At 42.1% G+C, this 72089-nt stretch overlaps 1 protein-coding gene and 1 non-coding gene across 3 annotated transcripts; both read left to right on the forward strand.

Moving 5' to 3' along the window:
• The first annotated feature begins 38242 nt into the window (after nucleotides 1-38242).
• On the forward strand, nucleotides 38243-38349 carry LOC147884288 (U6 spliceosomal RNA). The gene has a single exon (XR_015543728.1). It is a non-coding gene; the product is annotated as a U6 spliceosomal RNA (small nuclear RNA).
• Nucleotides 38350-47757: 9408 nt separating this feature from the next.
• Nucleotides 47758-53040, forward strand: LOC147884289 (golgi apparatus membrane protein-like protein ECHIDNA protein). 2 transcript variants are annotated; one of them, XM_087398533.1, is made up of 6 exons: nucleotides 47758-47864; nucleotides 47979-48035; nucleotides 48122-48325; nucleotides 48450-48509; nucleotides 49008-49147; nucleotides 52626-53040. In XM_087398533.1, exons 1-6 carry the CDS (start codon nucleotides 47862-47864, stop codon nucleotides 52690-52692), a joined length of 531 nt encoding a protein of 176 aa, XP_087254659.1. In that variant the 5' UTR covers nucleotides 47758-47861; the 3' UTR covers nucleotides 52693-53040. The 2 variants fall into 2 exon arrangements, with proteins under 2 accessions (XP_087254659.1, XP_087254658.1); XM_087398532.1 differs by having other exon boundaries at nucleotides 49008-49134; nucleotides 52614-53040.
• Nucleotides 53041-72089: the final 19049 nt, after the last annotated feature.

Consider the following 72089-nt stretch of genomic DNA (forward strand, 5'->3'; position numbering starts at 1 on the left):
ATATTATGTACCATGTGCCATGAACACATTATATGGGATATGTTTGGCACATGGTATGTGCCCACTAAACCTGCTATATAGCATATTATTTTAGTCATGGCTAGACTGGATGGTGCAATGAATTGATTGGCTTGCTTAGGTTATGTTACATAGATCCCAACTAGACAAGCACAGTGATTGCTATTTCAACTGTCGAGCTTGTAAAAGAAGATTCTCTCTCTCTCTCTCTCTCTCTCTCTCTCTCTCTCTCTCTCTCTTCCCCCCCCTTTTCCCTTCAAAATTTCATAAAATGCAATGAAAATTAATCATCCTAATGATTTATGAGGAAAACAAATAGTAGTTGACAGTATTGGAAGTTTGAACATTGACTTGGGTTGTGTCAAGTATGTGTATGATGTTCTTGTATTGCATGCATCCCCTCCATAGCCTACAAATGTCCTTCGATCTCTCCTCTATATAAAAAATTTGGCCAGCAACAATAATGGCAATAAAATAGCATATTGTCTCTTTAGGATTGTGAGCTCCTATGCTAATTATGTATTGAGTCTAGAGAGTATATAGCATAGAGGGTGTGCACTATGTAGAGTTGCAAAGCATGCCCTCTTTCTTAGGGTTGTGATCTCCTATGCCATTGCACTGGTCTTGGCCAACTCTAAGAAAGAGAACATAGTATTGAGGCTATGTACAACCTATCTTTTTTCTCGAGATTGTGAGATCTTTAACTTCATTAGTATTGGGACCTATGCAAATTTTTGAATAAGAACAAAGTTTAGGCGTGTTCTATACATCTAGATTTCTTAGTATTGTGAGGTCTTTTACATATTTAGTATCACACTTGGGTCACATCCTAGTCAGTGGAGCGACATGTCAAGGATGGACAAAGGTTGGTCATACCATGGTTAGACCTTGGTCACACCTGGTCACTCCTTGGTCACACTTTCAGTCACATGACTGACATGACTAGAGTGGTACATGAGTAGTATGAGACTAGAGGGATACATGACTTGGTCAAGGTTGAGTGGAACTTGGTCAGACTAAAGTACTGGTGCACTAGATTGCACTTGTCCAGCTCACCCCACCAACTAGTGCCAGGTGCACATGGCTCTCTGGCCTCCTACAAATTCGCCTAGCTTTGTAGAATGAAGGTATTAGGAGGGAAGTTGTGGTTGTCACACAAAGGTGCTGAGACAACAAAATGATGCTGACCAGCCTTATAAAAGGTAGATGTACTCTTGGACAACGCCCTCTGGCTACCATGATTGTTCATCCTTTGGAAGTACTTTCCATCTCATGAGGTACTCAATGTACACCCTATTGTTGTGGAGTACTCTATCTCTGAAACCCACAATGTGCTCAAGAAACATAAAGGATATGACCCTCCTCATCTATAGGTGGCAGCTCCGAAGTATCTGCACATGCTTACCTACAGGTGGTTTTAGCAAAGACACGTGAAATACATTATGGATCTTTGGAGGTGCTTGGTAGCTACAATTGATATACTACCTCCCCAATCTTGTAGATGATCCTGTAAGGTCCATAATAATGATGAGCAAGCTTTGTGTTGGTATTACCCACCATCATCATAACGATTTTGGTGGAGACATATATGCACATATTCCCCTTCCTTGAAAACCAAGTATCTCCTACATTCATCTACAATAGTGGCCTCAGCTCTTGGTCCCTTGCATTTTGCAATTCCTCTACTTTTATTCACAAAATATGATAATTAGTTGACCAAAGCTAGACCAATTAATACTTTCATGCTATACTATATATAAATAATGTTTTATCACCTATTAGTAAAGAAACCATGTTTTGATAAGCACAAACCAATCCACTGATCACCAAGGAAAAACAATCATTAATTGAGTGATATTTTTAAATGATGTTTATTCTGCACAATCAATTAAATCAATTTAAGTCAAAATTTTAAATCAAACAATCAAAATCCCTTGAAAATCCTTGCTACCCAAGCAATAGACAAGACATGGGTATGTTGGATATGGCAACACCAATTGTAAGTGCCTTGTGCAAATGATAAGAAATGAATGAACACTTCTATTGTCTAGCCTTATGGGGCCTTTGAGACATTGATGCAATTTCTATTGTTATAAATTCACATTTGTATATTGCTTTGTCTAGCATGCAAATGGTGTATGATGTATGCCAAAGCAATGCTATGAAGAATGAGAGATTTTTGCTAGGCAAATTTAAAATAGGCATACTAACTTTGCAAAGCCTAGAGCATAGCCAATTCAGATGTGTGTAATGTTATAAGCTAAAATTCCCTTATGCTATAGTGTGTTGTGGTATTTTATAAACAAAGTATTGGGATATGTCATCAAATAGAAGGGATAATTATATTTATTACATATATCTTATTGCAATTTGGCTCCATGTAATGGAATTTTTAATGGGTCAAGGATTAGGTGAACTCAACAATGCAAGGTTGAGTCATACAAAGAGTGTGCCAAGATTGTGTTGGGCATATGGAAGTGGAGCAAACGTGGATAATTGCTAGCATATGCTTGATGTTGAATGGGTTTGAGAAACAATATGAAATCATATGGGATGAGTTGGTGGCCTTCAAAAATGTGTCATCCTCCATGTTAGAATGCTAACATGCCATGATAGGACCTCATCTGCCACCATAGGGAACTACACTCACCCATCGAGTTGCCAAAGCTTATTGGCTGGAGATAAAGGGGAGAGGTCCCATTCAACTATATAAGGCTCCACTAATTCCATGAAGCAAGTCCCTCATATGCCTCCACCATGCCCCCATCTCTGCTCTCCTCTTCCTAGCCTTTCTCTCCTCTCCTTCCCTTATCATTTTCAACTCTATAGGCCTCTCCCTTCCCCTATTCCACTATGTAGTCACTTTGCCTTTTCCATGTTATGGCATTTGCTACTTCCCAAGGGTGATAAGGCCCTAGCACTCTTGTGCATGGTTTTGATATTGGTTCCTGTGTATATAGATGTTGACTTGATAATGAATGGTATATAGGTGTTGTCTTGATAATGCATGTGTCCACCACAATTTCCCCCATTTAGGTTGATGAGTCTATGCCCTTTTGATATTACTTTTATTCCCCTTCAACCCCCCCCCCCCAATGCTCTTCTTGGTTGTGTATTTTTATTGTATATCTACTTTTGGTTCCATGAGTAGGGAAGGGATTGTTGCCCATGATAAAATGTATTGTCTATGTCATGATCTCTATCATTTGTGAGAGTGGGAAGCTTCAAGCTCTTACAATTTTGGTATGGTGAAGCTTGAAGATCTTATAATTTTGGTGTGGAACTTTTTTCTAATACTTTGGATTGGTCTTTCTCACTTTACACTCCACCTATTATTTTTGTCCTCACTCAACCTCCCTCGCAGTACTGGGGCAATATCGCACCTCTCACTTTGTCATACACTCTGCTTCCCTCTTCTAGTTTTACTATAGTGAATACTTTCTGCTCAGCCTTTGTCCCACTCCCCCTCTCATTGTGCCCATTACTCCCTCTAACTTCTTGCTCTACTCTCTCCATACAATCCACTCTCTTCTCCTTCCCTCCCTAAGCTTCTTGCCTCTCTCTCACCCTCCACTCCTCACCTCACCATTGGTCACCTCTCTCTCTCTCTCTACACGCACACACAGACACGTGCACACATGCATGCATACATACATACATCCATCCATCCATCCATCCATCCATACATCCATACATACATACATACATACATACATACATACATACATATACATATATATACATATGTGTGTGTGTGTGTGTGTGTGTGTGTGTGTGTGTGTGTGTGTGTGTGTGTGTGTGTGTGTGTATTTTTAATTTATATTTATATCCACTCCATCCTGGTTACACACAACCAGCCACTCCCCCTCCCTTTTTGCTCCACTCCAATGCTCTTTCACTCCACTCACCACCCCCTCCACTCCTCAACATTGCCTCCTTTGCACATTCCCCCTCTCATCCCACTCAACACTGCCTCCATTCCCTCTTGGCCCTTGCACAGTCAGCCCCTCATTCCCCTCCCATATGGACCTGAGTCACCCCCTCTTCCTCACAACGCACCCCCTCACCCTCCTCTTGGATCCTCGCATAGTTTCCCCCTTGGTTGCTTCATGCTCTCGACTTGCCCCCCGCCAACCTCAGCTAGTGTGCAAGCAATGGAAACTTTAAAGAAAATCTGTGTCCACTTCATCAACAATCTATTCAGCTTAAAGTCTTTTGGCATTCAACATATATCAAACTCCTCCAATTTCCTAGCTTACTATTTGACCAAGGAAGCTTGCAACACTTCAAGCTTGGGCTAGGATGTCAAAACGAATGGCTCTTGAGGAGATTTCTTTGTGTTTGCATGAACTTAACGAAGGTAAAGGGGATGCCCAAGTTTTACATTTAGTGGGATCTAATCTTAGCTCTCATGTTTGCTCTCCCCAATAGTTTGATGGCACATCAACAAGCATAGCAACAACATTGACAAGTCCGAGGAAGGATTCCAACTCTTTCTTGATCAAATTTCTCTTCAATTCCACATTGTGGAATATACTCGGATTATTCTACAACCTTTCCACTTTTTATTAGAAAGAAAATTTCGTATTGTTGGGACAATTGTGCATGAGTAATCCCACCTCAATCAGCCTCAAAGTATTGAGAAAGAGGGCTTTCTAGTCCTTGACAAAGATCCTTGACAAAGAACTAGGCTATGTTAAGGAGAACCATTGAAATAGGATTCCTATCTATGTAGTATTAAAGAACTAAACTAGCTATAGGTTCAATTGATGCTCTAGGGATCTGAATGCTAGCTGAATAAGATAGGTAGGAACCCAAAAGGTCCATGGGTATGGCCACATTGCAAGCATTCAAAGCTCATGACAAACAAGATCCCAAAGAGTACATTAGAGGATTTAGACAATTATATTGCATGGCACATGGAGATTGCACAAAGAATATATGCTACCCTGGTGGGCTTTAAAGGGATTCCATTGAGATGGTACAAAATTCTACTTGTTAATGTCAAAGATGATTGGGCTACCCTAATGCTGACTATGTATACTAAATTCAAAATGAGGAAAAGTTACCAAACTATGTTGAATATGGTCTATCAGTCCAAGCAATCTAGTCTAAAAGGTACATAGACTAAGCTATGGAAATTATTAAGCCAGATCCAAAAAGCAATAATAGATGGGCCAAAAGGTCACTAAGCCTTTGGTGGAGGAGATATTGATAAACTATCCTTGCTTGCATCCTCTTAAAAATTGTCTTTGCTTGCTTCTCTAAAGAAAAATTGAAATGGAAGAAATCGATGATGTGGAGGCTGCTATCCAATTAGCAATTAAGCACAATAAAATTTTGGAAGAAGAAGAAGTCATCAATTTTGAAAATCCTATGCCTATTCCCCATAAATGTCATCCATGGGCCACATTTGATGCTCCCAATGTTCCATCCCCATCAAACATCTTTAATACCTTAAGTTGATCTTCTTTTCCCTACCCCACTATCGGCAAATGATGCCCTCTTTCTTACTCCTCTAATGACTAATTACTCTTCTACGATCGACAACAAATATTCCTCATCTCTTTCAAATTTAATTAGCTAATTTTTTATCTTTTGACACACAAAATCAAGGGGTTGACTGTTGTCTTGCAAGAGATAAGAGGAGTGTTACTTGTCATGGGTATGGAGATCAGGATCATTATTAGTTTGAGTGTCCAAAATAAATATCCTAGATGGAAGATTTTGGAGCCAAGAGAAGGAGGGAAGGGAGTGATTCTACGTGCAAGGGAAGAGGTTCACCTTGGAGCTCAAGAACAAAGGTCAAAGAGCTTGCTACCAAAGTCCAAGCAATTCCCCTTGAAGCCAAGATGTCTGAAGCTACCCCCACAAAGTAATATAGATAGCCTAGGAGACATTTGCTTCGGAAGGGAGAAGAGCCTTATTATATCCTCATTGATTTACCCGATGCCCTACTTCAATCACCATGCCCCAACTTCTTGCACTAATCCCATCATTTCATTGAGAGTTGTGTCACGCTATTAGTAAATGGACATTCAACAAGAAAGAAGTGCCTACAGGTTTAGCTCAAGAATTTCACATGTTGTTATTCAATGTCCATAAGTTTTCTCATACCATTGATGTTGTGATAGATGGTGTGAACATTCACGAGGCTTGCATTCATGGAGGTTCTTGTTGTAATTTGATGCCAATGAGCATGTATGATAAATTGGGCCTACAATGCACACATAATACCCTTATCAAAGTCAAGGTGCTGAGGGAAGAAGGGTTTTACCATGGGGTGTAATGTAATGTGTATGATTGATAGTGTGTGGAGCCCCCACCCAGACTTCCATGTGATGTAGTTTGATGAAAGTGGTAGAGACTATCCCATGGTTTTGAGTATGCATCGGCTCCATCAAGTGAATATAGTGACTAATGGGGGACTGGCCACATGAATATGGGAAGTTTTGAAGAAATAATTCCGATCCAACTGAGTGCATTGCATGTAAAACAAGTAGCTCTAGATTATGCCTCTGAAATAGAAGATGAGTACACTATTGATGAGTCTATAGATGTGACTAAAGAAAGTGAATATGAAGTGGATGTGTATACTCTACTTCTAGAAGAATCACACCCTATACAAGGAAAGGGCTTTGTGCATATAGAGGAATTGTAGAAAAGGCTATATCCACAATTGATAGAGATGGAGTAGAAGGAGTATATGAAGATACTAGAAGGTTTCCTCAACTCTTTGCCACCTCTTACGAGGAGGTAAGGCATGTAAAGGAACTGGTTCCAAATAGTAAGCTGATAGCACAAAACATAGAAGGTTGGGACCAATTCAATAAGATGCCGTAGAGGTTGAGGTTTTAAAGTTGTTGAAAGCTGGACTTATGGCACCTATTGACAATTCTAAATGGGCATTTGTTGTGGTAGCCACCCCTAATGGAAATGATGGTTATGCATTGAGTAAGAAATATTGAGCCATAACCAAAAGAGACCGTTACCCAATTTCTTTCTAGGATCTCATCCTTGACAAGGTAGTAAGCCATGATCTCATCCTTGACAAGGTAGTAGGCCATGAGATGTACACTTTTTGTGATGGGTATTTAGGCTACTGCTAGGTAAAACTTGTAGCTAAGGACATTAAGTATACTACCTTCCCCACTCCATTGGGCACATTTGTGTTCATAGTCATGTCTAATCAATGCCCCTAGAACTTTCTTAAGGTTGACTAATAAGATTTTTGCACCTTTTTTGGATGTGTTTATGGAAGTTTACCTTGATGATTTGGCTTTTATAGTACTTGGCTGAGCCATATTGGGAAAGTCAAGGAAGTTGTCACAAGGTTAAATAAACCTAGGGGTGCCTGAATTCTTCCAAGTGTTAGATTGGGGCTCCAAAATGAAGGTTGACTAGCCATATTATTTCATCAAAAGGTATCAAGACAGATCCAAAAAAGATAACAAAATCTAAGGTATGAAGACCCCACAAATATTTCTTAGCTCCAAGGATTATTTGGTCTAGCAGGTTATTATCAAAGATTCATCTTTGATTTTGCTTGTATAGCCAAACCCCTCACTAAGCTACTTCTCATAAAGGTGTTCCCTATATTTAGGCCAAAAAAAGCCAAGACAATTTTGATTCTTTGAAGCAAGCCTTTACAAAGACCCCCATTCTTAGATACCTTGTGTGCGAGGAAATATTCTATCTCAATGTTGGGAATTCTAGCTATATATTGGCCGAAATTTTGCACCCGAAGGGAGAAGACAACAAAATGTTCCCACTCTCATTTACTTCTAGGCAAGGTTGCTAGCCAGATGATGCTATCCCAAGGAAGAAAAAATGGGGCTAGCTTTATGAAAGCTTCCTTAAGCATTATAAACATTATCTTTTGGGCCATTCATTTGTGGTTTTCATTGAGGATGGTTTCCTCAAAAGTAGAGTCATAGGTGCTCAATTAACTAGATGATTTGTCAAATGTAACTAGTTGTTTAAAAAATATAATTTTATTTTCAAAGTGGTGAAATGGGGGGAGGTAGCTTTGAAGAATTTCTTTCTCCAAGATGAAGAGCTAGGCTAAGATTTACTTGTTCTCACCCTTGATCTTGTGGATTCTTTATATGAATGGGAAACGTCCTATTTGATCACTTCTCTTACCTTATTAATGCTACATCCAATAAAAGGAAGAAGATTTTTTGTGAGAGCAAAAAGTTCTTCTTGCTAAGAGGGTTTTGTACCGTAGGGGATGTGATAGAGTCCTTCGGAGAGCCATTTTGTTGAAGGAAGTTCAAGAAGTCCTAGAACACACTCATGATGGTATTTGTGGAGGAAAATTTGTCATATATTACACCACTAAGAAGATCCTAAAAAATGGCCAGCCTTGGCCCACTTTTTTCTCACATGTGTCAAGACTTAGAATTCTATAAGGCATGTAAAGTTTGCCAATTCTTTGGAAGGAAGGAGCTATATCCCAACTTTCTTCATCATTTATTCCCTCTTGTTGCTTTTCAAAAGTGGGGGATAGACATGTAAATTTTGCCAATTCTTTGGAAGGAAGGAACTACACCCCAACCTTCTTCATCCTTTATCCCTCTGGTTGCTTTTCTGCACCACCAACTTGTCCCTGCAGCTGCACCCTGTGCATGACCTCTTCCACCTCCTTGCTGAGGAGGGGTAGCAAGTGCAATATCTGCTGGTCGGATCTCATCCCCATTGACATAATCCCATAGATTTCGAGATCAGAATATTACGTACCATGAAACTCCAGAGGGAGTAGTTGGTACCATCCAACTTGTCTTCTTGTGAAAGACCACCAAACGGAAACTCATTCTGATTTTGATGGGCCATTTTTGAGAAAAAGATTGAAGCAGATACAAAGCTGAATTCCCTTACTGAGAATGGAATGCACAACTTCCAAAAAACACAGCCAAGCACGGGCTGTAAATGCAACTTAGATTTCTGTATTTGCACTGTCAGAAATCTGTCCAAGCATCAAAAACTTTCCAAAATCTGCCAAAAGCGCTTCAAACACTCCAAGAAAGGCAATATGTATTGAATACTCCAAAAAATGCTCTCTCAACACAAAAGCCCCAATCTGTGGCTTGAAATTGCAGCTAGAAAGGGGCAAAATTACTAAAAGCCCCAAATCTGCAATTTTTGAACAAAAGCCCAAAATTTCAGACTAGATCTGCAATTTTGCTCTAGATGTAGCTCCAAAACTGCACAATGATTGCAATGTCTGCAATATACAAAATGCCCCAACTGTACTCCCAAACAACTGAACCAAACTATGGTTTTCTGCAAGATGTGCCTGCCAAGGAACACTTGTGGCTGAAGGCAACCTGTGTAAATCTGCAAGTACAGATCTGAAAGTACAAAAATGCATGCAAATCTAGGAAGGGTACATGTAGTACGGTACAGTACAGACTGTACGGTACAGTGTGTACGGGCTGTACGGCAAGTACGAAATTGTCAACGTAGGTACAAAATCCAATTGTACGGCCAAATTGTACAGATGCTCCTGCGCGGGTACGGCAACCTGTATGGCGCTGTACGATTGCTGTACGGAATGTGGATGGACGATGTGCGGCACTGCAACGGAATGTGTACGGATGATGTACGACGCTGCAATGGAATGTGTACGGACGATGTACGGCGCTACAACGGAATGTGTATGGACGTCTTTACGGCAGCAGTACGTCGAATTCCGTACAGTCGGGGGATAGACATGTAAAGTTTGCCAATTCTTTGGAAGGAAGGAAGTACACCCCAACCTTCTTCATCCCTTATTCCCTCTTGTTGCTGTCTAGAAGTAGGGGATAGATTCTATTGGGCCCTTGTCCACTATGATAAGGAGAAAAAATTACTTGGCAATTACCACTGATTATTTCACTAAGTAGGTTGATGGATCAACGACCAACGTTTGATGTGATCCCTCCACTATAGCTGATTTTTTCATCTGGCACATTTGTGACCTATTCAAATTTCCTCTAGAGCTCATGTCCATCCAAGGTATGCACTTCATCAATGATGTGATAAATGATCTCTTTGAGAAGTTTTCAGTTCATCACATAAAGAAAAGTTCTTACTACCCTTAGGCTAATGGGAAGACAGAGATGACTAATGGTATCTTGTGTGGATTTTCAAGGAAGCTAGGTGCTAATTACAAAAAAGATTGGGATAAAATCTTGGTACATGCATTGTGGGCTTACAATGCTAGTCATAAGGCAACTGCCCAATATTCATCATCCCTGATTTGACCCTGTTATTCGTATCAAGTTTTTAGGTTTTTCTCTACCATATTTCAATCTACCTCATTTTCGACCCAGTATTCCCTATGATTCTAGTTGGGTAGTCACAATGTGACTATCCAAGTTTCATCATTCTAGTTGGTATATGGTATAGAAGCAATCATGCCCTTAGAGTATGGTATTCCCAACCTAAATATTTGTGATGAGAGAGAGATAGAGAGTGTTTGTGCATACATGTGCATATATGCACGTTCCTCTGTGTGTGTGTGTGTGTTGTTATGAGGAAAAGAAACCACCACACGCCATCAGGCGCAAACCATGGCAATGCTCTAGAGCCATGGGGAAGAGGGAGAGAGAGAGGGAGAAATCGATAGCATGGGTGGGGGAAAGGAGAGAAAAGGGGTGGAGATGAAGATGGAGGCTATGGCACAAGAGGAAAGGGGGAGGGGAAAGAGAAGCATGTACATGATAAGGGGGAATGAGGAGATAGAGACATCAAGGGAAGATGGTCATGCTTTATTGAAAGGGAGGATGGGAAATCAAAATGCTAGAATGGTGGCTATACAAGAATGAGCATATCACATCAAGCAATAGTCCCTCCCACATTCTTGGTGTGGGTGGAGGCCTCTCCCATGTGGGTTTGGCGGTGCGCATTCTCAATAGCATCATGTGACAATTTTTGGAGAACTTGTAGGCACCTCATAGATGTTTGTCTGCTTGGGCGAGGTTTCTTCCAGATTTTTTTGACTCCTCGGAGATTGCACGTACAGTGCTTCAGGCTAGCCCATTAGCACTAAGCTCCAAGAGGATTTTTTTGACCCCTTTTTCATTGGGGTTTGATCTTGTCGAGGAGGACAGCCGGATGACATCACTCTTCATCAAATTTCCAGGCCTTCCTCAGGTGTACCATCGACTTCTACATTCCATTAGAGCCACCTTTAGAGTGGTTACTGATATCCCCCCTCTCCCTGAGATGCCTTCTTCAGCAGTAGAGGCAGTCGAGTCCGATGGAGTACCATGTGTTAGGGTCATTGTCTCTGACCCTAACATCTCAAATGACCACATTATGCTTCAACATCTAGATGGATCCTACTTCGGACAGAGAGTCGAGATTGCAGGGAGACAGGATCAGTGTAGGATTTGCACGACCTTTGGGCACTTTCCCAGAGATTGCCCAAGGAAAAAGAAAAGACCTAAAAGATCCACATGTGCACCTCATAGCTTCACCCGACCTGGACCTTCCTCACGACCAGCTCCTACCTTCATGCACTGCTAGACCTTCATTTTGACAGCCAGGACCGGTCTCTCATCTTGGTACTTCTATAGCGTGGACAAGACAGTCAGCACGTCCTGTTTCGTTTGTCCCCCGTTGGGTGCTTGTCAGAGTTGGGGAGCTAGTTCCACCTTAGGCTACCACTGATGGGGCCGTGGACCCATCTCTTTAGGCAAGAGGCATTCCTGTCCTGGTTCCATGTCCTTTCCATGTGTAGATGAGATTGCTTCTGCCCCTTCACGTGTTCATGTGCAGGAGCGTTCACCTAGGGAGATCCTTTCGGTAGAGACCCGTGCCTTACTTGAGAATAATGCCAAAGTCGTGGCTGAGGTCATGCAGACTCAGGTCGAGGTTGAGTTCTTACAGCACTCCCTTCCCTCTGACAGAAGTAGGGGGGTTATTGGTTCCACTCCTCCTTCCGCAGGGCTCCTTCGCACTCTTGCGCAAAAGGTACTTCACAGGAATTCATTTTCAGTTCTGGCAGACTTGGTTGAGTTTGAGGTAGAGGAGGAGTTTGTACCTTCTATGCTCAGGGGGCACATTTTTCAGACATCCGTGGACAGAGTTTCCTCCTGAACAAGTGTGGGTGTGCTATCCCCAGTTGACTTTCCTCCTCTTGATAGGAGGAACTTTTTACAGGAGAGGGCTTTCTCCGCTACCAGGTCAGGTAGGATCTTCCATCCGGCCTCCTCTTGTCACAGATGAGGATTATCAGTTAAAATGTTTAGGGCCATGAGGTGTACCCCACCATCGCCACAGGCAGCTGATTCATAACCAACTTCATCTAGGTGTTGCTGGGGGTCCCATGGACATTCTGATGATTTAGGACATCCTTCAAACTTAGCCGCATCCCTCTCTGATATTAGCGACTTTTATCTTTTAGTTGCTCATATCAGGAGGGGTGAGATCCTCAGGCGTGAGATAGGTATCCGCCATAGTAGTCGGCTTCCCTCCAGACGGAGGACTAGAAGAGGCCTACAGATGCTTGGATTCAAATTTCGAGAGCGCCTTGCTGCAGCAAGGGCTCAACAAGTAGTTACTTTTAGATCAAAGACTCTCTTTGTCTCCCTTTGTATCCCTCCCCCTCCCTCTGTCTCTTTCCCTCCCTTTGTGTCCCTGACTGCTCTCTCTCTCTCTCTCTCTCTCTCTTCATGCATCTAACTGTCTCATGGCCAGGTGCATTATTTGTGTCACTTATTGTACTCTCAACTTCTCTCTCTCTCTCTCTCTCTCTCTCTCTCTCTCTCACAGTCTCTCTCTTGCATGCTCTAATTGCTATCTATCTTGAGATCACACACTCTCTGTCTTGCACAATACAGATATACAAATACCCACACAAATTTAAAATTACATATATTTATCGCTTTATCATTCATAGACCATAGAGAGCCATCAATCTAGAGGTGCATACTAATAAAAAAAATCTTAACAATAAATGAAACAACACTTTGTATTATATATGATTTCTGTTCATACATGTAACAATGCCTCATTGCCAGGTGCATTGTTGAAGCACTAAGGATCCAAGAAACTGGATATCGTATGAAATACCTGCCATCATGTCTCTACTATCTCTAGAGTATGGGGGGGGCAACAATTCTTACAATGAATACTTGTCTCATCATATCTAACTTTGCGATTATCAAGTCTAAAATAATAGTCTTGGGGAGGGCTTGCTATTGCCAACTGCAATTCTTCCCTGATAAATCGCATGGCCCACTCCTCTTCCAATTCCAACATTAGATTAGGATGTCCTTGTCGATAAATTGATACCTTGACAATAGGACTGTGAGTCCCATCGTGCAGATCATCATCCATTGCTTCCCATTGAAGGTTCTTGCATCTAAACCTTCTATATGTGAAAGTCATGCAGAGATTTTGCCTTCCAATGAAATACTTGCAAAATTTGGGATCTATTAATACATAGTATCCTGATCATTTTTTATACAAACAAGAATGTAAGATTTGCTCACCGAAATGTCACATCTGAAGTGTTCAATCGACATTGTACTAAATCTTCGACGTGACATGTTCTTGTCATCCATCCATTGTCAAATAGCTCAGATAGCCAATCCATTTCTAAGCTCTTGCAAGTGTAAGTAATCTTTGTTTTCCTTAATTGCCTACAACTTACAAAGAAATCAACAAAGCATGGAAATGGAAGAAACCAGCTCAACCTAGCATTTCTTCCACCAGTAGTTGGCTTCATAGCATTTCTCACATCATTAAACATTCTATTTCTATATGATTCACTTATCTCCATGCTTGGAAGCGGCCATTCTGGACTATCAAAAGAGGGCAAGGGAAGAGATTCTAATCTATCATACTGTCCTTCTTCATCTGGCACAATGAAAACTGAATCATAGAAGAAGGTCCCGTCCTTTTTTAATTCTGATGGTGTGCGACCTTCATATTGAAGACTCTCGATCTCAACATGGAGGAGATGCAACACCCTAGTTACGCATGCTACAGGCTCCCACTCTTTGTAATAAGTAGATGGATATAAGTCTGTAAAACAAATACAAGGCATAAGACAGTAGTGTCAACGTCCCCAAATAAATGCAAATACTCTAAAAAGCAAATGAAGTACTAAGAGAAATTTCAAAATCTAAGATCCTTTCCTTCTAATGTTTGCAGATGTCCACTGCATCCTTCCGACCCACTTTGTAGCACCGACGATTAGTGGGTTGCATTGTGATCCAAGAATATTTCCTGTAGAGTTGAGGAATCCATTCCCCATACTCATCCTTAACATTCTTCAATACAACAGGCTGTAAACTACTTCTGTATCTATCATTTTCTACTTCCATAGTTTCTGCCCTTGTACCATATGATTAAAATTAGCTCTTTCTACTTCCAAAGACCCTCCAAATTTATGTCTTCTATTCTCTCTTTTTCTATCCCTCTCTTTCTCTTTCTTTTGCAAGTCTCTCTCTCTCTCTCTCTCTCTCTCTCTCTCTCCCCCCCCCCCCTTCCCTCTCTCCTTTAACTTAACCTCTCACAAAAACAAGCAAAATATTATTACCTCTAGGGCATTACGGGCAAACCCTAACCCTAAGGGATTCACATGTATATCTTCATGTTCATGTTCAATACAACGCAGTGGACAAGTAGCTATATCATGTGAACCCCCCTCTCTCTCCCTCTCTCACTTCCGCTAACATGTACCGCTTTCCTATTCCAAAACTTAGAACTTGTTGGACCACTGGTACTGATTGGGTTCCCTGTGTTGGCCTAAGTTTGCCTCCCTATTGCTTGGAGTCGCACTATGGGAGTTGGCGCAACTCCATCCAAATGGTCTCGATTTGAGCTAATTGTTGTTACCCTGCAGGTATGGTCTCAACCGAGGATAGTTGAGATAACCTGACATCTTGGTCTAAGCTAACTCCATTCAAATGGTCTCGATTTGAGCTAACCCTAGTTAACCTGCTTGTATGGTCTCAACCTAGGACAGTTGAGATAACTTGAGGTCAGCATCTGACTTCGGCTTCACATTGGTTGTGTCCGCACAACTACCTGGGCTCCTAGGTTAGCTAGTGTTCAAACATTGGAGCTTTGTTTGAAGGCTTCTGCTAACGAGGCATGGAGTTGATTTTCCTTTGCTTTGCCCACTCATATCTGGAAACCCGTGTTGTGGGATAACCATTTCATCCAAAAGTGCTTCCTAAAACCAAATAAATCCTTCTAGTGTGGAAGACCAAGTAACTCGTCGAGGGGGTGATAAGAGTGGGAAAAAATGATTTGACGAGGAGGAACTTTCAAAATGCCAAGTGGGCCATGAAGAGGCGAGTCTGGCAAATCATTTTGTTTTGGTCATTTGAGAGATGATCAACCAAGAATGAATGCGCGAGGGATGTCTGGATTGCAGTGTCTGAATAAATGCAGTAGCGGACCAAGATGATCCTTGCCCCTGCCTCCCCCCCTCGCCTGCACCCTCTTCCCGCACACCTGCTCCGCTCTCGCTCGACTCCTCGCTAGCGCTAGGGACTCGCACGGTGTCTGGCTTCTCCTCGATCTAATGAAACCCACACGAGTTCAACCCACGCCCCCATTCTTGGCTTCACTAATCGGGAGCTGCCTTAGGGCTCGCATGGTCGAAGAAGCGGAGAAAGTATTCCTATCTATGCAAGATTTCCACTGTCAGCCCAATGTCTATGTTTGCAATGCGCTCTTGAACGCGCTACTCCATACAAAGGTGAAGAGAATAAGCGAAGCTATGTCATTCCTGGAGCAAATGGCCTCTATGGGGTGCCAGCCAGACACAGTTACTTATAATACAGTCATATGTGGCCTACTCAAGGCAGGCCGATGCAACATGGCTCTGTCGATGTTCACTCGAATGATGGAGAAGGGATGCAGACCGGACACTGCGACTTGCACTACTCTTATCCATGGACTTGGCAAGGAGGGAAAGACAGATGAGGTTCTTGAACTACTGGAGAAAATGCCCGCGAGGAGATGCTCGCCAAACACAGCGACTTATAACACAGTCATATCTGGCTTGCTAAAGGCAGGACGATGCAGCATGGCTCTCTCTACTTTCACTCGAATGATGGAGAAGGGGTGCACTCCTGACATTGTGACTTGCACTACTCTCATCAATTGGTTTGGCAAGGAGGGAAAGATGGATGTTGTTCATGACCCGCTGGAGAAAATGACTGCCATGGGATGCTCGCTAGACACCGTGACTTATAACAACGTCATAGATTGCCTGTTCAAGGCAGGCCGAGGCGACATGGCCCTCTCTACTTTTACTCAAATGATGGAGAAGGGGTGCACTCCTAACACTGTGACTTGGACTAGTGTCGTACTTGGACTAGTGTCGTCGATTGGTTTGGCAAGAAGGGAAAGATGGATGTTGTTCTTGACCTGTTCGTCATGGGGTGCCCACTGAGATGACATGGCCCTCTCTACTTTCCATCGAATGATAGAGAAGGGATGCATTCCTATCATTGTGACTTTCAAAACTCTCATCCGGCTCGGCAAGGAAGGAAAGACAGATGAAGCTCTGAAAATGCTGGAGAAAATGACTGCTATGGGTTGCCCGCCAACCACAGTGACTTAAAACAGTGTCATATCTGGCCAGGCCGAGGCATCATGTCGCTCTCTACTTTCGCTTGGATGATGGAGAAGGGTTGCAATCGTGACACTGTGACTTGCAATGCTCTCATCAAATGTGTTTGGCAAGGAGGGAAAGGCCTTGAACCAGAGAAAATGACCGCCATGGGAATCGGAATGCTTGCCTGCTGCAGGAGAGTGAGCACTGGACAATCATCTTGCGAGAGATGATATGTCTAGAGGGTCGAAGAACAACTACCAAATCTCAAGGGCCCGCTAAGCAGTAAAGAATGTGCTATAGGAAGAAAACTATTAAGAGTCTCCTTTTCCCTCTCTGTTCGCTCGGAGTTCCTAATTTGCAATTGAAGACCGAGCTCTGTTGGTGCTACCGCTTTGTGAGTTTGGGGCAAGGTCATAGGCTCTCATCAGCAAAAAGAATTTGACCCCCCCTGTGTTTTGTGCTTGTTCCTTCTCATCAGGATACAAGGAAGATTGGAGGTTCGCTTCATCAATCGGTAGCTTTGCTTTGGACTAATTGGGTAGCTTTGCTTCAGCCTGAATGAGTTAAACGAGCCACTGTTGCTTGCCTCTGCTGCCCTATGATGTTTGCATATGTAGAGAAAGGAAGCCCACAAATAGAGATTACTGCAGCTCTGATGTAGCAGGAAAGTAGGGAGGGGGAGAAGAAAGGTGTCAACGCATCCAGACTGCACAGCCTTGGATCCAGGTTGATGAAGAGATTTTGTGAGTTGCGTGGGGCCAATCAAGTGGGTCCTGCCAGACCTTAATGAATTCTGATGAGCGAAGGAGGAGAAATACTGTGGTCACACTGAGATTGATTCTCAAATCAGCTTGCTCTTCAGAGCCAAATCCTCAGGAATTGGGCAGAGGAAGGAGGGGAAATACTGTGGTCACACAGAGATTCTCAAATCAGCTTGCTCTTATTGGGCAAGCAAATGGTGCACAGAGAGTTTGGAGGTTTTGTAGAGACACAGAGAGAGAGAGAGAGAGAGAGAGAGGGAGAGAGAGAGCTGTTAAGCTGAGCAAATCATTCGGTTTCCTGTTGGGCCAACCCTCTTGCAATCCGAGATCCGTCCTATAAGCTTTTGTGATAAAAAATTGCAGTTAAGGATCCAGGACATGCTCACACACATGTTTTATTAGTATTGACAATGTTTTTTTTTTTTGCCGAAAAAACAGTTCTAATTATATTACTTCGAGAACAAGATACAAGAGGTCAGCTTATAGCTGACGGGCTGCGTTCACAAACCGGACGCAGCCCAAAAGGTAGCATAATAAATCATGCTCTCACGGAGGAATATGCTGAGTGTGAATGAACAGCCATCGGGGTGGTGAGTAGTGCCACCGAAGGCCCTGCGTAGTCTGCTCGAAGAAGAGGCTCTGTGAATCCCAAGCCTGGAGGAAGCGTCTCCGCTTCTCCTGACCAGCCCGGGAGTCTCCCTGAATCTGGTCCCACTGGCCTCTGAGGGTATGAATAATCTCACTCCAAATCTCCGCCATGATCTGGGCAGTCGATAAGGAGGTGCCACCGAGGATCTGCGCGCAGCGCGAGGTCCAGATGTGCCATCCTGTAATGCTGCTGATAATCTCCCAGACTGGCTGCCTCTCCCGAACTCCTGTATCAGCCTCTGCTAGGTGCTGTGGGATACCCTCGAGCGGCCCCCACGTCCCCTGTGTGATAAGGAAAGTGGGGTCCTGCTGGCATGCCTCGAACGAGTGATGAAGACCAGGTGCGGTGCTGCACCAACAGAACGCGCCCCAAGTGATCACTCCTAGCTCTGGTGCTGCACGAGTAAGAAGCCCGAAAGTCCACCTCCACACTTCCTGGGCGCGCATGCAGCTCCACAGGCAGTGTTTTGGTGACTCCTCATCCGCATGGCAAATCTGACAGCAACCGTCCTGGCCTATCTGCCTCAACCAGCTCCCCACTGGAAGACCTTTGTGGGTAAGAAGCCACAGGAAGTATGAGATCTTCCGCGGCCGCCAGCTCTCCCACAAGGCCTTCCAGAAAGCCTGCAAAAAGAACCTGGAAATACCCTGTGCGTACCAGCTAGGACGCTGGGTGGGGGGGCGGCTCTGCATCCTCCCGAGAACTCGCCTGCCCAGAGTCGTGCTGTAAGCGAAGAAGGAAGTCTGCCCCTGTCTTGTCACAATCTCTGGCCACCACCACTCTCCTGGGTCCCACTCAAGCTCTGACAAGGCCCGCCCCTCCCAGAGCCAAAGACGCCAAAGCTGCAACTGGTCCTGCTCGATACTAGGGTCGGTATGCCAGACCTTCCCTAGAAGGCCTACGACCCTAACCCTCTGCCATGGGAGTAGGGGGTCAATGAGCGCATCCTCTCTCCTGAGTCGTCCGTCCCCTGAAACCGCGAAGAAGGCGATAGAGGAGTCATCCAAACGTCCTGCGACCACCAGTGGGATGCCACGGGGGGTGAACTGTCCCAGCCAGTGGGTGTCTCCAGGCATGAGGACCTGAGGCTCAGGTGGAGCCAACCAAGCGGCTGGGATCGCACCGTCGATCTCCGTGCGTCTCGCCTGGACTCCGCGTGCACCTCCCGCTGCGTCTGCCAGATCGGCCATCTCCAGATGTTTGTACGTGTCCCTCCAAACTCGAAGGGACCTGGCTGGCCCCCTCATCCAGCCGTCCCACCTGATATGTGATCTCTCCCCCAGCTGAAGGCCCTCGGCGTCTCTGACCTGCCCATTCCAGACGAGCGGCTGGCGATCGATCTCCTCCTGACAGCTGGGCTGGGACTGAATGAGACTGAGACGGAGCCGCCTCCAAACCATGAGGAGGCTACGAACGAGTGGGGAGCGGGGCTGAGTGAGCGGGGCGGAAGTGAAGATCCACCTGAAGGACGGTAGCCACTCTCCACCTCGGCGCGGGACACAAGAGCCGACTCCCTGCTGAAGTAACATCTTCCACGTCTGCCCCCCTGGGGTCAAACCGCGGATGATAAGCTTGCCTAACAAGGCCTGACTCTGAAGCTCTGGATCAATGACCCCCAGACCCCCCTCCGCCTGCGGAAGAATGACTGTCTGCCAAGCAACCCTGGCTCTGGTATCTCTCTGCCCATCCTCCCCAGACCAAAGAAAGTTCCGAACCAACCTCCTGAGCTGTGCCACGCTGGATCTCGAGAAGCACCAACAGGAAGCCACATACCAAGCCGTGGCTAGAAGGACCTGGTTAACTACTAAAGCACGACCTGCAAGGGACAGCTTAGCAGTGCTCCAGAAAGCCAGCTTCCGTCGGATGGAATCTAGCACCGGGAGAAACTGCTGAGCTGGCGTAATGTCTAGGCCAACCTGGAAGCCAAGGTATCTAGCTGTCTGTCCACGTGGAATCCATCTGAAGCCCAGGAATCGCCCCCACTGAGAACACGCCCCCGGGTCTGTGAGAAAACCAACTGATTTGTTCCAGTTGATTTTCGCACCAGCGGCCGAGCAGAAAACCTCCAGGGCCATCCGCACCCTCTCTAGCATCCTCTCATCGTCCTGGACATAAAGGGCTGTATCATCTGCGTACTCTGAGTCCAGAAGCTCCGTGTCCTCCCGGAGTGGAAGGCGAACACCCCTGAGCCCTGTGGACCTCGCCCGAAGGTAGTAAGTCATGGCCTCGGCGAAGAAGAGAAACAGATAAGGAGCCAGGGGGCAGCCCTGACGTACTGATCTCTCCAAGCTGAAACGCTCACCCATCCTGCCTCCAATGATGACTCTGCTAGACGCTGTCCTGTACAAAGCTGAGATACCCTGAATCCAGCCTGCCGGGAAACCTAGTCGCTCCAGAGTCCCCTCCAAAAAGGACCAATCCACGCGATCGTAGGCCTTCTCGAAGTCGAGAAGTAAAATGGCAAGGTGTGAACCGCTGTACTGAGCCCACTCCGCCGCCTCTGAAAAGGTGAAGACATTATCCAGGATACTGCGATCCTGGACAAAGCCTGTCTGAGTGTCATGGACGAGGTCTGGGAGTAGAGGTCGAACTCTGGCACTGATCATCTTGGCGAGGATTTTGTAGGCAGTGGTAAGGAGAGTGATCGGACGCCACTGGCGGATCTCCTGTCTATCTCCTCCCTTCGGGATGAGGCAAATCAGTCCCAAGGAAAGGCTCTCTGGCATCTGACCGCTGCTGAAAATCCCCTGCAGAGCTGCAAGGAGGGGCTGATGGATCTGGTCCCAGAAGGAGGTGAAGAAAGCTCGGGATAGCCCATCCTCACCTGGGCATTTCTGCCCATCAATAGCCATCAAGGCCTCCAACATCTCGTCCGCGGTGAACGGCGCCAACAACGTCGCCTGCATGCTGGGCTGGACCAGGGATGGAATGTGCCTCCACACCTCCTCACGGTCACGACTAGCACGAGGGGCAAGTGGCTCCTGCTGGAAAAGGGTCCTGTAGAAGTCAGTGGCCAACCCCAGGACCTCCCCCGGGTCCGTAACAATGTGACCATCCGCTTTCCTGAGACTCCGTAGCTGATCACCTGCAGCTCTCTGGCCGTGTGTCCTGAAGAACTCCCTGCACATCTGGTCACCCTTCCGGGCCCAGAAGGAGAGAGAGGCGTGAAAGGAGAACTCGGAGCGACGCTGGAGGGTCTCCTCCAAGAGGGCTCTGGCTCGAAGGGCCTGGATCCGAAGCTCCTCCGAGCCCGGGGAAGACTGCTGAAGTCGCTGAATGGAGGCGAGGTCCCTCCGAAGAGCTCTCTCTCTGCCCCACCAATCCTGTCGAACCTGTAGGGCTGCGAGCTGGCAGATCTGGCTGGACTCCTGCAGAGCCTGCGCGACCGAGTCTACCAGATCCATGCCCTCCCCCCAGTCTCTGTCCCAAAGACTGCAAATGCTGCTACGGACGTCCGCCCTCGAGAAGATGGAATCGGGAATCCTGCATGATCGGGGGGGGAGAGTCTGGGCTGCCGAATCTAATGAGAGGAGCACAGGCGCATGGTCGGATAGTGTCGTCCCTGGAACAATGCCCGCCTGGCCACCTCTGCTGATGGCCCAATCGCTGACATAAAACCTATCAAGCCGCTCCAGGAGTCTGCCTCCTTCCCTGCGGAAGCCCCAAGAGAAGTCCAGGCTCCCGTGCCAACGCCGGAAGGACGGGTCTCTCCAACTGTCCCTCCCTCCTGTCGCGAAGATGAAAGAATCCCAAGCTGACTGCTCTGCCTGAGCCATACCTGTGAACTCCGGATCTCTACCCTGCTGGTCCTCCAAGGTCTCCAGGTTGTTGAAGTCTCCTCCAACAATCCAGGAATCCATGTCTGGAAGAATCCCTGTAAGTGTCCTCCAGAAGGTGGCTCTGCATCTGAGGTCTGTGGGAGCATAAATGTTGAGGATTCCTATCTTGGATCCCTCCAAATTCAGGCCTACCCAAAGGGCTCGGCCTGGGATCAACGTGCCGTGACCGAAAACTGACTGAGCTAACTGCTCGCACACGGAGGTACAGACCCCCCCGCTCCTCCCCTGTGCGCCGATCGAAGGCTCCCAATAAGTGTAGGAGCGTCCAGGGAGAACCTTCCCGCAGCTACGGGCATGAGCCGCAGAAAGCTTGTGCTCCTGGAGCAGCAGTACATCCAATCGACCAATCACTGCAGGCTGAAGTTCCTGACGCAAAATGAGCTTCCTGGGACCACGGGTACTCGAAGAGTGAAACCCGTTCACATTCCAGGATACGAGGTGTAGGCTCATGGAGAGGGATGGGGGGCTGCGAACAGCTGTCTGCTCGCAGAAGAAGTCGAAGAAGAATCAGACAGATCGGAGTGGAGGCGCTGCCGCTTGTGAGAAGGTTTGGAGGGGGAGACGGGGTCGTCCTGCCCGTTCTTCAACACCTTCAGCAAAGGCGAGAGGCCTCTAGTGCCATGAACAAATGCTTTCTCGAGCCAGCTCGAGATCTCTGAAGCAGTCATCCCGTAGAAGGTTCGGAGTTTCTGTTGGGACCAAGCTCTGACATCCTGGGGAAGAGGCCATGCCAGGGGGGGTCTGAGGATCACAATCAATCGGAAACGTTTGGCAGCGCAACGCCACCGCAAGCGCACATCGCCCTCGGACCACTGAGTCTCGAGGAGCTGCCCACCGGACGGGCCTATCCAGGAGCAAATCTGGGCGTGTGTCTGCTCTCTGAGAGCCTCCCACACCGAGTCGTCTGTCCAGGTCTCGGTGCCATCGCTGAGGAACGTGAAGGCGAAGCTAGGGCCATCCCTGGGAGCCAAGGCACCAATCCTCCCATCCGCCCCTTTGCGGAGCATGAAGATACTAATGTCGAGACAAGCCGGGAAGGTCCCAAGGTCGGCCACATCCAGGTAGTCCCAGGGGCCAGATCTGTAAAAGTCTCGAGGGAGCTCTCTCTCCTGGAGCTGAGACCCAGCTGAGTCTGCCACTGGGGGGCTAGCGGGAAGGGAAACCTGCTCCACTGGTGGTACAGACACCGGGTGTCCTGCAAGCGGGGGAGGAGGGGGAGGAGGCTGCGGGATAGGCGACTCGGGCTCCACGGAGGCGACTGGCGGAGAAGGTGGAGGAGGTGGAGCGGAGGCTGCACTCGGCTGGGAAGGCGACGGTGCAGCTAACTCTGTAGGAGGGGTGAGGGGAGCAGGGGGGGGAGGGGGATGGGGATGCATCTGGAACTGGGGCTGAGAGGGAGGGGGAGGGGGAGGGGGAGGGGACTGAGGAAAAGGAGGCGGGGGCTGAAACTGCGGGGCGGGCGAAGGGGGGGGAAACTGGGGAAACCGGGGAGAAGGCGGGGGGGTGGGAGAGAGGAGGATCTGAGGCTGTGGAGGGCGGGCTGCCGTCGAAGAAGAGGCTCTCCCAGGTCCCTGGGGCATCTGCCTGTCAGGCCTGTGGAGTGCTGCTGCAGGAATGGTGACCTCTGCCTCCTTGCCTTTATCCGAAATCTTCTTATTCTTTCCTCTTTTCCTTCGAACCTCGGTCCAACCGCCCACTACCTCTGGCCCAGGCTCCGACTGCCTCGGCTCCTCCTGACGTGGCTGTCCGGGGGGGGGAGGTGGGGGCGGAGGGGGCGGGGGCGGGGGCGGGGAGGGTCGAGACGAGCTGGCAAAGCGTGGACAAGTAGCCGCCAAGTGCCCAAAGCCATGGCACCGCAGGCACTGACCTGGCTGTCCGGTGACTATCATGCTCTGGGTGATACTGCCGGCACCTGTAACGATCTCGATCACTGCAGGGAGAGTCGCAGGATCCGCCACAGCCACACGGACTCGGGGAGCTCCTGCCGTGGTCACCGCGTCGGTAAAGGTGTCGTGCATAACCCAGCCAAAATGGGAGCCCAAGTCCCTGACAATCGGCCGCAGCTCAGTAGCAAGCCCTGGAAAAACGAGTGTCACTGGGTGGCGAGGTATACGGAACCGAGTGTCGAAATCCGCTGCGCTGAAACCACGGTACCACGGGACTATCATGATGATCTTCCCATCCACCGATGTGGGGGAACCGGCAATCAGATTGCTCGCAGCTTTCTCACTGGAGAGTTTGAGCCAGAAGATGCCCCTTCCCATAAGGGCCACCTCCTCGATATGGCCATCCTCTAGCAAGAGAGTGGACTGGAGCCAGTCCCTGATGGTAGACCTGGAGGGGGAGTGTCCAATGACTCTACCGTAAACAGAGGTACGAGCAAAGTCACTGGCTACCTCCTGAACACGAGATGATTGTTGCTCTGTCAGGATAACGCGGTAGGCATCTGGAGAGGGAGGGTCCGACTGGGCCTCCGGATCCGGGCTGGGGGCCGCCATACCGCCAAGACTAACTGCAAGCTTCCGATGAAGAAAAACAGGCTGCCACCCAAGAAGAGATGAAGCGGTGGAGCCTGGGGGTGAGGCGGCGAGGCGGGATGGAGCGGAGGGGGCGGCTGGAGCGGAGGGGGCGGCTGGAGCGGCGGCGAGGCGAGGATGGAGCGGAGGCGGGCGAGGCGAGGCGGGATGGAGCGGAGGCGGGCGAGGCGAGGCGAGGCGGGATGGAGCGGAGGGGGCGAGGCGAGGCGGGATGGATCGGAGGCGGGCGAGGATGGAGCGGAGGCGGGCGAGGTGAGGCGGGATGGAGCGGAGGCGGGCGAGGCGAGGCGAGGCGGGCTGGAGCGGAGGCGGGCGAGGCGAGGCGGGATGGAGCGGAGGGGGGGGCTGGAGCGGCGGCGAGGGGGGGGGGGTTGGAGCGGGGGCGAGGGGCGGGTTGGAGCGAGGGGGCGGGATGGAGCGGAGGTAAGGGGCGGGGATGGAGCGAGGGGGCGGGATGGAGCGAGGGGCGGCTGGAGCGAGGGGCGGAGGTGAGGCGAGGGGCGGAGGTGAGGCGAGGGGCGGGATGGAGCGAGGGGCGGAGGTGAGGCGAGGGGTAGCGGGGTGCCGGCGGGGGGGGAGGAGAGGGGACGGGGGTCGAGGGCGGACGGGAGGGGTGGAGGTGGACGCGGCGAGGGGGGGGGGGGGGGGAGCGAAGGGGAGGTAGGGGCTAACGGCGAGGGGGGAGGGGAAGCTCGCAGGAGCTCTTCACGCCAAAATTAGGGGCTTTTTGCTTCAAATCCACGTATTGACAATGTTATGTCCGGTAGGATGTGTATAAATAATCAAGGGGAAAGAGAGGAGAGACAATGATGTTTGTAGAGGGTAGGTTGGTTACTGTTTGTTTGTTGGTTTGAGGTCACCACCGTCAACAGAAAAACAGCCGCTACCATCTCGTACTGTTTTGTTTATCCCCCCCCCCCCCCCGGTGTCCTTCCTCTCTCTCTCTCTCTCTCTCTCTCTCTAGTCTCTGCAGCAACTGGAAGGTTTTGTTCTAATTCTGAACTAAAGTCAAACCTTTGTGATCTCTTTTCTTTTGTCTTAGATTATAAGATGTTTGCATTTTTGCCTTGGGATGAAACGGGTCTGAATCATTAATAAGGCCTGCCTTGAGATAATTGGGCAGTTGCTTCTTAAACCAGTTTTGTCTAGAGCGGAAAAAATGATAATTTTTTCCTCATAAACAATCTCAGCTAGTCTTCAAGTAGCTTTCTCATCAAAATGGTAGTGTTCATCTTGATAGACTATGGAGCGTGACAAACATTGCTCAAGTCGTCCATGGTCGAGGCACTCTCAAGCTATTTACATCCATGTTTCTGTTATTTAATGAGAAATTAAAAGAGACCCTGGGTTCCCTTAGAGCTATATGGAGAGCGTGTGAAAGTCTGAGAGAGTAACCTATGTGCTAAGTAAGGCCATCTTGTGGAAGCGAGAGGAAATCAAGGAAAACTTTTTTTTGTGTAGAAGGGATGTAGGTCATGTTCGTGTCGAGCTAGAGTGACTCTTTAGGAAGGCTACTATCTTAGAAGTGACCTCCGATTGAAAGGGGTTATTGGAGAATGTCGCCAGCATAATAAGTTGTGGCATTGCTTTTACCTCTTATGAACCTTGAAAACATGAGAATCTGTACGTCGCTCAAAAGTGGACTAGGACATGCCACCATAGCAGAGACCCCACATATGCCCAGGAGATTAATCGGAGGGTCAAAGAAGAGAGATTTAGCCTTTTGATCGTCCTAAATACGTGCACAGAAGCAATGTCATTTCAGTATAGGCACAGCCATATACCAGTGCACTCGATGGTTTCTTGTGGCTGTGCTCGCACTGAGCCTGTCTTGTACTATGGGGCCCACCGAACCCACCAGAGTTGGTCGTCCTACACTCCTGGATTGGGGCTGAGAGCAAGCGCAACTTTAGGGCTGAGCGTAAGCCCAACTTTAGGGCTGAGAGTAAGCCTAACTTTAGGGCTGGCTTGGGGGCTGAAAAAAGCCATTGGCCCATCCAGAGGGCAGAGGAGCTGTTTGCAGAGCCAGCAGGGGGCACATACATGGCAGGGCCCGGTCCTGGGACCAGACAAGTTGGCAGCAGCCTTGAAAAGATCTGCTGCACGTCAGCATGGGGCAGAGCATGTCAGCAGTGGCAGATCCTGTCGTCAAGGTTGTAGCAGGTCCAAAACAGTGGACGACTGCCATGTGGCAGGGCAGCCAGCAGCAGCAGGTATCATACACAGACTGGGTTGGCCCAGTCTGTGGCTGGTTAGGAGAATCTTCATCTGATCCGCCAGATTGTCGGTCTGGTCGGCTAGAGTGGAAGGCTACAAAGCCTATTGCCCCATTGGTGGGGCAGCAAAAGAGCTAGATGCATCAACTGTGGGGGTACTATTCTGTGTGCAGATCACCGTCAGGGTGAAGAGCAGCAGCGTCCCATGTGCATGCACAGTGAGCTCTCTCATGAGCAACTCCTAAAGCCTGTCAGGAGGCATATGGCAGTTGGAAGAGATCTGCTGCAGAGGGTGCAGCATACGGGGATCATAGGGGTAAGGCCTTTGTACTTGTTTCTACATCTTTACATAGAAATTTTCTGGCTTTACATCTGAGTATTCTCTCTCAAATCTGCAAGTGTTCCCTATCTTCTTGTATATGCACAAGTCTTGAAGCGAGATAACTAGGTGTTGTATCATGGCATGTCTTTGTACTAGATGTCTTGTGTTCTCAGTACACGTTGTATTAGCTATGCTATGCTAGCATACAACCCTTTTGTTCTCATACCTCTGGATGCCTATGCTATATGCTACAAGAAGTGAAGGTTTGTTTTCCAAATTGTCGATTGCATTGATTCCCTCCTTGTAGAACTCCATTTTAAGACCTGTGTTTGGCCATATTTTCTATAGCATTTTTTGCATAACGAGATTTTTGATATCTTCCACACCCTCGGGGAGATCTGCAACTTCTATTTCTCACTGTTCCATCCATTTGACCCCTTTCTCTATGCCATCCGCCCAAACACCATGAATTTCAATACTCATGGAGCATTGGAACTGTTGAAGAAAATGCTATGGTGACTACGAAACACTCTTGACTTTCAACGGCCAACACCAAGCTGGACATCTCCTTTGTCGTTGGGCTATTGTGTCAATTTTTTGCCAAACCTAGGGAGAATCACTGGAAGGAAGATCTACACGTGCTGAGGTATCTGGAGGATACTTGCACACACGGGAGTACTTACACCACATGGATTGAGTTAGGCGGATTCCTATGATTGGGATTGGGCAGCGACAGTGACATTAGGCGTTCGACTTTAGGGTATCAGTGGCCATTTCTTGGCTCTGGCTGACTGTGAAACAACCCTCAGTTGCCCTTTCTTTTAAAGGCGAAGTACCAAGCTGCTTACAGTGCAGCATGTGAGATGTTGTGGCTCTATTGGATGCTTGAGGATATGGACATGATTCAGGAGGAGGCACGATGGTCATGTGCAACAAACAAAGTTGCATAGCCATCGCAAAGGACCCATTGTTTCATGCAGGGATGAAGCACATTGAAGTCCATTACCACTTCCTAATGGAGCTCATCATCGATGACATCATGCTGTTGATGTACTATCCTACTGCCAACAATCTTTTTGACGTATTCACAAAGGCTCTCCCATGGGAGCAAATGGAACTCCATTACAATATACACAGTCAAGTAGATCCATTAGATCTAGTAAAATCTGATGGTTCAAATGCGGCCGCCAAGCAAGTGGGGGCTCATTCAATGTCACCTTCTCCACATTCTCTACACCATTGGTGGATCGTGGGAGATCAATGGTTGTGGTGGGGAGAAATGAAGGCCGTTGATGGTCTTAAAAAATCTGATGGCCACAAGCATTTCTCAATTTTTGAAATTCCTTTTTATAGTGGTGAAAGGGGGGGAAATGTTTGACAATCCTTTTGTCCACCAATGAGGAGGAAAATTTCCTCCATTCTTAAATGCTTGAGCCTCCTCATTGGTGGATTGCTTTTTTTTTTTTTAGAGCATGAATTAGATCCTTAAGCAAAGAGCCGTTTTTGACACCAAATCTCCCCTAATGAAGTGTAATGCGGAGCAAAGAAGGATTTTGGGTGAGATGGAGCCATCAGATATACCAGAGTGTATATGGGAATACACATCTATGGAATTCATTACAAGTCTGCCTATTGCAAGAGGAGGATATGATACAATTTAGGTTGTGACAGATAGACTTACCAAGATGGATCATTTTGTATCTATGAAGAAATTGGATGGGGTGGTTGATGTAGCAAAAGAAAATTGTTAGGCTTCATGGGTTGCCTAGAGCATAATTTCCGGTAGAGATTCACACCTATATTTTGGCAATTGATCTTTGAGGCGATAGGAACTCAACTAAGAATGAGTACCACATTTCATCCTAAGAGCAATGGTGAGACTGAGAGAGTAAGAGTATTAGAGGGTATGCTGAGGATGTACATGTGGCTGAGAGACCAAAGAATTTGGGCACACTTAGTACACTCAATATCCACCTCTCAACATGTATCTCACATTGATGTATGGTGTAAGGCCCTCATTATGAGGAGAAGCCATTGGTGCATGTATGATGTTAGAATCCTAGTTTAGATGATAGAAGGGGTCATTGTTGTAACCATTAATGGTTAAGGAGCTGGTCTTCATAATATTTCTAATCCTACCATGTGTACATACTCCACTTGTAAGAGTCTCCATTAGTAGGCAGTGGACGCATTATGTTGGATATGCGGGTAGTAGTCACGTCAATGAAATGTAATTGACCACGCCTTGGACATGCCCACCACATGAACACTATATGGAGATAATTGTCTTGGGCCACGGTACCCAATTCTTGTGAGCATCCATACGTTCTTCCCTAGGTTCATTCTCCATCTTGAGTCTATCTACATCGCCATCTAAGCTCCACACTAGAGCACACAAGTGGACAACACCATCACGTTTGTACCTATCCTATTGGTATTCAAGTTTTTTAATTCATCTCCATTGCCTTTCTCTTAGGAGAATAGTTCAAGGAGACCAGTCTTCCTTTTCATGAGCATTAGCTTGGAATGATGGCCCCTTCCATTGCTGCTGTAGATGCTAATGGTGCTGTTGTGAATGTTGGTAATGTACTTGTACTCCGCATTTGTGCACCTGGCTCCTCTGAAGGAAAACTTGATGGGATAAACTACACACTCTAGAAATTTAAGATCAAGGCCATTCTAGACTCTTATGAGTTACTACAAACTATTCTAGGAATGGGAGTCCTTGACCCCAATGATGCTACAAATAGGCATCCCATGGACACTACACTTCTTCGAGCATGGAAGAGATGCAATGTTAATTCACTTTGCACCATCATCGCCATCGTAACTGAGTTGCTTCAACATAACATGAAAGCATTGGACGAGAATTAGCTTGCAGCTAAGAAGTTTGTTGAAGGAGAAGCTACATGAGCATTTATCACACGATTAAAGACCTACGAGACCAAATAGCTACTATAGGAATAATAAAGACAAGCGAAGAGCTAGCTTGGAGTTGCATCCAAGTTCTTTCTAAAAAATATGATGGGTTGGTTACTATACTAAACACATAGGTTAGAGTTCCGCCTCTTTCTTTGAAGAATTTAGTGCACTGCTATTAGAGGAGATGCGACTAAAGTCCCAAGATTGGGGTGATGTTGCATTCATGATCAATGCTAAAGGAAAATGCATGGCCTCGTTTGATGAAAAGAAAAAGAAACCAAAGAAGAAGTTTCAAGGTAGTTGCAATTATTGTGACAAGAAGGGTCACCAAGAAAAGGATTGAAGAAAGAAGCAGGCCGATGAGAAGAATGGCACCTTGTAGGTTTCATGGAAGGGAAAAGAATCAGCCAACAATGCTAATGCAAGACTTGAGTTATGGGTTGTTGCTGAAGAGGTATGTTCATCAGCTTGAACCCCTAGTGTTGATTTTCTTGGATATTGGATAGTGGAGCTTCTTGCCACATGGCTAGTAAGAACGACTAGTATAGTTCCTGGAAGCGTCTTTAGGAACCCATTATTGTGGTAGGTGGGAAATAATGTTGAGTGTCCAGCGAAATGGGTCTGGAACCATCTCATCTATCATAGCTATAGGTAAAGAGAAGAAGTTATCAGATGTCCTCTATGTACCACAAATGAAGAGGAATCTACTGTCTATTGCTACGATGACAATCATGAACTTGAAGTTTGCTTCGAGAAAGCAAAAGCAAAAATCGTAAACATTGGTGGTAAGATTTGGGGAGAGGTTTAAGGAGAAACAACTTATATGAGTTCAGTGCTACCATTGCTACTACACGTGGAGGTACAAACAAACTTTGGCCTAAGATATTTGGTCATATTGGCTTTCCCGTGCTAAAAGAGATGTGAAAATCAGGGATGGTGACACACTTACTTGTTATTTAAGATTTGTAGGAGCCACGTAAGTATTGCATGATGGGCAAGCAACAAACGAAGGCATTTCCACATGAGAGCAATAATCAAGCAAAGTCTCCTCTACAACTAGTACATGCCGATCTATATGGTAAGATGTCTACTACTGCTTGGGGTGGATCTGATTTCAATAGGCAAATGTGGGTATATTTCATTTGTGATAAGGTTAATGCTTTTGGCAAATTCAAAGAGTGGCATAAGCTTGTGGAAATTGAGACACGAAGAAGGTGAAGAAGCTTCGTATGGCTCAAGGAGGAGAGTTCACTTTCAGGGAATTCAATGATTATTGCAAGGTGCATGGCATTAAGTGTGCCAATTCACTGCCTTGCATACACGTCAGCAAAATGATGTTGTTGAATTTTGTAACCACATAATGGTGGAAATGGCAAGATGCATGATGAAAGAAAAGGGGCCATCAGACTCTTTTTGGGTAGAGGCAATTAACATAATAGACTACATCCTCAATAAATCCTACACCAAGGCACTTAAGGGTATGACACCTTATGAGACTTACTTTAGTAAGAAGCCCTATGTCTCCCATTTCAAAACATTTGGATATGATTGTTATATGCATATTCTAAATGCTAACAGGACAAAGCTTGAGCCCAAGTGCGAGAAATGTATATAGCCAAGAATCTAAGGCATATTGGCTATTTGATCCAAAGGGTAAGAAAATTGTATCTTTCTTGGATATAGCCAAGAAATGTGCCTTTCTTGGATATAGCCAAGAATCTAAGGTATAATCACTATTTGATCCAGAGGGTTAGAAAATTGTGACCAATCAAGATGTGGTTTTTGCAGAATAACATATTTAGTGGATAAGGTCTCTATCCACTTTATTATCAAACAAAGAGATTATCCACTATGTGTAAAACCCAATAGCAAATAGGATGAGGAGTTTTCAAAGCAAGGGTGCTACAAATCAAGCTATCCTATTGTTGTTGCTGCCCAAAGTTAGCCACTTTTGAACTAGGCACAACAAAAATTTGATTATCACAATCCAAAGACCGAGGTTGGTGAAACTTTAACATATGAATCACAAAGCTCAAAGAGGATAGAGGAGCAAGAAGATCATAGGGCCTCATTGTCACTATGAGCTTGATGGTTGAGATAATGGGGATTGAGAAAGAGCCAACCACTTCAGAAGAAGCTCTTACAAACCCACAGTGGAAGTGATGCCGTCTAAATATGAAAGCATCATGAAAGTAGAGCTAGGAGCTTGTTGACCGATTTCAAATAGGAAAGTAATTGGTATAAATGGATTTGGAAGGCTAATGTACAAAATTGATGGTTCATCAGAAAAGTATAAAGCTAGATTGGTAGGGGCCATGGATTATCATAGGTTGAAGGTTTTGATTTTGCTAAAACCTTTTCTTGGGCCACAACTTGCATGGCCACTTTAAGGGAATTTCTTGCCTTGGCTACTCACAAAAAGTGGCCAGTATTCCATATAGATGCCAAATCATCATTTTTGAATGGACATCTCAAGTACGAGATATATGTAGCACAACCACTAGGTTTTGAGATGCTTGAATATGAGAATATGGTATGTAGGTTGAAGAAGGCTTTGTATGGGCAAAAACAGGACCAAGGGCATGGTATCATAGAATATACCAATTTCTCAAAATGATTGGTTTGTCTAGATGGGCCTCAGATGCTAACTTATACATTCACCGAAGGCTAGGAAAAATTGTGCTAGTTGTTCTTTATGTTGATGGTTAGGCGACTTGATAGTTGAATGGTTGGGCTGAGTATACTTTTGTCTACATGCTGCTACAAATAAGTTTTTTTGTTACCCTATTTAATTGTCATCTGTCATGGGTGGTAATCAAGTTTGTGGTAGATACAAAGAGTAAAGTATTTTGTCATATTGATGATTTTACCATGGGGGTTAATCACCGATTGAATTCTCTTTGTCTATGGTCCTATTATAAATAAGAAGGTTTGTTTTTGTGAGAAAAATGTTGAATTAATCATGCAACTCTCTTTTACATGCTTTGGTGTGGTATTTTTATTGAGAGTAGTTGTGAGCAAATCCTTTACTAGTCAGCTTGAGATGTCTTGGCTACATAAAGAATGATTCAATGTTGGGATCCAAGGGGGTAGAGAATTGTGAATCATCCAAATTTCCTTTTGATATTTTCATTAAATGGAAAGATAATATATCTCATTGTTAAGGTTGTATGGGATGAATGATGAGAACTTGTGTGTTGAATAATTGAGCTCTTGCTATCCTTAATGTGAGAGATAATCAACCCTTATTGTGTAACCTAAAATTGATTGATGTTGGTACATATTTTGTAAGTTTATGCTTATGTGGATGTTTTAAAACACATTCTTGTTAAGCATGCAATTTCCTTGTGTATCTATGCAATATTATCATCCAAGGGTGAGGGATAAGAATCAAACAAGCACATGCATGGCAAGGAACACACCTAATTAATATTCCTTTATGTGCTTGTTGCACAAAGCTTTAAACATGTTTGAGTGAATGCTTTGATTGACACTCCATTTACTTCGTTGTTGACCTCATTAAAGGAGCTTTAGAGCATCAAACATTGATCCTTTAATCTCATTATACCCTCTCATGTAGAGGAAAATTGTCACTTTTGACAAAATGTGGCAAGTTCAAACAAAGAAATACTTGAGTTGTTACTTTGTATATAGTGACGGTTGTTCTTATGTATGACCCCATGTGCTATGTTTTCATATTTATGAGTGTCCTCCCTGAGGGGACTTGGAAGGGCTTTGAACCCCACTTTGCTATATAAATGTCATCACACTCTCCCTTGACATCCCTTAATAGTCTACCATTTGCATATACCAAAACTAATTTCTCTACTACAAAGCAATTCCTTGTAACCAAGTGCATAAACTTATGGTTACTCTAGTTTTGTTCGATGGAGGAATCGCTACATGGTTGTGAGAATACTTCATGGCCAACCCTTAATGTGATGCTCCAAAAGTTTCCCACCATCTTTAGGCTAGCAAGTTTTTTGCCAATTGGTGTATGCACATTGGAAAAAGACTTTCCTTGTTTCAAAAAGAGGACAATTCCTTGACAACATTGGCATATTCATGATTGTCCTAAAAGAAGCATCCCAAGAGCCCATGCCAAGCCTGCACAATTGGACGGGTGAATGTCCCATCATGAAGGATCTAATAGATCGCTAGTATAATGAAGAGAATTGTGAGCTTGATTGATCCCCTTTTGCACAAACCTTTGCAACAGTGCATGTTGACTCACATTGTAAGGACCCTCACCAAGTTTTGCATTTTCTTTCAAAGCATTACACTTTGCAACCCACCAAGCCATGTAGGAACTTTCAATGCTTTGCCCTTGCACATCAAGCTTATGGATGGCAAACCAAATGGGCTTCGTTACCTCCACCACATCCATTGTCCTCTTCCAAAATATTGTGCTATTGCAAAGGTTTTTCAACCCATAGTAAATTTTGAGGTTGAAGGAGGCTTCAGAAACCTAGTGCCTCTCCCCTTCTCTCTTTCAAGAAACCTTACACCTTAGAATACTCACCCTCAAAGAACATGAGAGATTACATCTCTCAGAACTTTAGAAGAACATAAGTTGCACTCCAAATATCAGATTTGGGAGCTTTCTGAAGCAAAATGTAGAGGATAAGGAGCTCTACAAGAAGAACTCACAAAGAGAAGAAGATTCCTCAAACGGAGGGCTTTTCATCTCGATGGAACAAGGGCTTAACACTCTCTCTCACAAGGAGGATGCCTCGCAACAAGGAGGGCTTGACACTCATGAAGGTAGTGGGAGCACCATCGACTTTGATAGCATGATAGTGGAAGTGAGAGAGGGAGAGAGAGAGGATTGCACACGATATAGCTACCTATACACTAAGTTGTATTGAACATGAACATGAACATGAAGATATACATGTGAACCCCTTAGGGTTAGGATTAGAGTTAGGGTTAGTGTTTGCCCCTAATGCCCTAGAGGTATGGTGCAATTTACACCATCCTCAATAGTACATCTCAACCGCCTAAGTCTGTAGGTACTTAGAGGGTGAGTCTAAGTTAGGACAGCCTCACTCAACTATTCAATTAGGGTCTTCTAGTTTTAATCCTCTATAAAGCAAGGGTGATGAACCCTTACAATTGAGCATCATTCTCCTTTTAACGATAACCTCCTAGTACACTTAGCCAACTGTCATATGTTTAAATTAGGATGCCAATGGGCATACAAGGATTAAGCCTATATAGATAATTACATTGAAGATCACAATGGTAATCAGACTTAATGACCCTTGGGGTCAGGTCCTTCAAAAGATGTCTTGCACTTTGAAATATATGTTGGTCCATCAGGTGGTTAGCTGTGTATGAACCTTCCCCACATTTGCAATCGCTGTGGAATAAGAAATCATTGACGAACTCGAAATTACTGAAAGAGGTTGTGTTAAAGTTAGGTAGATGATGGCGGAGTGGATGGTTTGGAAGTTTGAGTATACCTTCCTAACACATCTTGCCTCCCTATCAGCTTTTTGCACTGAGGAAGCGATGGAGGTTGGGAAAATATTTCCCCAAATTGTTTGTCGGATTGTCAAAATTAGAACCCTCTAGGCTAAACTCAACCAGCTTGTCAATACCTTCTACTTGAATGAGGAGTTGACCTACATTGAGAGTCATTCCACTTCTTCAAGGCCTTCATCTGGAGGTCCATCAAGGGGACTAGGAGCAGGAGGTGGAACATGAACAAGAATAGGAATAGGGACAACAATAGGAGGTGGAATTGGTAGTTGTCACAATGGGCTAGGATTTATCCCTGACCTTGCATAAAGCCAAAAAGAGGCTTGCACCACAATGGTTATGGAATTTTGGTCGCGACTAACAGATTGGCGAGGCGTTGGATGCCCAAGAATGCTTGACATAATACATGTAGCCACCAATGACCTTGTTGACACTAGTTCTTCATCAGATCTTGTACGAGGCTCGCTCAATCACGAGAAAGTTCATGAAATTATTGTTACCAGTCACATACATGTGCCTATACGAGTCACAGACATGTTCTTGCAAGTGTGCTTTTTTGGTGGTCAGATTCTCCACTTGCATCAAGGTGCCCAAGCTTCTTTTGCGGTGAGTTATCAGAATTGGTGGAGTCAAGGGTGGACTGTCGAGTGGATCGGGTCACCCAACAACGGCGGCAGAAGTCTACAGGCTCAAAGTTGGTTTCATAGGACATTAAGTTGCACCGTGAGCCTTTATATCTCCAACCATTATTTCTTGACCATCTTAGTATTGTGCTCATGCTTCTTCTTCTAGGCCAAACTTCATTTCAACCACTTGGTTGTTTGCAACATTGTGGCTTTACTAGAGGCAGCCAGTTGCTCCTTCAAGATCTAGATAGCTGGATCTTCCATCAATTGTTCTTGGGCCGAAGTTGCCAACATGTTCAGACATCCATTGGAATGGTCATGGGTTTTGCAATTGACTACTTCCCCTTTCTCATGGCCTTCTATAGATCGACTTTCAATTGCTCAATATGCTGCATTATTGTAGTAGTCTGTTTGTCAGTTGGTGAGGTACTTCTAGTGCCTTCTGCTTCTTTGGTCTTGATTACTCTAATATATTCAATCAATTTTCCATCACACCAAATCATTAGCAAATATTCTATTGTATCTGTTGTCTTTGGGGCTAACATAGAATGCTCAAAGGACTCTTTGTTTGTACATATTGAGTATTTGTTTATTGTTTATTCTTTTTGCTTGTCTTTTCCATGAGTTTTTGTGTCGTTGTCCTTGTTTTTTCAAATGTGACATGTTAGTGCTAGAATGATTTTGATTCTAAGATGAAAATATAGCTCTTGTTAGTGGAGTAAAGTCTCCATTAAGACGCTTATTTCCCATGCCTATGAGATTGGTTAATCAGCATAGAGCTATGCTGATGAGTTGCAAATGGTATGAATGATTCTCCAACACCAAAAAATGCAAAGGGTGTATCTCATACTGACTAAATTGTCTAGAAAAGAAATTTTTCCAGAGGTCTTTAAGGTCATTGGCTACAATCATACAATCAATCTAGCTTCTCTTTGGTCCTGCATACTCAACAATCCTTGGCTCCAAAAGTTTGAAGGCTATCAGATTTTCATTATCAATAAGCATTGTAACTATTTCTAGAGATACCTTAAGCACTTGCATCTCAAGAGAAGTCCCATTTGGCCCCTTGCCTTGTGAGTGGATGGACCAAGAGCCACTCCCTAGCTAGGCCTTAGGTGAAGGAATGAATTATTATGCTTCTTCTAAAGGAAAGCTGATAGCATTGAACCATTCAAATGAAAGGGTTGTTGAGCATGTAGGACTTATTGAGGACTTGGGTTGTTTAATTGAAGTTCATGACCCTAAAGACTGGAGAAGAAATATTTTGCCTAACCATGTTAGTCATTGTGAGGTACACCTATTTGGGATTAGAGGATCATTCATACCGTTTTCAAATCATAAGTTGAAGTTGAAGTTGAGGGATGTTTTTATTGAAGCTATGCTTATATATTAATATAAAATCTTGGCAAAAGTTTTCAAGCTCTTTTTTTTTTTGTTTCACAATATTGGTAGAATGTAGTACTTTTTTATATATTTTCTTTTTAATTTTGAAGGAAAAATGTAAATCCTGGCGAAACTTTATTTTTTTTGGCATAAAAGTTTCAAATCCTGGCAAATGTTTTAGCTTCTTAACGAAACTAACTTGAAAAAATCATCTAGTACTAGGGTAATGCACCAATACTAGTTGCTGATAGATTAATGGTGAGCAAGGGAGGAACTCGACAAAGGAAGAGCTCAAAAGTGATGCTAATAGTGGAGCCACATTAAGAGGTAGGTGGAGCCAGGATATTTTGAAAGTATTCTTATCACTTACTATCTTGTCAATTAATGCATTTCATTAATGTATGTTATTTTTATACCTATTGGTGCCCTTTTCTACTATCATATCATTGGATGTATTCTTTGGAGGTTTAACACTTGTTAAAGTTGTTATTATCTTGTCAATGCATTTTGAAAATATATCTTTATTACTAAACCAAAGGCGTTGGGTTTCCCTACCTCTTCTAGTGTAAGTTGATTATGGTTCACTAATGCAAAATAAAAGTAGTTAGTGAAAATCACTATAGGGATGTCAAGTATTTCTTTAGGATTTTTGGAGTGTGGTGGGTGGGAGTACTCTCCCAGGCTTTGAGCTACTAGAGATTTCTAGTTTATTTTTTGGTGTCCCCAAAATAAAAAAATTAAAGTATATTTTTGGGAGTCCCCAGACTCCAAAAATAAACTAGGCATATCTAATAGCTCAAGACTTAGGAGATTCATCCAAAGCACCATGCTCTAGAAATGCCTAAAGAAATAACTCACATTGTAATAGTGTTGAGGGGCATTAGAGATACATCCTTGTTAGTGCACTTTTGCATCTCACTAACCCATAGTAAACTAAGGATCAGCGGGTACAATACAAAGAAGATTAGCATAGCCCTTGCACAAGGATGACACACACAAATCAAGAAATGGTCAAATGTTTTTGGTATTATAGACCCTTCTGTCTGGATGCCCTCCCCCCCTTCCCTGCCTTCGCCTCCCTCCCATTAGAGGGCCTTGGAAGTAGGTGCCAACAATTTGCACTTGGAGGACTTTTTTGAACTGTAGATGAGCATCCTATTCTCCATGATCACTTCAAAGAGTCTAGTCTAGTAAGTTGTTCAATACATAATAGAGGTTTGATGCATGCAAGTTGGACCATATTCTACCAATCAAAGTATATAAGTAGGAAATGCTAGGGAAATACTGGCATTATTATAAAATGTTTTTAACTAAAAAAGCACATTTTAAATCAATTTGAATGATTCAACTAATAAAAGCACGTATTTTTATGCCAATTATGGTAGCTAGTTGACCAAGAACATACCACTTCATATCTCATTTCATTGCATGGTACACCATATACATGTCATATTTATCACATGCTAGTGGAAAAAATTTATGATGGGAATCCACCAATTACCAAAAAAAGGAAAACTTGATCAAGTTTTTTTTAATGATTTTTATTTTTTGAAATCAAGTTAAATCATAGTTTTAAATCAATGATTTAAATCCCTTGAAAGTCCTTGGGGGAATATAAAATCCCAGATGGTGGGTTAATTTTGGCCCATCAACCACAATTGGCACCAAACGACTTTTAAGGGATTTAAATCGTTTTCATTAAACCTGTGATTTAAATTAATTAAATTGAAAATTTCAATAAAAAATATATAAATTCCTACTTAATCAATGATTCTATTTCCTTTATGATTGGTGGATCAGTCAAGCTTATCAAAATATGGTTTTCTTACTAACATATGATAAATACTAATTTTATATGGTATGCCATGCAAAAAAACAAGATATTAAGTGGTATATTCTTGGTTGATCATCAATTACCATAATTTTCAAATAAAAGTAGGTACTTTTAACAATTTAAATCATTTGAATTCATTTAAACTGCTTCAAAACATAATTTTTCAATAAAAGGTGTGGTGCATGCAAGTTTCCGAGAGATTCTAATTTAAAAGGAAAGGGAAATTTAATCTTTGAAAAGTTCGTTAAATCACTCTCCTGCCCGCATAATGTCTGTCACATTCATTGGGTTACAATTGTAGTAAACTCTTACCCCAATATAAACATTCTCTCCCTCACCCTCTACTTCTCACAACTCAATTCTGATACACCTTACCCCAACATGCTAGTTACAAGAGCTATGGACTATATCTTATCGAATGATCATGGCTCACAAGATTTTTTTAAGGAAAAATTAGACAACAAAACCCAAAGAATCTTCCCACTGCTAAATGCCAGTATATTGTTGGTATTATTATGATACTAATGGCATCATGGCTATTACCGATGGTATATTTATCTTATTCACTAATTATATTTCCAAGTTACCTAAATGATGACATTATTTCCATGATTTTTTTATCCAAAAATGATGATAATGAATAGCCCTAATGCCAACTTAAAAATTTCAACAATATCCCTAGTATAGGCAATCATGCATGTGTGTGTGCATGTATGCATTAGCATGTGCATGTGTGTGCCTATGTGTGTTTGTGTGTGTGCACTTTTCTAAAGCATTTCTCAAAAATTAATTCATGCATGCATGTGCATGTGCATGTGCACTAGGATGTGAATTTAGGATATTCACCTTTGTGGGATAAGATAAAAGAGTTGTTCTACAAATTGAATCTAATAAGAATCTGATGGCAAGCTAGTTGCAACCAATAGTTGGAAGTATCTTTGCCTCTGTGTGTGTGTGTGTGTGTGTGTACACACACACACATGCACACACACACACACATACACACAATAATTTTCATTAGTAAATGTATCTCACACATACACACACAATAATTTTCATTAGTAAATGCATCTCACACACACAAACACTTATTTCTTTACACACACGCGCACGCTCACACACACACACACACATGCACACATGTACACTTCCCCAACTATGAATTATTCTTTTATGTACCCCCCATGAAATCTCCCCTCTACACTCTCTTTTTAACCACCCCACACACCAAGCACACTAATCCTCCCATACCTCCTCTAATCCCTTCTCAACCCATGCACTCATTCACTCCTTAATCTTCACTTGTGACTTAAACTTTTTTTAATTACCTAAGAATCCATATGGTTTTCTATATTCCTAGGTAAAGCGATAACAAGCCAAGGAAAATAGGCATTACCTGTCTACCCAAACGTAACTCTGATGTTCTTACAGCCAATTTTTTTGGATGGTGGCAATTAAGTGGACCTTGGACTACCTGAGGATTCAAAATCTTTTTTCAATATTGTGTTTGTCAAACTTAATATTACTAGAAATTCTTAATTTTGGTGGAAATTCTTGCAAACTCTAGTTGTTGCATTTTTCAACTTAGATGTCTCAAACATTTTTTCCTTATATGTTCCACTTTTTTTTCTAAAAATCCAATTGATGGAATTAATTGTATGGCTCAATTATTGATGGGACCTTTTAATCTACTCTCTCTCTCTCTCTCTCATCCCCTTAGGGACCCTTGTAATTCTTTTGGGTTTGGCAACACTTTGAGGGCCCTTGCAAACACTATTGGCATTTGCCCTGTGTTATTCATCAGTAACTCATAAAAGAGTTACCATTAAAAAAAATAATTTTGTGGACCTTAATATTTACTTATGTTCAATTGCTAGGCATTACATGCTTAGAACTAGAAAAGGCCATTAACCCTTACATTTTTATATGCCATTGATATTTTCTTTTGCCTATCACCATGGGTATTTAAGAATAATATAAACTAGCGAGAGGGAATGTGCTTCGCCCTTCCTTCCCTTGTAGTCCTTTGTCGATCCCCATAACAATAGGGGAAGTCATAGGGTTCAAGAGGAATCCTTTTATATTCCTTAATTTATGTTTGGATAACCCTTATAAACCTTGTTTTTAATATAAAAAACATAGGGGGACTTGCATGGGGTCCTTATTGAATTTAGAATCCCCATTATGTTGAATTTGTACTCCCCATTACAAAAAAAACTTCCACCCCCTTAGGGACCCTTATAATTTTTGGGTTGTCACAATTATAAGGGTCCCCTTAGGGACCCTTATAATTTTTGGGCTGTCAACACTTTGAGGACCCTTGGGAAAAGTTATTAGAATTTTCTCCATGTTGGCTCATAAAGGAGTTACTACTACTATCACAATGAAGCTTCAATTTGTAAGCAAAATATTTTCCAAAAATATTTTCTAAAAATAGGCATGAAAAATCCTAGGGACTTTTAATAATTAAAATCAATGAAATAGATATAAATGGATTTAAAACATAAAAACGTTTAAGAAAAATCTCAATCTCAAATCCATGCATAGAAATATAATATCCAAAGACTTGTATTATGGCATGAGGCTATTCAATGTGATCGACACACTATCATCATCTTCAACACTATAATTTATGGTGATATATCTAATCTTCACCACATAATCAATAATGTTTTGATTACCTCTCCAATGCCATGTAGGCTCTCCTTAAGCTAGATTTTCTTTGCTCCCATGCTCATCTAACACATCTTTTGTATAATGTCCAATGCCTCCTTGGCGTACTTGCCTTCTTGTTGTGCATTATAAGTGTGTCCAAGAGATATATAGAGATCCAATAAAATACCTTCCTTGATTCCTGAATCCTTGCCTTTTGAGATTTCTTTATGGTTCCTCATTGGGCAAATTCGGTATTCATGTTTGTCGATAATCAAGTCCCATACTCCTTTCCCCATAGGGCGATTCTCCATCCAATAAGACCACACATTGTAGCTATCTTTTGTGAGTTTTTCACCAACAATCTATGTCACTTGCAAGCTCTCAACCATGATGGTCTCACCAATTGAATGCATAACACACATCAACAAAATATGAGCTTTTACTAAGTTCTAGAAAATATCCAACCACTAAGTCATTTGCATTACTTGCAATATGCATGTCTAGTTGAAAGAGCTACTGTAAAGTGAGAAGTTGTAGTTAAACTAAGGTATCAATTATTTGTAGATTCTTTGCTATTTAATTTTGAAAATAGGCTCCTGCTCACCTTTTTGCCGTTGTCACAAAATTGCCGAACAATCAATCATAAATTGACATCAACTTATAAATTTAAATGTCAACACAGACTAAAAGCAATATTAGACTACACAATCCCTACTCACAGTTCCAAACAAGGCATCAACATTTAACCTTCCTGTGCCATATATGACTTCAACCATGCATTTCAAAACAATTTTTTCAACTATAACAATTGCGACTTTTGGCTACTTTCTAGGCATCATAACTTTTTTATGAATGTTGGATTGATACACTTCCAAAAGCAAAGTTGTAGCTTGTCCAAAGGTTTGAAAATTCCCAATTCAAATCAGAATGCAATTTCTCATGGATTCGAATATTTTTAGGTCACAGCATGGCTATCCAAAAAAATTTACACATTTATTTTTAACATCTCGCATAACCTTTGATGCTCACAATTTATCAATAGCAAGTAGGCCTGGTGCAACTACATGTGGTTGTTCTTAATGGTAATCAAACTAAGCTTTTCTTGGATGCCTAGTGCAATCTCAAGATTGTAGGATTCCACATAACTGAATGGATAAATAGACCTCATCAAAATGTGATGTAGGTGGCAGCCATGGATCATAATGATCTCTCAATGCTAATCTTTAAATATGGCCTCAGTACTATTACAAATATAATAGACTCAAAGATTCTGTGATGAGCCTTAATGTGTGCTTGGTAGCCCATAGCAATTCTCATTAATATCTACCTCAGGATTGACAAAGGTTTTGATAAAAATCTCCTAGCTTGATGGAAAGGTGCATACAAAGTTGTCAATTACTGGACAAAGGGCCTTATGATCCAAATTTGACAAGTTTCCATTGGATCAACTTGAATTCCATTAGCTTGGAGTTGAGGAGGGATTCCTTATGCTATAGTGTGTTGTGGTATTTCAGAAACAAGATATTGGGATTTGTCCTAAGCTAGAAGGAAGAACATTTATTATTGCATATTTCTTATTGAAAGGGGCATCCATGAGTGTGCCTAGAGTGTGCCAAGATTGTGTTGGGAACATGGAAGTGGACCTAAAGTGGATGCTTCCAAGCCATGCCAAGACCTCATTTTCCACTAGTGCAGTCACCCATTGCATTGCCACAAGCTTATTCACTAGAGATAAAGGGGAGAGGTCCCTTTCAACTATGTAAGGACCCCTTCCCCCTTCTCATTCCATGAATCAAGTGACTCCAGTCTTTTGTCATTTCCTTCCCCTCCTCTCCTTCCTTTCCCTTTTTGTTTGTTTGAGGGCTTAGGATCCGTACCCCTCATCCTCTTTTCTCAATTCTATATTCCTCTTCCTTCCCCTTCTCCTCTCCGGTCACTCGTCCTTCTCAATGTTCTAGTCTTTACTTGTTTCGCAAGGGTAGCTCTCTTATACACCTCGGATCATGCACGCATATAGGTATGTGTGTGTGTGTGTGTGTGTTTGCTTAATAATGTACATGTCCGTGACAAATTTCCCCATGCAGATTGATGGTTCTATCCTCTTAGGATAGTATTTGTATTCCACCTCCCCTCCCCCCCATGCCTTCTAAGTTGTGCATTTTCTTGTATATCTGCTTTTAGATCTATGAGTGTGGAAGGGATGGCCATGTTTACATGTACGGTACGGTTTATGTCAGGATCTCCATCAATTGTGAGAGTGGGAAGATTCCTGCTCTTATAGTAGGCAATCCAAATACATGTCTTAGCAACTTAATATGCATGTTAGCAACATGCTTTAAAGCAAAAAAATTTGGTAATCCTGCTTATGTTTGTGCTAAATATGCACCAATGAAGTAAGATGTTGGGATGGAGTCTATAGGAATGGGAAAGAGAACATTGTAATGATGAATGAGCAAGATGGGAGGAAGTAAGCAAAAGGTACTAGTGAATTCCTAAAGAGATGGAATCCAAAATTAGTGCCAAGATCCAAGAAGTGGCTAGAGTCATGAGTAAATATCCATCTATGAAGTCAGTGTGTCCCTAGTGGCTCTTCAGCCACAACAAGGATCGCCGTTACTCTTCCACTACACCAATAAGATTGAGTTTTAGGCCTAAAATGAATTGTGGAAGGGAAGTTACTTTCACCCCAATGAATCTAACAATCTAACATTGATGAAATTGCCAAGGGATGATCTATAAATCAAGTATAAAAAGCATAGTCATTGATACCTAGTGCGTTGGAGATTAAGAGTGCAAAAGATAGGAAGCAAGCAATGTGAATTAGTGTGAAATGAATGCTAGGTGTAGAGGAGGGTGCAAGAATCCATTGATGTCTAAGAGAGTAGAGAAGAGAAGAGAAGAGTGGATAGTCGGAATTGAATAATGAACCTTGTTGGAATCTTGTCATCAAATAACAAGGAAATATAAGTCATAGAAGAACTTTAGCAACCTAAGTAGTCCAAACGCCAAGGAAAATAACAAGGAAGGTGCAAAATAAGGTCAAAAGTTCAAGGGTCCATCTTCGATAAGGATTCAGATGTATCAACCCAAAAAGGACTAGGAAGCAATACCCCAAAGGCTATACCTTCAAATGGAATCCATGTGTATCATGGCACAAAGGATTTGGAAGGAGTATCCCACCTAATCCATAAAGGCAAGGGAGGAATCCAAGTTTAGCAACATGCTCTACGAAAATGGGAGGTTCTCAAAGACCCCACTAGCAACTCCAAGGGTGAATCTGCCACCAGTAATAGTAAGACCAAAGGTAAAGATCAAATTTCAAAAGGACATTGGATGAGACAGTGGAAATCCTTCTTCTCATTCATAATGATTATATAAATAGTAGTGATATTGTAATCAAACATAAAGAAGGAGTACTTGTTATATTTTTCCATGATGGTCTTAGACAGATCCATTGACTAGTTTGACTAGTATATAGATGGTCATTTCATGACATGGAGTGCATTGAGGAAATCTTTCTTTGAAAAGGTTTCAACATGAGTTTAGCAAGATCAATAGAGTCAAGCATAAAGCTAGGGAATCAATGTACAATTTTGCAAATTGAATGAGGATGTCACTAATCAACTAGCTACTATTGAAGATGAAATGATGCTTTGTTCATGGTTGCTAAGTGGCCTCAGCATGGGATAAACATTTTGAGAAACATGGAAATGAAAAAACGAGAATGTACAATGAATTGCATAAGAAAATTGCAATCATGAAGGGGATCATCATTGAGCAACAAGCTCATCTTTGCTTTCTTCACATTGGTTGAGTGTTGAGCTACATGGATAGTGAAGAAGAAGAATATGAGCTAGTTGTTAAAAAAAAAAAAAGTGAAGATAGAAAAAGGAGACCTGAAAAAGATTCTCAAAGAGAATGAGAATAAGAGGTGCTTTAGAAAAAAGAGAAGCTGAGTGCACCAAGTGAAAATGGAAGGGCTTACCAAACATATGCAATCATTTGGGGATTAAAGAGTACTAGCAACAAAAGCAAATGAGCCTCAGAGATCCACCAAGTAGAGAGGGAGGGCAGAGACCCTACCAAACAAACATGGCCAAAAATGTCAACATGCCATGTTTGTTCTGTGGGAAGGAAGGCCCAACGAAGATCACCAAAACAAGGATTGTAGACTATAGAAAAACTAACTAGATATGCTATAAAGGGCATGTTGGTGTCGACACATATCAAAGAGAATGTGATCACAAGGTCACAAGGAAACCTAGAAGGGCCAAAAGAGCTATAAAAGCCAAAAAGAGCAAGGGGTTCATTGTAAAGAAGAGAAGAAGATGGCAACCAAGATCATTGAAGCAAAAAGAGCCTTTGGTATAGTTGAGAAAAGAGCTTAAGTGTAGTCAACAAATGAATCAAAATGCAGAAAAAGCATTATATAGTCAAGCTTAGTGCCAAAGCAGAGACAAGTTGGAAAGTGAAGCATAACAAAATCAATCTAGCATGGGAGACATTTTACGAATCAAATACAACAATTTCGGGAGGTCAACTCTTGGGAAATTGTTCCCCACTACACTAAGTCCTTCTAAGATCACCTAGTAAGCAAGCAACTAGTGATAGAGACTTTGACTAGTAGAGTCGAAGTGACTAAGACAAAGCTCTTGGACAAGGAAGTTAAAGTTGAGGTGAAGAATCACATGATTAAGGGAGTCCTAATTGATGGAGGCTAGGGATCATATCAGAAGAAGTCTAACAATGGCTCAAGTCCAAGTACTTGAAACCATCCCTCAAATCAATGACCAGTTATGTCGAAGCATATGCTCAAGGATATATGCATTAAGATTATTGTGGCTTGGTTCATGGTGGTTGAGATGGAAAATGAGCGAGGATTGCCCATGCTAATAGGTAGGCTATGGTTGAAAAGTGCAAAACTGGTACATGATTTTGCAAGTGATATGCTCAAGGTTGAAAACAAAAGGCAAGGAAGTGTAGATACCGATGGAAAAAGGCACAATCATGAAAGAACATAAGCTTGCAATAAACATCATTTCATTCACGACTCTCCACCCGGACATATCGGGGCTTGGCGTCCATCAAACAATGATTTCTCTTTTTGAGTGATAGATGCACATTCTCTGCCATTCTTCCCCGTCCATCCAGCCTGTGGGCAGGCAACAAGTCTCACTCCCTACTATTGTAGGTAGTGTGGTGCAGGAAGTGGCTCTTGGGGACGGATGCCACTCTAGGCTCCCTTGTGCAAAAATGGATGGCAAATTTGCTATGTGTGGGGATTGTGGGAAGGATGCAAGGAAAAGAAAATGACAGGAAATCCTTAAGTTGCAGGGGGACGTCATGTGTGTTGATGAAGGTAGCTTTACACACCAACGCTAGGAAAGGGGTGTCCGTCACATTGTGTCCTCCACGTGGAGGCACGCGCCTGATGTGACCTGAGGAAAGGGGGCACCCAAGTCAAGGTCTAGCAGCCAACCCATTGCACCTCTAAAACTCGCATGCACCCTCTAAAACTCCTCTAAGGGCTTGTTTCTGCGAGGGGAATATGTGCACCCAAGTGCCGATTTCACCCCCTCACTGGCTCATGAGTGCAAATTAAATGAGATGCGAGTGCGCACTAAGCCTCCCGGGTGGCCATTTGAACCCCCAGTCTTTCAGTTGATCATCTTCTCGCACTCGTGTGCGCCAAACTTGCTGAGTCTGCGTTGCCAACGATGAGCTTCTGCCATGTAATCGTCCGCGTCAATCCCTGTCAAAGCATTCATGGTTTTCAAACTAAGGTGGAAGAGTTCGTACGGCTGAGGCGTGTGGTGCCTGTGCGACCCGAGTCCCTATAGGTGTCCACACCGCCACTGATCAAAGGTACACGTGGCATGTATGCCACGTGAGCGAGGTTAGCGATCAAAGGTACACGTGGCGTGTATGCCACGTGAGCGAGGTTTGAGATGCAGCAAAACCTTTTAAGTAGAGAAAGAAAGGAAAGAAGAAAGAGCAAAAAGTTAGTGTATTCATGTGCACGAACAAGCACCAAGATCTCCAGCCATGGTATCTCCAAATTCCTCGCAAGATCGATTTGATGTTGCCAAATGATTTTGGATCTCAAATTCATTCCGTTCATCACATGTTTACTGGACTTACGCTCTTGTTTTTCCTTCGCAGGCCGAAGGAGAGAAGTATATGAACCCCCTCACTTGCTTCTTTCACGTCCTCTTCAAGGTTTGATACTCGATCTCTTGTTTACTCCATGCCATGATGCCAAAATTCTACCGAAATTCACTGCTTGCTTTCGATTGCTTTTCCAGGGTTTGGCTATCGCATTTTACATTTTATCGTCTCTATTCTTCAACTACTTCTCAATTCACTTCGTCATCACCGTGCTGCTTGCCGCACTAGACTTCTGGGTGGTTAAGAATGTCAGTGGACGGATACTTGTGGGCCTACGCTGGTGGAACGAAGTGAATGACCGAGGCGAGAGTGTGTGGCAATTCGAGTCGTTGGATCAGCAGGTAAATCAGCTACATTAAGAATGTCCTTCCACTGCGTTAGCATAAAGCGTGCAGAGTTTGAACGATAATGACGTTGTCCGTGTTAACCTTGGCCATTGGACTTGTTTTGCGTTTTATTTCACAGGAATTGTCAAGATTGAACAAGAAAGATTCCTGGCTTTTCTGGTGGACCCTTTACCTGAATGTACGTATCTATTTCCCGTGATGGGAATGTCTCCGTACAAAATGCTTTCGAATTGTTTGACGAAATCCTAGTCATTGCATCCCTTTTTGCCCTGCTGCAATTTTGAATAATGTCGTAACAGATAGTATGGCTTTTAGGCTTGGTGCACTGGTAGCTTCAAATCGCATTGTTATTACTGCCTGACATTACCAACTCATGCTAGATTCTCTCAATAGAATCTCTGGGCTGTACAATAAGGATTTAAATTGCTATGAATGTATTGGCAAGCTCTTATTGCACATGCATTGATTGCAAGCAATAGGTAGAGGTGCTAGTGCTTCATTTTATTACTGTTATCATGCAATTTGTTCTCTCAAAGGGTGCTGCCATATGTTGAAATGATTCACCAAATTTTCTCAATGTAATCTAATGGTTTCCTTAATATGATTATACTTTAGAGCCTATGTAATTGTATGATGGAAATGTTTACATTTCATCACACTAAGCGGTGTTTCACAGGCAGCTGCGTGGGTGGCTCTTGGAATAATAGCCATTATCAGACTCAACCTTGATTATCTTCTGGTGGTGGGAGTTTGCTTGGCTCTTAGTATTGCAAATATTATTGGCTTTACAAAGTGCAAGAAAGGTATGTATTTAAGCTTGAACTTTGTTTCCTGAATTCACTAGTTATGTTATGGTCCTTTTCTGTGGCGTAAGTTTTATGGTGTTCTAAAGGTTCGGCTATCATTTCTGAGTTATAAGATGATGCCTCACAGTCAATTTGGTTCCTATCCTTTAAATAGAAGCATCTCCCTTACTCTCTTTCCACCATTTCTCTCAGACTATGTAAAGGGCCTTACTTATAATTATACTCAGAAGCTGAAAGACACATATAGGACTTTAAAAAATGGGTTTTCCTGAAGCAGTGTTATCTGTGCTGAAGGGAGTTTAGGGTTAAGAATTTGCGTTTTGGGGTTTGGAAGGTAAGGAGTGTAGCACTAGACAACTCAGAATAGACTCTATGGCTGCGGTTAGCTGTGGCAGCAAAATACGGAAAAATTAGATTCTCGAAGGCTAGTTATGTTGCAATCCGGTAATGCCAGAGAAATGCTAAAAAATGCACTTTTTAAAAAGATATGCTAACATGAAGGAAAAAGCAGCTAACACTCATGCATAAGAGAGTAAAGTGAAAGAAAGATCCTTGTAACAGATTCTGCAGGTGTGGAGTCCAAACGTGTTTCATGTGGTCACCCACAATCATCAGTGCATACCTCAGAATACAAGGAAACAATGAGAGACTCTCTCAATTTATAGTGCAAGGGAGTGCATGAATACAAGATAGTATATGGGACTAAGGGCTACAATGCCACGTGTCCAAAGGTGAGAACAAAGATCCAAAATACATGGTAAAGGCCACCTACGGTCCGGGGTAGAATAGACAAAAGAATCCACCAAAGCATAGATGGGCTGTGGTAAGCTGCAGATACAACCAAGTCAATGATGAGGTAAAATTGAAAGTATACAGGCCCACAAACCAATGTGGTTGGTGAAGGTATGTAACCCGACTATAGTATAGATCTCACAGGGTATGAGCAAGACTCTTAGGGTTCCACCAGCAGATAAGGAGCCTGGGCATGTGGATGAACTCAGGGCTGCTCCAACACACTGCTCTAACACACATGATGGAGGGGTAGGGTTTAAACAGCCCCCCAGGTTTAAAGCTTTAGTAAAATTGGAGTATGTGTCTCCTTATCTCCCCTACATGGTCTGAGCAACCGCTCCTTGTGTCGGACAGCCTCATGGATGAAGGCCGCCAGGCATCTCTGGTCTGGGTAGGATAGGAAACTAGATAGGGATCCAAGACCATCTCTGAAAAGACAGTAGTAACGACCTCTGATCTCATAGTATACAGGGCATCTGAATGTGAAGTGCTCCTCTGACTCAATCTCCCGAGATGTCTGGTGGCAGACGAAGGGAAGAGACCTCCCTCAAAAGCGTCAGGGACTCTGGCAAATGCTACTTCCTTTCCAGGAGGATGGGAAGAAGCTTATGATGAAGCAAAATGGAAGCATGCTCAAAGACATACCTGTTGTAAGCACCAATGGGCCGGCCAACTACCACCCCTTTTATGGACTTTGGACATAAAGTAGAGGGCACAAACCCGAAAGCCCCTCTCCAGGAGCAAGAAATCGGACTCTTGTTTTGAGATGCATGAGGGGCAGTGAATGCAAAAGGCCAAGCAGTCCTTGAGTTCCTGGATATTAACAAAAGGGACCTGTGCATAGAGATATGTATTCGAAAGATGTCTTATGGCTTCTGCCCTGTACCAAGAATGGTCCAAAATAGCTAAACCCAGAGTTTCTGCCGGCTGGCTTTATAATGGTATTCGGATTGGCTTTCAAGGGTGGCATGGAGCCAAAAAGATCCTGCAAAAAATCTGAGCCAGCTTTGAGAGCATCGGACAAGTCTTAGGAGTATTACAAGGGATGGGTTTCCAAAAAGTGGAATCTAAGCTGTTTGGACCCTTCTAAGAAAACCAATGGAGCCTCATATGCCTAGCAACAGCTTGATACTCTGAGAGAATGGCATCATTAGAGCAAGTTTGAGGCAGAAGGAAGAAACTGAGTCCCAAACTGAGGAGCTTCTTCTCGAAAAAAGAGTGTACACAACCGGAGAGATTATGCACATGCTTATTTGAAATCCTACAAAAATTTGAGAAGGGGTCTTCCTATCCCAAAGTAGAGCTCCAGATCGATGAGGAGAAGCTGAAAAAGGCGCCTTGCAGGGTGGCTGCACACCAACAGGTTACAGGGAGGCATGGAAAATCTTGATCCTGCCATCTTCCTGGTCTTTCAGGAAAACGAAACCTCCGCGGAAAACAGGCTCTCAGGAACGAGAAGTCCTGTGGATTGGAGGTGGTGGGCTTGCCATGGAGGCCGGGATGGTGCATTCTGTCCCCTCATTCTGAAAATTCTGGGGTTATTTTGTGGAAACCGCCCTCTCTTCTTTGAATCCCAATCATAAAAGGCGTGTGAGGGGGGCCAGCAATTAGAATTGCTGGAAAAATCCTCCTCACTCTGGTATAAAAAGTCACCAAGGGGGCTGGTGAAAATGATATTGACAACGGGGGCCCTGGTAAAGTCTTGGCCAGCCCCTCTGTTTTTCCTGTTTTGCCCGTTTGAAAAGGGGGCGGGGGGGGTGTCTGGTGCGGATTTGCCTGCACTGTGCAGCCCAAGGATGCTTAGCTTCAAGAAATGAGCTCAGGGCTTTGCCAGGCCGTTGAGATGCAGGTTAAAAGAAGGAACGATGGGGGGTCATGAAGAAGAGCGACCCTGCTGAAATCAGGGCTGCTGTCCTGAAGATTGTGCCTGGTTTCTAATGCCAGGCCCTCTGCTTACAGAAGATGGCTGATGGGATAAAAACATCTGCCCCCCAGCTGAATTTTGTGAAGATGATCACAGGGCGTCCACTCAAACTTAATAGAAAAGATACCTGTATACGAATCAAAATTATCGACGAGAGTTGAGAGCATGTGGAAGGTGATCGATGAGTGCATCAAACCAGAAGTGTCTGTAAGGCAAACGAGCTTGGCATCAAGCTGTAACTGGATCTCCGAGTTTGGAATAGAGAGCTTTGGGGGGTTTGATCTTGAGGCTATTAGGCACCATGTTTTCATCCTTCATAGCTTTTAATTTCTTGATATATGCACACGTCCTCTCCCTAGGATGGAATAATGTCTTGTACTCTGGTAGCGTTGTTAACAATGTGTTAATGGCATTGGTTAGGTTGGGCATTGAGTAGGAGTAAGATTGTTGATGGAATCTGCTGCTTCCTGACATCCTTTAACTTATATTATTATGCGTTTCACAGCCTGTCAAATCCCTTCCCATAAGACAATCGTCCACGCACTCTTCTTCACCCAACATATCTTGTCAAAATCTCTGCTTAACCAAACGTCCCTTAAGCATACTATTATCATATAGTTGCACCACCTCACAACCACCCTTCAACCCAACATCTGCCTCTAGCATTCCACCCTCGTTAAAATTTAAGCATCCTTTGCAGTAGAATATATACAAATATGATGTGTATTCAAATGTTTGAATTGGATGTTCCTTTTTGCAGATGCCAAAAAACAGATTCAAGCCTTTGCATCTCAAACGGTGGCATCGCACGTAGCATCTACCCTTCAATCTGCTTTTAGTGTTGTTTGAATTCTTGGTACTTGTGTAGATGTCTTGGACATATGTAGAACACAGGTTTTGATTGCTCAAGGAAGAAACACTCCACAATTTTAAAGCTGAAAGGTCAGATTGTTGAATCCAGCACTGCTGCTAGATAGATCATCTTGAAGATGTATTCATTAAACTCGTTCAATGAGAATGTAGACTGTCAGTTTCTTTGAGGGAGTACTAGGACTTTAGTGTCTGTCTAGTGGCAGTTTATACTACTTCCTCTGACCAGTATGGACTGTATGAGAAAGGTTGCACATTTCGTGTCGTGCTTATAGTTCATGTTTTATATTCAGAAGAAGAGATAGACGGTGTCTCAACTTGTCAGTAGACCCTTTGATGTGAAAGATACAAACTTGTGTTGTCCGTTAAAGATATGCTTGCTCTGTTGTCAAATGTCTGGTGTGGAATTGCTTTTAGCTTTTTGACAGGAGAGGTGTTTTAGTTTGGGTTGAAGATCAGTTTTAGGAGCCAATGTGTTGCTAATGTACACTTGTTGATGAAGTTTATTGCAACCTTTTGAGTGACTATCATGAGATTGAAACTGCACTATTTGTTGGATGAGTTTGAGCATGTTCCTGGATTCATCTATATACATATATATGGGTTGAGATGGACTAAAAATTTGTTTATTATAGAGCTTTTGTATGTGAATGTGGGTGATAAAAAATTCAGTCAGTTTTTTTACTTGTCAAACTTGTTGCCCATCCTTCAAAAACGCCAAACTTTCAGCTGGGCCACTTGTACACATGAGAGGTCGTTATGTTTCTGGAAGTGCGCTCTCCAGGTCTAGCTGGTTCCTTGTCTTTTGTTTTGCATTGTTGTCAAGTGATATTTTGGTATTAGAAGTGGGTGTTTGAAAATGTTGCTGCTTTTTAAGTACCCATTGTGTTCTGCTGTTAGTAGACACCTTGAATTAGTATATAAGTAGCTACGACACAAGCTCTCATGGTTTGGAGGACCACGAACCTGCTATAAGTGGAGTCCCAAACGTCCTAGCTTTATGCTAAATTTTGGTTGATTTTGGTCACATCTTACGGTGGTGCTTTTGATCCTAGGTGGGCTTCATTTCAATTGAAGACATCTAAGTAAGTTAGTGGTGGATCTATTGGTAGCTGGTGTCCATTGGGCTAAGGTTATCACCTCTCTAGTTTGTTAGAGGAATCACATAGAAAGGGGGAAGCCCTCCTTGAGTCTAGTACATGTGCCTTGCAAGTACGCTTGTGCAACAAGGTTCATTGTGGTGTCTACGACAAGGCCTTAAAGTGGGGTTTGTCCTACTATCCTATGACATCGGTTTCAAGCCTAGATATTATGGAGGGTCATTATGCCATGACTTATTGCTTTAAGCAAGATTCAAAGAGCTCCGGTTCTAGCCTAAGCCATGAACTTCAATCTTATGTGATTGGTGATGCTATGATTTATGCTAGGTTGTATATTTTAATCTCCAATGGCCACTACAAAATAAGGTGGATGCATGCAAGAGAAGCTTGCATCTCAATTCGGCCATCCCTTTGAGGAGGCCATGTAGTTAAATGCTTGAAGAAGTGTCCCTTGGTAGAGCAAGTAGATAAAGTTCGTAAACCAAATGAGCTCATAACACATTGGAAGCATAATCTAAGCATTTTTTGTTAGTAAATCTAGAGAATGTATCCCACCTTTATGATTACCAAAGTGTGTGTTGCCTCCTTGTTGAGGGAAAGGATGGAAAGTTAACGCTTATGGACTCTTGTGGTCTTGACCGGGATGGTCATGGTCGATACATAAACAAGCTAATGGACTCCCATGGTCTTGAAGGGAGTAGTAAAGGTTGAAGTAGTAAAAATTGATATAAAACCCAATTTGGTTCTTGTTTTCTTCGCAAGCTCTGCAACATCAATGTAGGTAACGCTTCATCACAAACCTAACCAACACTGTCTAGTGGCAAAAACCAACTACCATTGGGAGTTTACGTAATAAATTGCTAGTAGTTGGGATATTATCATTGGTAGTATGCCACCTATTGTTGATGGTATCTCGGATGGTACTAATCTTTGTACTATTGTCGATGATAATAGTACTACTACCAATGGTGGTAGACTCGAGACAATTGTATAACATGATTTGGTTGAGAATAAGTAATTATCTCTCATTTCCAAGTATGATTTGAGGGCCATGGTCTAGGAAGTGGGGGGGAAGAGTGGAGGTGGGGTAGAGAGAGGAAGGGGGGGCTTATAGAGGGTCCTCTCACCTATTGCATGCACGATAGGTGGGGTGATGAAAAAGAGGGGGTGGGGGAGAGGGAAGAGAGAGGTGGGGCGGCTAGGGGAGAGAGAGGGGGAGGGGGATCCCCTAACCTATTGTGTGTGCAATAGGTGGGAAAAGAGAGAAAGTGGGAGAGAGAGAGAGAGAGAGAAAGGGGGGGGGGGAGGGAGCGCTCACCTATTGCATGCACAATAGTGGGGGAGGGGGAAGAGAGGCATGGGTGGGGAGGTGGGAAATTGAGCAAGTGCCACCCCCTCCTTCCAATGTACCCCAAGGGGCAAGAAAGTAGGGGGGGTGGGGATAGAGGGGAGGGGCATTTTAGTGCCCCCACTTTTTACACATGTAATAGGTTTGGGGGGGGAAGAGAGAGAGAGAGAGAGAGAGAGAGAGCGAGTTGGAAGCAAAATAGCAACAAAGGCTAAGGTTAAGAGGGAGTTTCTTGTGGGGGGATATGTAGCTTCTTTAGCTTTTGAGTTTTTTACAATTTTGTCTTTTTGGGAGGTTTTAGGTTTTGAAAGCTATAAGTGCAACGCGCTGCACCCCACACTTCATTCGACCATCGTCATATTGTTGAGACATCTCATCCTTACTCATTTTGCGAAAATTGCAAGACCCTGCCTTGCCTCTCACCTCTTCCGTACACAACACCTTGAAAAACAAGAAAGTTATAATTTTTGTAAAGTTAACTTATTATGTTCTGGTAGCTCCTCCCAATCTTCTACATATACAATACCTTTGGGATGTTCTCGTCCCAAACTATAAACTATTGCATGAACAATATCTAAAGAAACTAACACTTCTCCGTACTTCTTTTACCTCTTAAAAAAATAAATATAGTATTACTCATAAAATATGTCAATAACAATAAATTAAATTATTAGATAATTATATTATAAGTAATAAATGAATTGAACTATTTTAAAAAAATTGGAAATAATATGTAATTTATTAAAAAGTAAAATAAGGAATATGTATCAAAACCAAAGAGTAATTGAAGAATTACTAACTTATGTAAATAATTGATACTCTTCTCTCACTTTTGGTAAATTTATTCAAAAATATTATTTGATTATGAAAAGCAACATTCTGCAATAAAAAAAACATTGGTATAAAGAAATCAAAATAGGAATATGTACAAACTAGTTGAAGAAATAAATAACTAACCAAATGCATGTTTTAAAAAGAATTAAGCCTATATTAGACATGAATATGGGATGAGGCCTATGGCTCAATAATTCATAGGGTTGAGTAGGATAAGACAATGACTTGTATTCACCCATGGTTATTGTTTAAATATATGCGCAATCACATTCTTGAAGATGAAATATTGTTGGCACACGATCATTGCTCATTGTGAGTATGCCTATTAGGCATTCTTTGGAGTTCCTATGGCATGGCATAGGTTCTAATAGTACTATTTCCATTTTATACAATGGAACGAATGACCTAGTTTCCATCACACTGAATGGACTAGGGCCATAATATAAAGTCCTTGGACCCATCTATCTTTGTGAGAGGTTCAATGCCGGATTTTGAATAGTTGGTTGCCTTATGCATGACAGAAGAAGTGAAACTTGGACTAAAAGGGTCAAGTATTAGTGGAAGAGCTAATTTGTTCTATTGTAAGAGAGGGAGGGGTGATTCTAAAGAGAGTAGTGGACCTCCAAGAGGCTGTGGTAGAGCCTCATATGCTCATGAATCTCATGTGGATAGAAATAATTATGTGCCAAGCGGTGGTGGTTACATGCAAAGAGGAACGGGGAGAATCCCCAACCATGGTAGAGGTAGACCATCCACGCACAAGGGGCTAGAAATTGTCATTTTTGTGGCAAGTATGACCATTATGAGAGGGATTGTTATGCTTATTTGAGTAGCAAAAAAATATAACTTATCCAAAAGTCCATATGTTTCCTCAATGCTAGAAGGTTAAATATGCATATAACTTTAGAGCCACTAACACTAATTTCACATTCCCCATAAGAGAGTTGGTATGTTTCATTGCCAAGTCATCATTGGTATCAAACACAAACCCTACTGCAATTAACTTCTCTCTTTTCACCATAGTAATTGATATCAATGCAATCTTCCACACAATTGGGGCATTTCCAAGGACTCCTTGAATCGATTCGTCTATATTTCATGCATATGTAAATGCTTAGCTTTTTAAACTCTATTCAATCTTGGAACAAAACCCATGTTTCTTTGTTACTACCAAAACATCCCCCCCCAATGATTCACTCTTACATCCCACTACTCCAACCAGTGCAACAAATTAACCACAAATTCATATTTTAGTGCATGAGACTTTATTAGATGGTGCAAAAGTGCGTAATAATCATCTAAATCATGCCTTGCCATTTGATTTGATGTGTAACTTGACCCCATTTGTTGTGTGTTGCCCTATGATTGCCACTTCCCTCCCTTCAATCTTCCCCTCCCTTTCATACTCCCTTCTCTCCCTCTTCTCTTCCCTCCCTTCAATATTCTTCTCTCTTCCACACTCTCTTCTCTCCCTCTTCTCTTCCCTTCCCTTGTCCCCTCTCCATATGTTGTGTGTTGCCCTATGATTGCCACTTCCCTCCCTTCAATCTCCCCCTCTCTTCCATACTCCCTTCTCTCCCTCTTCTCTTCCCTCCCTTCAATATTCTTCTCTCTTCCACACTCCCTTCTCTCCCTCTTCTCTTCCCTTCCCTTGTCCCCTCTCCATCCTCTCTTGTAGAATCACATTGACACAATCTCGTAGGCACTTGCGTGATACAAGTGATAGGTATGAAAGCTCTCTCAAGGATTTGTTTGGAAGTGGAGTCTCCGTCGGCATTCCTCCAAGATCCCCATGACACGCGGAGTCACTACTGGGCTATACAGCTAATTAGAAATCATTGAGACTTGTAAATCAAAAGAGTGAAAATGGCATCTTTTGGGCCAAAACTGGGAGTGCGTTAATGTGCTTCCTATTTTGGCCCAAAAGATGGCATTTCACATCCCTGTATCTATGCAAGCTATCAAGTTTTGGTTTTTTTTGCCCAAATGATGATTTTTTGACATTTTTGCATCTTTTGATTGCCAAATCCAAATGGCATAAGACTACATATCAACTCAAATGACAAGGCATGATTTAGATGAATATCATGCCTTTTTGCACCATCTAAAGAAATTGTGTGCATTAGAACATGAATTTTATGATTTTTGGGCCGATTTGTTGCATCAAATTTAAAGCAAGGTTTCCCATAATAGGGAGCAAGAAGACATTGTCTACTTTGGCAAAACAAATAGTCAAATTTTAACATCCTCTACCATTTAGCCAAGGTTTCCCATGATAGGGAGTGAGAAGACACTATCCATTTCGGCAAAACAAATAGCCAAATTTTAACATCCTCTACCTTTTTTAATTGCGCTCTGGGGGTCACTCTTCATAAACCCATAAAGCATGTGCGAGCAAGAACGTGTTAAAAATTACCCTGTAATTCGCTAAACCCCTGTACGTGTTTACATTTCCAATCTTAAAATTGTGACACCCCTTTATAAATCCACATATATAAACTATCTTAAGTTGCTATTTTATAAATCCCCTTCATAAATCTACATATATAAATTACGTTAAGTTTCTATTTTATAAATCCCCTCATGCACATAAACGGCATGTAAGTCTCACCATTAACAAAATACTCCTAAATTTACTAAAGTGCTATGTTACATGTTTATGAGTGACCCCCTCGAGTCTTGTGAAACCCAAATGGGTTCACGTTAAAATAGTCCTTAACTTTGGACTAGTCAATTTTAAGAAATGTGACACATAACCCCCCTTTGAATACTTTCTGCTTCAAGTAATTATGTTTTGGAACACTTAGATTCTTCCTTTGCTTGCTTGATTTTCCTATTGCTTCAATAGATTCTCGCTCACTATTTTGGGCTTGCCCGCTTTTTCCTGCTCACTCTATCAACTGCCTCCACACAGTGGTACACATAATGAATAGAACGCCCTTTAAGATGCGTCCTATGGCAGATTCGGTTAGAGGAGCATGTGAAATGTGGTCCTAGGGAAGGGGTCTTCCTATTTTTTGATAGATGTTGCATTTAGTGCTAAACTGATGAGATCTCAAAACAATTTGCTCCACCATAGCCCAACTTTACAAAGGCTCCCTCGATATTACCTCGACTCCAAAATGGATATCTAAGGTAGGCCACGGTGCATTTAGTGAGTACCACTACTTGTTCAAGTGAAAATACCGATCTTCTAAGTACATCATCTGCACCCTACTTTTATAATTGTGCACACCACTAAGGGTATACTACCAAGCCTTCAAAGCCACCTTCATATCTTTCTTGGGGCATCTCATTAAAGAAAGTTGTTATGGAGATGCTTTGGAGCAACTTGTTGTACACATGCTCCAAGATATCAGCTACAAAATAGATGTGCATCTTGGATCCCAATCAAACTCCCTTATCTTCTTGAGATGCTAAAATTGAGATAAACAATTTGCTCCTACATGGGACTTTTTGGGTCTCTGAATTATGTAAAATTAGAATTCCGATACCATCCAATGCACTAAGTGCCCTTGGATGACAGTTTTATTAATTAGATACAACAGTAAGAAGTTCTTAAACTTTTAAAAACTATAAACCATGCTAGAAATCTTGTGCTATTTGTATAAACCGCATAGGGAGATATTGTAAAGTCTAAAACCAAGAGGTTTTTGCCACTTGCAGTTGGCCATGCAGAGGCTACATAGAGGTTCTTTAGGCAATTCCTTTGGAGTTGTTTGAGATCTCGATTGCACTGGGAATAGATAAATCCATCCTATTGGGAAGATTTTTGCCTCCATCTAGAATGTCTCTACATCCTATGCAAATTGGTCATTGATATGCAAGCCTTGGGGTTTGTATCCTTTTGAAAATTGGCTCAAGTTGTTGAGAATTTTGACCTCAGCATCCTCTATTCGAATTGTCATAATCTTTGTAACCTAAGCCTGAAGAAATTTGGTGCTTTTGAGTCTAGGGAAAAGGATAAGCATTTCTTCCATGGCAATAAAACGACTAAGCTAACCTTGTAGTGCATAGTCCTCTAATGGTGATTCCTACATCCAAAAGCATTCCTTGAGAGACTCTTGATTGCTGGTTCACCATTCAAAATTAAAAGGGATACTAACTTAGATTATACATCTTAATCTTTGTAAGAGGACTTTGGATATAATGTTCATGTACATTGTGCTTTTTGATCTTTACTGTGATGATGGGCACTGCCTTGTCAACGAATATGATACCTATAACTAGAATGGTGGCGAAAGTGTCCACCATATTAGTGGGAAGCCTTGGCCACTTCTACAAATTGATTTGCAAAGGACGTGTTAGTAGGGGAGAAACAATTGTGCAATGCATTATCCTACTAATTTTCAAATCTTGAAAATTTCCCATAACTTGGGGGCATCAACTTTGTTTGACTCATCATTTTTGTTCGACTCTTTTGGTCACTTTTGCACACTTAGTGGATGAAGTCAAATTGGGAATTTATTACTTGATGGTGTGCTCACTACTGATGAGAAATAAATAATTTCATTACACCTCTTAAAGACATTATGGGACCGTGTATCACCTCCTCAAGTAGGATTACCTTGAATATATTTTTTAATCAAGAGAGATTTACGAACATTCCTAGAAGACATGATATGGGAGAAGAGGGGTTAAACGTTTTGGATATACAATGATCCATGATTTATTAAAGAAATTTATAACATAGAATTCTCCATGATGTAAATTATAGTGCCTTCACAATTTAAATTATAGTTTTTCCACCTACTCTTCTTGATCAGACTCTTCTACATTAAGACTTTTACTTTTTGAAGGTGAAAGCTTATCTTTTTCATCTTGTATTTGTGAGACCCTTGGTAAAATCACTTTTCTGGATCTAATCAATTCCTATTTACCAAAGTTAGCCAACAGCTCGAGATCGCTCATCCCACATGACAGTGCATATGTCATGCTTGCTAAATAATACTTGCTCCTCAAAGATAATATTTTGAGGGAATGGCAAAAAATGGAAATTGCTAACTGTTTCTCCAAAATAACATATTTCTCTGAATTCCCCCTCATGGGATACCTGCCAAGATATCTGAACAACATCTTGAGTGCAAACAGAGGAAAAGCTGCATTGTTCTTCGAAAACTTCTCGTGGACTATTATCACCTCTAGAAATTTCATCGATTTGACGAAATGTGCTAATGAGGGGTCCTTTCTTAGGTTGTAAATATGGTTTCCCTTAACACGTTTGATAAAATCATCTTTGGATGCAACCAACTTAAATATAATGACAAATATTGAGTACAATAGCAATAATATATGAATGAACATCACAACAATGTTTGTAATCACTCACACACCTTTTGATTTTTGTAAGAAACAAGTAACTCATCAGTCCATAGGTCTACTGTACATCTATTGTCTTCAAGGCCTTTAACATTTTAAGATTCCATTGGCTCTCCCATATGAAATATGTTCAATATTTGCTCCATAGCATGGAAATATTCTTCAATCGTGGGAAGGTTGCTTCATACTCTAATGTATCCCTGTATGTATCCTCTAAGATGTCTAAAGCTTTACAAAATTCATGTCATCACTGATGTTTAAATCTATTTGGAAATACCTTTCCTCAGTGTCCTCATTTATAAATCCTTCATTTTCCTCAAGGGTCTGAGTGACAATTGTAAGGCAATAGTCCCACCATGAGTCAAAAAAAGAGAGAAAATCTATCATCAACAAATATTTATTTGTCACCAAATTTGACAGAAGGGAGGACTATTGTTGGAATGTCCCCACTCTCATTTGCGGAGATGACCTCATTAACATGGATTAGGGTGTTTTTTTAGAGAGCATGAAAATTGAAATACTCACACCAAGATGCCTATCTTCAGTAAAATTGATATCTTCTACTTCATCTCTAAATTTTCTTTCCACGTGAGGGGGTTCATTTGCTTCCTTTGCTATCTCTTTACCTTCATCATCGTCATTGGAAATAACATGTAAGTATTGGACACTTTTTTTCTATCCTCTTCATGTTCTCTGGGGAAAAGGCAAGAGTTGTGTTTGACTTTTTCCTCATAACATCCGACTACATGATGTCTTTGATGTGCATCAATTTGTCATCGCTAGACACCATAGCACCATTTGAAGTGACAGCCTAGAATTCTTGCTCTTTGTCTTCAAGATAAGAGGCTATTGAGACAAGATTTTCTTCAAGGGGGAAGTCACAGTTAAACATTTGAGATACCTTAGAGTGTCGATGATGCTATTGTACTTTCTCAAGAAATTTCGTAAGCTTTTCTTCTACAGAATCTAGCACACTAGGGCTCTGTAATGGATCCATCTATAAGTACAACCATAAAATAAAGGGATCGTGGGCTTCAGAACAATCATGAGAGGAGAAATTAAACAAGAGGAACCCAGTCAACACAATGCGATGATGGAATCCAAATCAATAGAGGGGCACTAATTATGCTGTAGTGATCTGAATGACAAATATAATATGATGGAGGGGCCTTATTATAACAATGTGATGTAATGATCTTAACGACAAACATAATAAGACAGAGGGTATTTATAATCACAATGCGAATAAGAAAAACCTGCCTGGTCTCATCGGGGTCTGCCACCATCTAGACAAAACAATGTGTTAGAACATCATAGTTTTGTGAGGGAAGATAGGTAATGCCTGTAGACCCTAGATTGTTATCACTTATACCATAGAGAAGGATACCTACCAAGATTCTAAAATGATTTAAAAATTTTGGCAATTAAAATTAAAAAAATAAAATGGGGGATCTTGCTCCCTTATAAGAGAGAGTTTTTATTTATTTATTTTAAAACTAGGGGGGTAATCCACACCTTTATGAAAGAAAATTATTGTAAATTAATGGAACTTATTGTAAATTGGGGGGTAGTTCGTAGCCATAATGAGCAAAAAGTATGTAAGGAATGAAATTATTTGTAATATAAATTAGGTAAAAAGAAAACTAAATATGATTCGCCTAAGTATTTGCTTAAACAACTAGGGATAAATAAGTTAAAAAAGAACACACCAGTGCACCAAATATATAAATAAGTGTAGTTATGTAAATAGATACATACATACATACATACATACATACATACATACATATATATATATATATATATATATATATATATACATTTACATATATATATATATATATATATATATACATTTACATATATATATATATATACATATATATATATATATATATATACATATATATATATACATATACACACACACACACACACACACACACACACACACACACACACACACACCCCTATATGACAATACTAAAGGAATGCATACAATTTAAATAAGAGGAAAAGAGTGAGATAGCAGATGACATGAATGCTAAAACTATGAAAATAAAAATCAATAAAAAAGGAACATTAGTAAAATATAAGTAAAGTTATAAAAGTAAATTAATTATTGGTAGATATACTTTATGCGAGAAAGATGGATGCACTAAATATATTAAAGTAGAAATTTTAAAGGTACATGAGAAAAGCATACGAGAAAGACGAGGAAAAGAAAGATAAGTCAGTCAAAAGGATGAAAAGGCCTAAGAGCCCTAATGAAAGAGGTGTTCTATTAATAAATGCCATGTGAATTAACATGCAGACAAGACGGCAATGCACCATGAATATGAATAGATCACAGCGATCTCGGCCAATTACCATGGAGTAGGACCAACGCTACAAAAAAGCTTAATAGCTTTTTGTGTTGGCTTTTGTCAGACATGGGAGTCTGTATCGAAACAAAACTAGGATGGTAGAAGGACGATGAGCAATGACGGATGTGAGTGTATTCTTTTATGGTCGGTAGAGAGCTCATGTTGCAAAAGTCAATTTGAGCTTGTAGACCAGCCTCAAACAAGTGTTCCATGACTTGGATGAAGCAAGATCGAATATTTGCAGAGATGTCTTTGCAAATCTCTTCTCAGAGATCAAACATGGAAACGGTGCGCCACCCAAAGAGGCGGCAATACACAATAGAAGACTATGTAAAAGGAGCCAGTGAGCTGCTCAAATGGTAGCGACCACCAAAAGGTGTGCAAAAGTGCTACAAAAGAGTAACTCTTGCACAAGAAACTGTGAAGCTACTGTAATGAAGAAGATTAGAAGAAGAAAACGGCATCATGAGGGATGACTAGCAAACCTCATAGGTGAACTACTTTAATTTGGCCACGGTTACCATTTTGTTGTTGGTATCAAAGTTAGGGTGCCATTTGATGGCCAGCTAGAAGGTGTAAAGGGGGACTTGCTCTTTACAAAGCCAGAATAGGTAATAGCCATGAAGGGAAGCAAGGGTAATGGCAAGTAGGGAAGCTAAGGTAGGGTAGGATGCAAGGCAAACGTAATTATGTGAGGGTTTAAAAAGATGCGAACCTTCTCCAAGGATCAAGAATGTGCATGGGTATTAAGGGCGTTATAGATGTTAGTGAATTCGTTAAATTATTAAAGGGGTTTGGGTCAAGATTGTGAGTAGTTAGTTGAAGTTGTGACGCCTGTAGAGAGAGATAAACAAGAGGGTTCTTATTTTATAAAGAACCCTTTAAACATCCAAAGCAGTGGGGTCTTTGGGTTCTTTTTTGTAAAAGTTTATGTGAGTCAGAGTCAAGGGAGAGTTGGGTTTAGTTGTTTGGTTAGGGGTATTTAATCCTTGGTTTATAAGCCCCCTTACCTTCTGTTTATTTTGTTTCTTATTTTCCCTTTTTTATTTTTTATAATTAATTAAAAAAAACAATTTACTAACCTTTTTCGCCCTCCCTTTTCTTTTTTTCATACCCTCCCCTCTTACACTATTTTTACACTAATAATTAGTAATGATTTTTTCCACACATCCTCCAATATGTAATCACTTACACATCCTCACCCTAGCTCCCCCGCCCCGTTATTCCCTCTTAAAACCTTTTATTCCCTTGTTTGTTTCAAAAACTTTTAATTATAATGTTTCCACTGTTCAAAAAGAAATTTTTAATTAATAAAAACATTGTCCTCATAAATTGTATTGGTAAGTTAATAGTTTTACATTTTATTTTTCCCTTTAGTAAAGTGATCATGGATGGCCTTTGCCTATAAAGTTGTAGGCTCGTTGTCTTGGTAATTGAGTACTCAACCCTATTTGAATAGGAAAATTCCCTTGTCCTCAACCCTATTTAAAAATATTTATAAGCTAATGCCTTAGCTTAATTATATTTTTCTAAGTAAAGCTATTATCCCCCAAACCCTTTCTTTAAATTATAATTTTAATAATCATAATCTCTCACTCCAATGATTTTGTTCCACCTTCCCTTGGGTTTTTAAAAAAAATTAAGGGGTTTTTCTTCTTATACCCTTGTGTCCCCTTCCTTTATATTGTAATTTCTTATTTTGTCTAAATTATTGATGCTAAAAATGTCTTCCCCTAATCGTTATCCTTTGGCAAGCTATGTATACCTAGGACTAACCCCCAAACTAATTCCTCTTACCCCCTAAGTAATCCCCCTCAACCCACTCTTTGTTTCCTCACCCTCACCACACTCCAACCAAACCACAAGTCAACCTATCCTAGTTGGTCTTAGCCCACACTTGTGAATAACCGCCCTTACAAAACTTCCCTTGCTTGATTCTTGTTATGATTCTCCTCTTCCTCGCCTTCTTAGTTGCCTCTTTACCCCTATTCCTTTGTACCTCCTTTGTCGCCTTTGTTGCTTTGGACTACCTCATGGATAACCTTCACTCCGCTGTTCCCTTACTCTCTCCACTTTCCAACACGCTCGTGTTCTTTACAAGCTTCCTTTTTTACAAGCCTCAGAACTAAAGGTCTAGTTGCGCCCTTGCTTATTTCACTACGGTAGTCCCTTTTATGCACACACTATTGTAGCTTAATACCTATGGGCTCCCCCTGGCGTTTCTCTTTGTTACGGTTCTTGGCTCTACCTTTGGCTCTGCACTTGCCGTCTCTTTGTCGCGACGTCCTCTATCATATTTTTCTTGGCTGCTGCCTGTGGCTTTCCTCCTTCTTAGCGTTCATTTTTATACAAAAGTGCTCCATCAAATCAACTCCCCCTATGCTTAACTATTTTTACTTGCTTCTTGGCGACGTAGCTCCTAGCTTCGTGGCGATGTAGAGCTCAGCATGGCGACAATTGCTTGGCTGACCTGCGCTCCATTGCTTCTCCTACATGTTGCAAGCTGTGTCTCCACTGGCTTTTGCAGCCACACACCCTTTCTACAAGCCATCCTTTGACGACTGTGCGTCAACCGGTTCTTACAGTTTTTTAGCTACGTAAGAGCTCGGCTTCATGATCGTAGCTTAGCCCTTGTCTAGCCACTGCATGCTTCACTCTACTGCTCTCAAGTCTCTTCTCCTCTCCCTTATGTGTTGCCTAGTACTCGTAGCATTTTCAGATGTTGCTCTCATTGTTTTTCTGTTCAAGCACGATGATTCGTTATTTGTGTAGGTTGCCTACTTGTATATATATATATATATCCTTCTACTTTTTTCCACACGTATGACACGTATGATACTTGTAACTAAGAAGAGTTTTTTAAGCATTTAAAATTTCTTTGCTCATATGGCGATATCTCTTATATTTTCTTAAGTTCGTTTAATTGTTTATTTGTCTACTTTTAATTACTTTTAATTTCTTTTAAATCAAGTACTTTTAATTAATTCCCCTACATATATATTGTTATAATGTTTTTCTCTTTCTAGAGGAGAAGCTCATTTTTTACTTTTTCCTTAATAAATAATACTATAAATAGATTTCTAATTAATATACATCTATTCCTTTTCCCCTATATATACATAGATAGACTTCTAATTAACATATATCCCTTTTCCCCTATTTCATTTTTTCCAAAACCTATAAGAATAATTAAAAATTAATTAATTCCTGTGGTTAATTCTAGTCAGGTAATTGATTTTTTCCTTGCCTTATCTTCTATAATGGAAATTGCCTTTATTAAATTAATTGCTTGATTCTTTTCAGATGCTTTTTTGGTGCTTAGCTAGTTTGCTTTTACTTCCTTTTGCTTCTCTAGAGCATGGGTGTGGAAAACCCCCCATAACTTTAATTAAAATTTTCTATTTAATTAATTAACTAAGGATATGGACTACCCTCAGTTTTTTAGATTTATTGATTCTTTTTTGGGCTTGGACTACCCCCATTACCTTTCATTTTTTTTAATTAATAGTTTTCATTAATTTTTGATAAGTTGTACTTTAAACTTTCTCTTTTCTCATTAATTTCTCTTTTTAAACTATATGTTCCTCAATTATTTCCTTGACAAATTATTTTAGTTACAAAGTAAGTTAGGCACTTTTTTTTAGAGTCCGCCCTTAAATAGTTGGGCACCTAGTTGTTTAACTACTATAAGTTTTTTATTCCCCCCTTAATTAGTAGGGCACCTAGTTGTATAGCTACTCATATGCCTTTTCTCAAGTGAGTGGATTCCCCCCTTAAATAGTTGGGCACCTAAGTTTTATAACTAATATAAGTTTTTATTGACTAAACCCCCATTGTCACCTTCACTTTTTAGCCTCTAGAACTATATCTTTAAAATGTAAACCCCCTCTAAATTCTTGCTTAATTTCCTTTAAAAATCCGAAAGGTTTGTTCAAGTTCTGTGGTAAAGCAATAACAAGCCAAGGGATACAGGCATTACCTGTCTACCCAAATTCAACTTAATTGTTCTAAAAATTGGTTGGTTTGGATGGTGGCAGGTAAGTGGACCCTGATCTCAGAGCCTAGACTACCTAACAGATTTGACTTTTTTATACTTATTCTAGTTAGCAAACTCAGCATAAAGAAAAATTATTTTGCCAGCTTGCCTATTTTCTTTGTATAAAATCTTTGGATTGCAATATTGTTAAAAGTTACTTCAATTTAGTTTTATTTATGTATATTTTCCAACCAGTGCTTTTTTATCGAAATGATGGAATTAATTGTATTGTTCATTTATTGATGGGATTATTAAATCTAAACACACACATTGATCTCCCAACTAGCCTTTGGTCGGGCTAGTACCATACAATTAATTCATTATCATTGGATAATTTTAAGCATATTAAATCTTTGTCTTTAAATGCAAGGACAAGATTTAGAGTAATGTACAGGCGATCACAACCATATCCATGGGATCTGGCTCTTCTCCCCACTAACATGTCACTTGATTGGCTACAACTAGCTCTACGTAAAGCCGAACGCAATGGAGAGACAATAAACGAGCGCGAGCGAGAGTTATCATATGGATGTATGGTGCATGTAAGTTTCTTACCTTTTGATGTAATTAAGTAATTATTGTGGCAATATACACTATAAAATAGATGCATCTTCATTGTTATAATGATGCTCTTTTATAGTACAAAAAGTACACTGCATTATGGTCATATGGATGACATTTTCATGTGGAACGCATCGATTCAAAGAGAGTCACGTATGATTGTGGAGTCATGGCTAACTTCACACAAGATAGCCGAGCAAGTGCTTCGGATACCAATCTTCTCTCCTCACAGTTGGATTATTGTGCGACATCTATGAAGTTGATTTCATACAATTTAGTACTTTCATTCTTGATGTAAAATGGTTTAGAACTATTTACAACGATCCCCATGCGATAGTGAGAAAAGATAGTAGCGGTTTCTTTGCAATAGATTCCACTAAACATTGGACTGATGAAAGTGATACTTTTGTTCTTCCCGAGCATTGTGAGTAGGTGCATACTAATGATTTAATTAATTAAAGCTTTCATTTTTAAAGATCCATTGATACATGTACTTGAGCATGATTTCATATATATAATTGACAACATTTGGCACCCATCTTCAATATAGGTGGTTTTTCATCCGGATCGTTTTGATCCAAGATGGTGGTACGTGATCCAAGTTGCACAATGAAGTAAGTAAATTTTTGAAGATCGAGATGTGGATATGGAGATGCCACTACCAATGCTGGATCCAATTGATCCCAATGAATCTAGCGAAGAAGATGAAGATCACAATATGAGCTAAGAAGAAGATGCGCATAATGACATCGCATGGGAGGAAGATGGAGATCATGATATTGAGGAAGAAGACAACAATCAACAAGAATCACCACACTTTATTGAAGAACATGATCAAGTACTTTTAGGTGAACGTACGATGCTAGCCGTACGATGATGATATAGGAGATCAACTCAGTATAGAGTTGGAGATAGACTTGTTTGGCGCCTTAGACTTTGCTCAAGATGAAACAGTTGATGTAAATGCTCTTAATTGATTTTTTTCATCTCAAACTTGGACATGAATATATGAGCTTCAAAGACTTGATGTACATGCTCTCATATTTTTATTCTCTATGAGATCAAACATGTATGAAAATTTAAAAAAATTTATCACTGTAAGGCCTATATGAGTAAAAAACCTCTCTGGAAAATGTCGCTATAAAAGAGTATCTCAGTGTCGCTATATAGCGATACTCATAAGTCGCTATATAGTGACTTTTTTAATAGTTGCTATATAGCGACGTTTGTCTAGCATCGCTATATAGCGATGCTTTATGGAATGCGCTTTTTATACCAACGATTAGCGCCCCGTGCACGCTAAACGTCGGTACCTTAACGTTGTAATAGGATTCATGTGTAGTAGTGTATGCTCATACATAAGCATAAGCATGAGCATATGCTCATGCTTATGCTTATGCATGAGCATAAGAGAAGTAGACATATGCTCATGCATAAGCATGAGCATATGTCTCTTTTTCCCTCTTTACTTTCCCTCTTCTTCTCTCTTTCTTTCCCTCTTTCTCATTTTTCAATCTCTCTTTCCTTTCCCTCTTCTTCTTTCTTTTCCTCTTTTTCCCTCTTTCCCTTCCCTCTTCTTCTCTCTTTTCCTCTTTCCTTTCCCTCTTCTTCTCTCTTTCTTTCCCTCTTTTTCCGTCTTTCCTTTCCCTCTTCTTCTCTCTTTCCCCCTTCTCTTATGCTCATGCATAAGCATAAGCATGAGCATATGCTCATGCTTATGCTTATGCATGAGCATAAGAGAAGTAGACATATGCTCATGCATAAGCATGAGCATATGTCTCTTTTTCCTCTTTACTTTCCCTCTTCTTCTCTCTTTCTTTCCCTCTTTCCTCTTTTCCAATCTCTCTTTCCTTTTTCTCTTCTTCTCTCTTCTCCTCTTTTCGCCTCTTTTTTTTCCCTCTTCTTCTCTCTTTCCCTCTTTCCTTTCCCTCTTTTTCTCTCTTTCTTTCCTCTTTTTCCCTCTTTCCTTTCCCTCTTCTTCTCTCTTTCCCCCTTCTCTAATGCTCATGCATAAGCATAACCATGAGCATATGCTCATGCTTATGCTTATGCATGAGCATAAGAGAAGTAGACATAAGCATGAGCATATGTCTTTTTTTCCTCTTTACTTTCCCTCTGCTTCTCTCTTTCTTTCCCTCTTTCCTCTTTTCCAATCTCTCTTTCCTTTTTCTCTTCTTCTCTCTTCTCCTCTTTTCCCCTCTTTCCTTTCCCTCTTCTTCTCTCTTTCCCTCTTTCCTTTCCCTCTTCTTCTCTCTTTCTTTCCCTCTTTTTCCCTCTTTCCTTTCCCTCTTCTTCTCTCTTTCCCCCTTCTCTTATGCCATATGCTCATGCTCATGCTTATGCATGAGCATAAGAGAAGTAGACATATGCTCATGCATAAGCATGAGCATATGTCTCTTTTTCCCTCTTTACTTTCCCTCTTCTTCTCTCTTTCTTTCCCTCTTTTTTCCTCTTTCCTTTCCCTCTTCTTCTCTCTTTCCCCCTTCTCTTATGCTCATGCATAAGCATAAGCATGAGCATATGCTCATGCTTATGCTTATGCATGAGCATAAGAGAAGTAGACATACGCTCATGCATAAGCATGAGCATCTGTCTGTTTTTTCTCTTTACTTTCCCTCTTCTTCTCTCTTTCTTTCCCTCTTTCCTCTTTTCCAATCTCTCTTTCCTTTCCCTCTTCTTCTCTCTTCTCCTCTTTTCCCCCTCTTTTCCCTCTTTCATGCTCATGTTCTTATGCTCATGCATAAGCATAAGCATGAGCATATGTCTCCGTCTCTTATGCTTATGCATAAGACTTGCATAAGCATAAGCATGAGCATATGTCTCTGTCTCTTATGCTCATGCTTATGCTTATGCATAAGAGGAGTCTTATGCATAAGCATAAGTATGAGCATAAGAGAAAAAGACATATGCTCATGCCTATGCTTATGCATGGGCATAAGAGAAGTAGACATATGCTCATGCATAAGCATGAGCATATGTGTCATTTTTCCTCTTTCCTTTCCTTCTTCTTCTCTCTTTTTTCCCTCTTTCTCCTTTCCCTCTTCTTCTCTCTTCTCCTCTTTTCCCCCATCTTTTCCCTCTTTCATGCTTATGTTCTTATGCTCATGCATAAGCATAAACATGAGCATATGTGTAAGAGAAGCAGACATATGCTCCTCTTTTCCCTACTCTTCTCCTCTTTTCCCTCCTTTTTTCCTCTTCTTCCTCTTTTCTTCTTCCTCTTCGTTCTCTCTTCTTGCTCTTCTCTCCCTCTTCTTTCTCTTCTTTCCCTCTTTCCTTTCCCTCTTCCTCTCTCTTTCTTTCCCTCTTTTTCCCTCTTTCCTTTCCCTCTTCTTCTCTCTTTCCCCCTTCTCTTATGCTCATGCATAAGCATAAGCATGAGCGTATTCCTTTCCCTCTTCATCTCTCTTTCCCCCTTCTCTTATGATCATGCATAAGCATAAGCATGAGCATATGCTCATAAGAGAAGGGGGAAAGAGAGAAGAAGAGGGAAAGGAAAGAGGGGAAAAGAGGGAAAGAAAGAGAGAGGAAGAGGGAAAGGAAAGAGGGAAAGAAGAGGAAGAAGAGGGAGAGAAGAGGAAGAAGAGAGAAAGAAGAGGAAGAAGAAAAGAGGAAGAAGAGGAAAAGAGGAGGGAAAAGAGGAGAAGAGGAGGGAAAAGAGGAGCATATGCCATATGCTCATGCTTATGCTTATGCATGAGCATAAGAGAAGTAGACATGTGCTCATGCATAAGCATGAGCATATGTCTCTTTTTTCCTCTTTCCTTTCCCTCTTCTTCTCTCTTTCTTTCCCTCTTTCCCC

This window comes from Dipteris shenzhenensis, chromosome 27 (assembly GCF_047967505.1).
Source record: "Dipteris shenzhenensis isolate YYH24624 ecotype China chromosome 27, Dip_SZ_1.0, whole genome shotgun sequence".
NCBI lineage: Eukaryota > Viridiplantae > Streptophyta > Polypodiopsida > Gleicheniales > Dipteridaceae > Dipteris > Dipteris shenzhenensis.

Excerpts from the sequence above, each read along its gene's own strand:
- LOC147884289 (XM_087398532.1), top strand. Across the intron at positions 48,036-48,121 it reads TCTTTCACGTCCTCTTCAAG|GGTTTGGCTATCGCATTTTA; the intron begins GTTTGATACTCG and ends TTGCTTTTCCAG. Across the intron at positions 48,510-49,007 it reads GGTGGACCCTTTACCTGAAT|GCAGCTGCGTGGGTGGCTCT; the intron begins GTACGTATCTAT and ends GGTGTTTCACAG.